This window comes from Sciurus vulgaris (assembly GCF_902686455.1).
Source record: "Sciurus vulgaris genome assembly, chromosome: 12".
NCBI classification, from domain to species: domain Eukaryota; kingdom Metazoa; phylum Chordata; class Mammalia; order Rodentia; family Sciuridae; genus Sciurus; species Sciurus vulgaris.
The window spans coordinates 77,203,796-77,275,884 of NC_136473.1; the positions used below are offsets into that span (position 1 = coordinate 77,203,796).

General features: G+C 41.9%; 2 protein-coding genes and 1 pseudogene across 4 annotated transcripts; all 3 read right to left on the reverse strand.

Moving 5' to 3' along the window:
- Positions 1-7,086: 7,086 nt before the first annotated feature.
- On the reverse strand, positions 7,087-12,719 carry IL20 (interleukin 20). The gene is made up of 6 exons (XM_079107905.1): positions 12,633-12,719; positions 10,185-10,373; positions 9,853-9,918; positions 9,587-9,739; positions 8,838-8,912; positions 7,087-7,793 (listed from the first exon to the last, which is right to left on the reverse strand). Exons 2-6 carry the CDS (start codon positions 10,341-10,343, stop codon positions 7,716-7,718), a joined length of 531 nt encoding a protein of 176 aa, XP_078964031.1. The 5' UTR covers positions 10,344-10,373; positions 12,633-12,719; the 3' UTR covers positions 7,087-7,715.
- Positions 12,720-27,752: 15,033 nt separating this feature from the next.
- On the reverse strand, positions 27,753-29,114 carry LOC306641421 (AP-3 complex subunit sigma-1-like; annotated as a pseudogene). The gene is made up of 3 exons: positions 29,111-29,114; positions 28,803-28,997; positions 27,753-28,758 (listed from the first exon to the last, which is right to left on the reverse strand). The product of its transcript is annotated as an AP-3 complex subunit sigma-1-like (transcript).
- A 3,662-nt stretch (positions 29,115-32,776) lies between these two features.
- Positions 32,777-40,417, reverse strand: IL19 (interleukin 19). Of its 2 annotated transcripts, none has more exons than XM_079106845.1 (6): positions 40,372-40,417; positions 37,935-38,081; positions 37,719-37,784; positions 35,159-35,311; positions 34,149-34,220; positions 32,777-32,901 (listed from the first exon to the last, which is right to left on the reverse strand). In XM_079106845.1, exons 2-6 carry the CDS (start codon positions 38,076-38,078, stop codon positions 32,806-32,808), a joined length of 531 nt encoding a protein of 176 aa, XP_078962971.1. In that variant the 5' UTR covers positions 38,079-38,081; positions 40,372-40,417; the 3' UTR covers positions 32,777-32,805. The 2 variants fall into 2 exon arrangements, with proteins under 2 accessions (XP_078962971.1, XP_078962970.1); XM_079106844.1 differs by having other exon boundaries at positions 34,149-34,223.
- Between the last annotated feature and the right edge of the window lie 31,672 nt (positions 40,418-72,089).

Consider the following 72,089-nt stretch of genomic DNA (forward strand, 5'->3'; position numbering starts at 1 on the left):
ATGCCACCTGGTCGAGAAGCCTCCACTCCATTCCAAGGCACAGGACTTTCGTTCCTTCCACTGCCTTGTGGGTTAGGGTGTGGTATTTGTTTCTGTGCCCCTTGCTGCATTGTATGCTCATGGGAAATAGGCATTACTCCTATTAGGCACTGAATATACACAGCATGTATTTTACATAATACTTTGTTCTCACTTTGTGTGTGTGTGTGTGTGTGTGTATATATGTATATATATATATATATATATATAAACTCATTTTGTTTGTGCGCTTTGAGGATGATATTTGTTTTGTGGACCTGTGACCGACCTGTGTTGATCAGCCTGAGGCTAGCATATTCCCTTGGTTGGAATGTATAGGTCGAAACTTAAAAGTTATTTTTTACTCATAAGGGTTTAACCTGGTCATCTTATGCTAATTAGAAGCTCTGATTGGCAGCTTTAGGTTTCTTGATTAAAATCCTAAATAAACTAAGTTTGAAGCAGTCTTTCAATGATAAAGGTGTTTTTGGTGAAAAGATAGGGAACTGTTCTACTTGGTGCTTAGTGAAAATGTTTTGAATTAGTGTGTATACAAGTTATTGTCATTTCTTTATATTAATTCAGAAGTTTTCTGTCAAATAAATAACAACTTTTCAATAAAAAAAAAAAAAAAAAAAAAAAAAAAAAATGATGGTAAGCATCTCTTTATGTACTTTTTTGTCACGTGTTTGTGTTCTTGGGTGTCCAAATATTTTTCTTTTTTTATTGTATTGTTTTCCTTATTGAGTGTTGATGATTCTTTACAGTTTTTGAATACACGTTTTTTATCATACACATGATTTACAAATATTTTCTTCCAAACTCTGGATAGTCTTCTTATTTGCTTAGGTCTTTTGAAGAGCAGAAATTTTAAACTTTAATGAAATCCAAGGTGAGCCAGCACATCCTGGGGAAAGAGGCCAGTGAAAGAAAGTTGCTCAGCCTGGCAGAGTCAGGACACAGAGTGGGGGCGGGGTCAGGGAAGATGCACCTGGGAAGATACACCAGGGAAGGGCTCACCTCAGTTTATCTATTTCTTGTTTCACAGATTGTACTTTTAGTGTCATATCTAAGAAATCTTTGATAAACCTAAAATCACAAAGGTTTTCAGAACTCTCAGTTTTTCTTCAGGTTTATGGTTGCAGGCTGTACATTTACATCTACAGTCAATTAAAGTTAGGGTTTTTTTAAAATTTTTAAATTTTATTTGTTCTAAGTAGTTGTATATGACAATAGAATGCATTTATATATTTTGATAGATCACACATAAATAGAGTGTAATCTCTCATTTTTCTGATTATACATAGTACAGGATCACATTGGTCATGCAGTCATACTTGTACGTGAGGTAATAATGTCTGTTTCACTCTACTATCATTCTTTCCCCCATTGATTTTAATTATGGAATAAGGTATTGGTATTCCATAATTCCATATTTTTTTCCTCTATGAAAATCCAATTATGACAGCACCATTTCTCCAAAAAAATATTTGATCTCCATTGAATTTCCTTTGTATATTTATTGAAAATCATTTGTTCATATACACATGATGTTTTTCTGAACTTTCTGTTCTGTGTCCCATTATTCTATTTGTCCATCTTACACCATTATTATACTGTCTTAATTGCCATATGTTCTAATTAGCATTTTTGTCACTGTGAAAAAAAACAACAAACAAGAACAACTTAGAAGAGAAAAAGTTCATTTGGGCTCATGGTTTCAGAGATCTCAGTCCATAGATGGCCAATTTCAGGGTTGCTGGTATATAGAAATATGGTTGATTTTTTTTTTTTTTTTTTTGGTATGTTGATCTACTATTCTACAATCTCAATAAGTCTTCTTATTAGTTGTGTACATTACCTTAGATATGTTTGCCTTGACATGCAAATCATCTATGAATAAAGACATTCTTCAGGGGCTGTGGAGATAGCTCAGTCGGTAGAGTGCTTGCTTGTAAGCACAAGGCCCTGGGTTGGATCCCCAGCATCAAAAAAAAAACAAAAGACATTCTTCATTTATACTCTGGATTCTTCTGGAATAGAATCGAGATTTTTATGGTCCTGGAAGGATAGAAACCTGAGTTTTAATGCAACTCTGCCATAACTCACTGTGAAACCTTTGGCAAGTCAATGTCCCTTCTCTGAACCCCAATTACCCTCTGAAGTGATTCTCCATGTCCTTTTTGACCAATTTGTCCTCCCCTGCATCTAACATCCAATCAGACTAAAAACACACCCTGAAAGGTGTCAGTGCGCTTGCAAGCCATGGCCTCCAGGCTCTGAGTCCTACCTTCTTCCTGTTGAGCAGTTGACTCATTGTGCTTATGACAGTTGGGTTGAGTGTCATTTCTACTTTCCCCAACCTTCCAGTAACATAGGAAAGTGACTGTATTCAGTCATTATTTCACCATTTGTCATAATGCCTCCTGTGAGCAAGTCCCATTCTGCAAAGAGGGGTGAGCATAGGCCTGATGATTTTGACGCATGAAAACACTAGCTAAGAGCCATTTACAAATAAAGAGAAATTTCACTTTTTTTCTTTGAAATACTTTCCATTCTCTTGCTTTTGAATTCAGTTCTTATCAATAATGCGGTGTTATCCTATGCTGAGATGGGCTGTGATGGGGCAGATAAAAAAACTCAGGGAAAAAAATACTCTTGTCTAGGAACCGAAGCACCCAGCAGAGAATGGTTTATTTGCTCTCCATCTGTATGACAGGGACAGGCAAACAAGTGACAACAAAATATGTTAGAAAAGTCCAGAATATTTGAAATTCAGGCAACTCCAAGTGATGGTGGAAATGAGAGGTAGAAAGGACTTCTATTCTTTGGAGTGACCACTACCTGAACCTCATTCCTTCTGAGCAAGATCTCACCTCCCATCAGAAAGAAAGCTCATCCAGCCTCCCTGTCATCCAGAGCACAGAGCATCACCTCAGCCTGCCAATCAGATGCCCTCACCTCAAACCCTGAACCCAAAGTTGGTAGTACAGGAACTGTGCAAACTCCTTTTTGGTAATGAAAGTAGCAACAGCTCTATCCGGTGCCCTGAAGGTATGGTAGAATCCACTGTCTAGAATTGGTTTCTAAAATCCAGAATCCTCTATTCTAATCCTTTCTTTTACAAATGCAGTGTGGAAATAAATGAAGACCAATCAAATGAACACTGCCAAAGGCTATTCAGAGCTTGCTTTAGAAAGGGAGTCAGCCCCCTCACCTGCATTTTGGCAGAGATGGCAAGGCAGGCAGAGCAGAAGGAAGGTTTGTAGTGAAAAAGGGGAAGGTTTTAGGTGTGCCCTGATTGGAGGCTATTGACATGGGAAAGCCATAGGTAGGCTAACTAGAAGTGGGGTATCCAGTGTAAGTGATTAAGGATACATATTTGACTTTCTCTAGTTGATCCTAAGTCAGAGGCAGAAACAAACATTAGGGCAGTTGTCAATTATTAATCAAGTCCTGACCATTTGAGGCCAGTTTCTACAGGGTTATTGCTTCCTGGGTTCATAGATAGAAGAGTGGTCTAACTTCCTGCAAATGTGACTTAAAAGTTGTAGTAGCCTGGCTTCCTGGGCTCATTGTTGTAAATATTGGGCTTATTTCCTGGACTGGTGTGACAGACTGTGGGTCAGAGTTCTATTTTACATATGATCTGGCAGCTGTCTTTGTGTATTCCATCTTTCAGCAGAAACTGAGGCCCAGAGAGGAAGAGGCAGCTAATTATAGTGAGTGCTGATAGGCTGGTCTGAGGGTGAGCATGTTTCTCCTGCATTGCCAAAGGAGCTGACATTCTGCTTGTTGGGGAGACAAGATTTAGATTCATAGACAAAGTTCAACACGATGTCATAGAGATAGGTTGCACCGGGAGGTTAATGATTTGCTCTGCAGCTTGACAGGAAGGCTCACCCCTCCCCTATTGCAGCCCAAACCACTGCTGGTCAGGCACTTTCTGTGTACTGGGCCTGCTATCCTTCTGGCAAAGTGCAGTAGGCAAAAGCATGGTTCTCCAGCCTTCCTGCCTACATTCATCTTTAACAGCCACCATCCAAAACTGTGTGAACTTGGACTGGATTCTCTACCTCCTCCATCTTCAGTTTCCTCATGTGTGAAGTGGGAACAATAATCCCTATCTCATCATACTCTTATGCAAGCTAGACAAGTAGACGTGAGCAACACACATTAACACTTCTGAAATGAGCTATTGCAATCCCATTAGTCCTTGCATCAATCCTGTGTAGATAAAGAAACTGAGGATGGTGGTGTCACTTGTCCAAAAATTTCACACGTCTCTAGGAAGACAAAGGTCATTATTTTTTCTACCATGTTTCTGAACCCAAAATGCCATTGTGGGAAAAGAGGACATGGGGGTGGAAACGATGTTGGACGTTTGTCTCAGGCCGCCTGCATTCAAGTCTTGGTTCTCTATTAGCTATAAAGTCTTACACAAATGACTTGCCATCTCTGGGTATATTATCACTTTTAAACTGATGATAATACTACCTGCCTTACAAGGCAATTTTATAAATTAAATACCATAGTGCATGTGAAATTCCCTGTACGGTGCCTGGCACATTGTAAATACTTAAGAAATGACAACCGTTTTGTCTACAGTCCCCACTTATCTTCAGGGCATATATTCCAAGTACCCCAGTGGATGATTGAAGCCATGGAACATATTGAACTCTCTATATAGTCATGTCCATAAGGGATTGGTTTCAGGCTCAAAACCCAAGGATGCTCAAATCCTTTATATAAAATGGTGCAATATTTGCTCATGACCTATACGCATCCTCCTATATACTTTAAATCATCTTTAGATTACTTATAATACCTAACACAATGCAAATGCTATAGGAATATGTGATACTATATTTTTTAGGGAATAATGACAAGAAAACTGTCTGTACATATGCAATACAGACACAATCTTTTTTCAAGTGTTTTCAATCCACAATTGGTGGAATCCACAGATACAGAATGTTCAGAATCAGAGGACTGAGTGTGTACCGTTTCTCTCCTGTACATACATCCCTACAATAAAGTTTAATGTATAAATTAGACACGACAGCAATTAAAAGAAATAGAACAATTTTAACAATGTACTGTCATAAAAGTTAATTAAAACTTATGAATTGTTTATTTCTGGAATCTTCCATGTAATGTTTTCCAACGATGGTTGACCATGGGTAGCCGAAATTGCAGAAAGTGAAACTGAGGGTAAGGAGAGACAGTTGTGTTGTGATGGGAAAGGACTATCACAAACCATTCTGTAAAGTATGTCCCTCAACGGCCTTGCTTTCATGACGTTTTCCCTTAACCCCCAATTGAGTTCGACCTTTCCATTGTTGAATTTCCCATTAGTAGTGCTGGGTAAGTCAAGCAGAGGAGAGACCAGAAGAAAGGAAAAGATGGGTGCTGAGGATGGAGGAATAGACAGGCAAAGGGGTGACTAGTCAATGGCAACATGGTAACATAGAACCCCCCAAAAGCTAAGACATCCTGTGACCCAAACCTTCAGAAGATTCCAGAACATTTCCTAAAAAACAAATGGAGAAGCTTTGCCCTCCGCTCTGTGGCTAAACCTCAGAGAAGCCCACCTGGAAGACCCAGATCCTCAGCAGGTAAATCCAGCTTCCCCCTCACCATCCTTTGGAGGTGATGGTTTTCATTTCAGCACTGAAATCAACACAGCTGGCTTCTCAACTCTCTTCCTAAAGATTCAAAGCCAAGTTGTTTGTAGACAACTTCAGGAGACATGCAACTGAAAAATCTGGTAGAAGAGGGATAAAAAGGATAAAAATCTCATAGAAAATGGTGATAGTAGGGAATAATAGAAAAATAGAAAAAAGTAAAGACCCTCTATTCCATCGCCTGTTCGCATTTACCTTTCTGTTTTCCAGAGGAAGAAGCTAAATTCCAAGAAAGGTAAGTTCTCTACCCAAAATCACTCTTGGAATGAGAACTGAGTTATGATTTGAACACAACAAAAAAGATCTGGAAAAAAATATTTAAAAGTGATCATGTATGGATTGTGGGATTATGGATGATTTCAATTTTCTTTATGTTTCTCTGTATTTTCCAAATTTTCACTATTGAGCAATTGTTATGTACTGAAAAAAAAAGTATTTCAGGTTAATATTTGAAGTTACTAAAAGTTTATAATATTTAACATCCAAGTTATTAACTACTAAAGTCATTATTATTCAAATTTAAAATACTTCAGGTTATTATTATTATATTATGTAATAATGTAATATTTATTTAATAATACTTAAGGTTATATTATTTTTTAACCTTAGTCATACTTAAGGTTAAATGGCATGTCAAGACATTTATTAAAAGCATATCAGGTCCCAGGCAAAGGATAGAGAGCAGAAATTAGAGGCAGTTAAAGTGCTAGCTGAAGAAACCAGGGATCAGTCTGAGTCTATTGTTCCTGAATTTGGGAAAACCAAGCTAAGAAGCTGGGGTACAGTTCAGGGAATGAGGTGAGAGATCAGGGAAGGAAGCAGGCCAGGTTAGAACTCTGGCTTCTGGGAGGCCAGGGAAGATCAAGTTGAAGAGGGCTTGGAAAGAAAACAGTTTGGCTTCACAGACGCAAAGACAAAGACTTGATCCAGGAGCAACATGAACTCTAACAAGACAGAATCCAAAATGGGAAGATTGCCACAGAAAGCAAGCTTCCTGGCAAGGCCATGGATCTAGGCTCTGAGTCTACTTGTTCTTAACCCTTGTCATGGAAGCCCCACGCCCGTTGTGCTGGGTGTGCCTGGCACGGGCATACAGGATCCAGGATGAGAAAGGAAACAGGTTACAGATGATGAGGTGGAAGTAGGGAGCTGAAGCCCCTCACTCAGCCAAGGTCCTTTCTGTGGCAGGGGTTGCAGAATCAAGATGTAGGTGAATCAGGAAGTAGAGCCAGGAATAATTTCACAGGAGAAAGAAGGCCAAGTTCTCGCTTCCATCTTCCTTCCCAAAAGAGCAAGAAGACTCTGAGCAAACGAAGATTCAAACTCATTCCAACATTATTTCTCACCATAAGCATTTTCAAACAGCAAGCAAATATTATGCAAGGAAAACTTTATTAGTAGAACTTCATGCTGACCATGCAGGATTCCACCCTGGAAGGCACACTGTAGGGGCCTGGAGTTGGGTTGCAGCGCTCAGTATTGTAGGACAGGTCTGTATTTTCACCAGAACATCTTCCACAACCCACACCAGTCGCTATTGGCTCAATTTTAAATATCTCACAGGGCATTGGCAGTCAGTAGATAGGTCCTTAATACATAGCGACTAATCCCTCTTGCCACTCCTAGAATTTAGAGGTCTTTGTTTACAGTAGGAAAATACATCACCTGCCCTAGTCATGTTATAAATATAACCTGAGAATGTTTTTCAATCTCATGTTCAAGTACAAAAATAAATAAGTTCAATAGCAAAAATAAATAAATACATTAACAAATAAATATATGCAACAGTGGAACAGATATTACTAAAATCTTATGAAATTCTGGTCCAGATTAAGATTAGGGACCCATAAAGATTACCACATAAGGAAATGAATAATAAATAAATAATCTACACTGCAACCAGCACTAAATTATATGGCAAAGAGATGGTGGCTTGGGGTCATGTCTCTGTGGTCCAGAGAACGGGGACACTTGGCCAGGAGTATTCCCATCAGCAGCATCATGTCACTCCTATTCTATCTCCTCCATCCATCGCAGAAGAATGTCGAGTTCCCCCAAAGCCTTCACGGCTGCTGCCTGAGGCTCGAGCTGAAAGAGACACACTTGGTTAGCAGCTCATAGAGAGGAGATTTTCTCAGACTTATTCTTCTCTCCCAATGGCAGGTCTATTGGGAATTGTAAGCAGAGCATTCTTTTCAAGACAAAGAGCTTGAAAGAAGTGACAGAATCTCAAGTTTCACATGGTGAAGGGAAATCATTGAGTCTACCACCCTGGCTTAACATCCCTATTTTTTTACATTGGGAAACTGAGTCCCAGGGGTACCAGAATTGGAACTCCAACCTAAGCCCCTGATTCACAGAGATCAAGATAATGAAGTTGTTTTTAGAAGTGTGTGTGTGTGTGTGTGTGTGTGTGTGTGTGTATGTGTGTGTGTGTGTAGGGGTTGCCTACTATGCACACTTCAATTAAGTGTGCACACTTATTGAATACACTTATTGAATAAATACTGATCATGCCAAGCACTGGACTGGTGGCTTACAATTCAGAGATAAGTGGCACTGTCCTTATCCACAAGGAATTCCCGGCTGAATGAGCAGACAGAAGCAGGCAACTGAAATGCAACTTGTGAATGGATGATGGGACCCCACAGGATGGCAGGGGAGGTGCCTCACCAGGAGAAGTGGACATGCTGGAGATGTTGTCTAGGCCAAGTCTTCAAGGAGGACTAGAGTAAGTCCGTGAGGAATAGACTCGGGCCTCCCTGGCAGATGTGTCAGGGGTTAAAGGGAGAAACAGCATGGAATGGGTGTGCAATACTGTGAGCGAGCATTTTTGAAGTTATGTGCAAGTGTGGAAAACTATCACTTCTCACTTGCTCAACTGGAAGATTAGGGTTGCTGTGGAGCGACTTGGTAGAATCCCTTTACATTCCCAGAGCATCAGGCAGCGAGAATGCTTTTCTATAGGCGGAATGGATGAACCCTAGGCTAAGGTGAGGGATGGCCCACATGACCTCAGCGGGCTATTAACCTGAGGGCTACAGGATTTCTACCAGCATGAACATCCATCCCACCCATCTATGATCTCAGTTCCAACAGCACACTCATCCCAATCATCGCCAAACTGCATACCTCTTGGAAGTGACTCAGAATCTGGCTATATTTCTCCGCTGCTTCCTCCCCACAATGGCATGTCATATGGGCATGCTGAAAAGGACCCAAAGAATGATTTTACTTAAAATTTGGATTTGCTGTTCTTACCATTTGCTGTTTCACCCACAATTCTCTAAATACTCATTCCTGCAGAAAAAGTCTTTCAGACCTCGTTATTTAGGATCAATGAACTAATCATCAACTAGAAGAGGAAGTCAGCTTTTTAGTTTCAAGTACGAAGCTCATTGTTTTTTTAAGAATGAGGCAGTGTTGGAGGAGTGTGTGATTTCTGGGCCTCCAGATGGCCTCCCCACACCAGCTCTTGTTTAGGACCTTCAACCCAGATCAAATTCAATCCTTCATTGGAAGGGAAAACTGGATTACAAGGTCCTCCTATTCACCAGGTCACAGGATGCACTAAGACACCCTAGACACCTCACCTCTTGAAATCTTGTAATATTGTGGCTAATAGGCAATTATCATGAATATCAAACACCTAGCATTTTTTAGTTCTATAAACTTTGAAAATTACATTTTGCCTAGAGTATATACTGAAAAATCAATAAAACTGAGTTTTTATAACAAGTCACATAGATGAGCAAAGATTATTAGAACTTTTGGACTCAGTTTCTCTATCCACTAAATGGGAGAAGGGAAGAGAACTCGACTGCTAAATCATTGAAACTATGGGCTCAAGATGGATCCTGTCACCCAAAACCCTCACTCACACAGAGCCGGAGGCCCTTCTTGATGGTAAGAAAGGAATTGGCGAGACTGCTGATCTTCCGGAGGGTATGATGGTCAGAGGTCTGGTAGTTTTTGAAAACCCTGTCCAGGTAGAGTCTCAGTAAATGGCGGAGAAGGCAGCACCGAGCTGAAGGCTACAAAGAAGACAAAAGTGTTGGTGGGAGGGCGAGGGGCAGGCAAGACCAGGGCAATGGAAATGCTCTGGCTTCTGATTTCCTCCCAGAACCCATCCGGGCCAAGCACATACCTTTGTGTTTTGCAAAGACTCGGTCCTCCTTAAGATTCTGATGTCAATGTTCTCATCTTTGGCTTGCTAAATAGAAAAGCAAGGCAAGAAAGGACAGGTCAGCGGCTGCTGCCATGTTCTTAAACATCACAACCTCCTCTTGCCAGGGCCTGGTGGGAGGAATCCTTCTCCAAAGCATTTTAAAATTCTGAACTATTGATATTTCTTGGGATGCAGCATCCTGGTAAGGTGACCCCAGTCTGCCTCTTGGTGATCACACAGCCAGGGCTTCCAGGGAAGACAGACAAAGAACAAAGAGAACAGGCAAAGAGGTGGAGGCCACCCTCACATACCACACTGTCCCGAATCTCGGAGAATCCCTTTTGTATTTCCGGGAGGTTTGTGGCGATCACACAGCTTCCGAAGTGGAGAGTCTTGAGCCCAGTCGAAGTCGTCCAGAGGAGACAAAACACAGCGGAGAGAAGACCCAAGCCAAGACCAGAGCCTTTCATCTTATGCCTGGAATCTGGAGACCACAGGAGCTGGAAATTCGAAGGAAAGGAGTGAGACTTACTCATTTCCCATCACATCCTTCAGAAACCAACCCAGTCACCAGGCACTCCCCAAGGTGTCCACTGGGGGGCGGAGAAACCGAACAGCCTCCTCCGGCTCTAACAGTGCGGCTCATTCACACCACTCACTGAGAAAAGCTGCTGAACCTCCCGCAGAGAGAAGCCTCAGGCACCTGCTCCAATCTGAGCGTGGTATGGTCCCCCAGGTCCCACGTCCTTTATCCTGTCCCTATCCCAGTTCTGCCGTCATTGCCGAGCAGGGAAGCCTGGAGCAGCAGGTGCTCACAGTGAGTAAGCAGGATGACATTTCAGAGGTAGTGTCAAAACTTGTTTGGAGGAATTGACATAGGTAGATTTCCCTTCCAGGATGCCTGTGGAGCTCCCCCATCTGGTCCCCTTGGATCCTGGGGGGGGAACTGGGGGAAAACACAATCTCACAGAAGTCATGATTATGTCACCAAATCCTTGGGGGGAAATTGTCTGGAGTTTATGGCCACCGACAAGGCGGAAGAGCTTTGCTCTGTCTGGCATTTGTCTGGGATCAAAGTGGTTATGGAAGAATAAGATTCATTTCGCCTCAAAGGCAAATAGAAAGTCAATGATTTCATAATAGTACCACTGCCAGAGAAAGGAAAAATGTGGCGGGTGATTGGCGGAATTCCGCCTCACTCATCTTGCTGGGAGGAACCTGGGGCGCCACAACACCCCCTGCAGGAGGGCTGCAGTCAGACTCTCCTGGGGTGGGCCCACTAGCATCTCAGAAGAGGACAAAGGACAAATGAAGTGATCCCCAAAGAAGAAGAAAGGCAGGGAGGGAACTGGTGTGTCCCTGGGGTGAGGCTGCTCAATAGGAGAGAGTTTATGGTGTCTGCTGGCTTGCCATTAGGGTAAGACAAGCCGGGTGCAGGGGACGAATTTAAGGAGATGCCCAAAAACTTAGCCATCAAAATAAAGAATATAGCTGGGCATGGTGAGAGACCCTATGTCAAAATAAAAAGGGCTGTGGATGTAGCTCAGTGTAGAGTGACCATAGGTTCCATCTTCAGTACCCGCCACACATGCACAAAAGATATTTTCATGCAATATCAAAATGAATTTAAAAGAGCTGCAATGAAAAAAAAAAAAAAAACGAAAATCTTAAAAACAGAATCCGACAGTGCCATGCCGAGCCACTGAAACAAAAGGAAAAATATGCCCACCTATACTTATGCTTTCACATATTTCTAAGGTTAATTTTTTTCTCAAAAACATGACCACATGTACAACTAATTAGAGCAAATAAAATTTTTTAAATAAAACATGCTTAAAAAAAAACAAAATATGCTTGATGATTTTTTTGTCCCTTGACACCAGAGAAGGAAAATTATAAGAAATTTTGGGGCATAAATAAAATTTTTAATTTAAAATATTGTGTTATAATAAATCTACTAATTAATCTTTTAATATTTTTCAACTACTTTTAATATTTTGGGAAGAGCACATACATAAAATATAAAAACACGCATACACACGCATATACACGTGTTTTTCCTTTCACCTTGATTCCCTGGCTTGGCACAATGCTGATAATCATTAGCACTTACTGAAATCCCCCTGTGCTCCAGGTAATATGCTAGACTTTTGTTTTACATTCACAACCGCCTGAGACACTGCCTAATGTAGGAAAGGCAATAAACAAGAGTAACCCAAAAATATCAGAGGGAACAATGGATTTGTAAACAAGAGAACTGTGTAATAAATCCCTGCCGAACAAGTTTCCAATCCAGGTAGGTGGTCCCAGTTTGCCCAGAGCTGTGGGGGTTTCTGAAGTACAGGAATCTTAGAAATGGAAAATCACAGGTAAACCAGAATGAGTTGGCCACCCTGTAACTATGTGACCTCCGACAAGTCAACTCATCTCTTTTGAGTTTCATTTTCTTAACCCAAAAATGATGATAATAAAACTTACCCTAGAAACTTATTTTGACATTTCAATAATCTGTGGTTTACATACCTTGCTCACTATAAGTGATCAATTCATTTTAAGTAGAGAATGATGTTAGTTGCCTTAAACTTAGAATATATGCAAAACTACCACAAATTCAACGACTGAGTCAGCATTTATTGAGCACTCACTATCCTGAATGTCGTGCTAGATACTGAGTACAAAGATAAACATGGCAGTTTCTTGTCCTCCAAAAGATTACATCCTCATGGAAAAGGTTCCTTTGGACATGGTCTTCAACATACCTTGGTGAATGACTGGGAGGACTGTGCTGATCCCCCAACCAAGCAGAGAGGTGTCTTACCTGAGAAGCAGAAGGGCTGCTGTTTCTGGTCTCCTAGGAGTCTGTCCCAAGCGGAGTGGCTCCAATTATTATATACATGTCACATAAAGGAAGTGAGCTCGCCCAGGTGAGGGTTGGAACTCCCTCGGAATTTCTCTTCTGGCTTCCACTTCCTCAAAGGCTAACAGCATATAATGGCACCCTGAATCACCCCAATACCTTTCCTCTTCAGAAAGCACTGCCTGAAGGGCTTACTGGCTACAGATGTGGATAAAGGATATGCCTCATCTGGTCTCGGCTTCCTGCTTGGTAAAACAGTAGTCAGAACAGAGAAGATCTGGATTACAAAACTGGAAGAAAATTTCAGGGAGTGCCTTTGCCCTTTCCTCTAAATCCAGTTCTCCTTAACCAAATTTCTCTCCAACTCCAGATAGTATGAGCTCACTCCTGTTGCTTCTCTTTGCTTTTGCTCTTTCTACCATTGCTTTCCAAAATGGCCACACTTCCTTTTCGCGATTCGTCATTACAGAGGAGACCCCTTTATTCCTGAACTACTCTGGCCTACACCTACCACTCCCTTCTCTGACCTCCAACAGCAAATTTTCCTTTGGCACATGAGACCATCTGTTTCATGGGCTTTAGCATTTTCTCCCCAATGGCGCTGGAAGATTTTCTTAGGGACCAATCTTGTAGGACCACACTTCCAGGCAAGGTTAAATTCAAAGCACTTGAGACAAATTACAGACAATTCTTTTAAAAAGATAAAAGATGGTAGAGACTATAATATGTTACTTTTTAACTTTTTCCCTATTCAGTACCTGAAACTCTTAGATCTTACATTTGAGCCCAGGAATTCCACAATAGACAGGCTGACTTTGGCACATCCTTTCTGGATTTCAGTCCATGAATCTGTAATGTGAGAACAACAGAGTAGATAATGCACAATTTCAATTTTGACATTCAATGATTTATTGCTCTTCCACCTTTGGGATCATAAAGCACTTTTTAACATCTCTCAATATCTTCCAAAAGTTCCCTGACAGTGAAGAATATGATTCATAAATATGACAAATATGTATGGATAACTAATCTAAATATCTCTTAAACTATTTAAACTCATGTCTGTTTGTCCATAATGATTCTACGTAAGCAATTCTCATGATAACCAATAAGTGCTATTAAAGTAAAATTGGGGAATGTGGTCTGATAAGAATACTTGAAATCAAGATTTTCAGTAAGGGGCTGAGGAGATAGCTCAGTCGGTAGAGTGCTTGCCTTGTAAGCACAAGGCCCTGGGTTTGATCCCCAGCACCCCAAAAAAAAAAAAAAAAAAAAAAAAAAAAAAAGATTTTCAGTAAATCCAAGTTTGTATAGGCTGTATACCAGTCAATTCTTTTTCATTAACCAGGAAAAACATAATTGCTTTGGGGTTTATTTTTGCTTTTGTTTGGTTCTGGGCATTGAACCCAGGGGCACTTTACCACTGAGCTATATCCTCAGCCCTCTTTATTTTTAAACTTGAGACAGGATTTCATTAAATTGCTGAGATGGCCCTTAAACTTGTGATCCTTTTGCTTCAGCCTCTGGAGTCACTGGGATTACAGGCATGTCCCACCATGCCCAACCACAGCTGCTTTGTTTTAGGTTACCTCTAATGGTCAATTAAACTCTGTAAATGATACCCAATCCTAATTTTACTTTAATAATCTAGTATTCTCCTTTCCTGTGCCAAAATACCATGTTCTTGCGCTAGAGATGTGGCTTAGCAGTAGAGTGCTTTCCTAGCATTCTTGCAGCCCTGAGTTCTGTCCCCAGCAACACACACACACACACACACACACACAAAATACTATATTCTTTCAAATTCTTCTGGCTAGATCCCACATCTCACTGTATAAATGCTAATCCAACTCATCTCCTCTGAAAAACATTCCCTGCCTCACCCTAAATTCACCCTTCACTCCCTTTTACAAGGCATAATGGATCGTTCCCACTTTTTCACCCCAACTTTACCTTATAATTTTAATTTATGAAAGTCAATTACAACTTTTTGGTCACATGCCTGTGCTTCCTGCTGGCCTGAGAACTCCTTGCTTATTTTGCGCTATAGACGATGACCACTGAATAAACTTACTGATCTATAATTGTTTCCTCTTTATGCTATGTCCCAAAGCATGAGCTTCATGATTTAATTTAGGGGACCATAAGCATTTTCTTCAGTAAGATCTAGATCTCTGGATTCTCTGGGTAAGGAATTTAAACATAATGGCAAGAATGCCCCTATCTGATGATAATATCATCAGATATTATTAGAGCTAGAAGAGACTTTCCGTACATTTAGTTCAATTCCCTTACTTTGTAAATGGGGAAGCTAAAGTTCGAAGAGGTGAAGTAACTTGCCCTAGGTCACTTGGCTGGTACAAGGCAGATCTATTAGCTGAACTCATTAAGAGTTCATTCAACCACATGACACTCTTAACCCATTTTGAACTCCTCTCCTATAGGAAATAGCTTCCCTTGAATATGAGACAGGGAGAGAAGTATTTCCTACCTCGCAGTTCTGGAAGAAGAGGTGAGTTTTCAATGGAAAGTATGTAGATGGTGTTGACACTGCCGGTGAATGGGACCAAGAGCCAAGAAGCACAACTCCTTCTCTTCTCCCTTTTCCTCCTCCTCCTTCTTTTGCTATTTTTCTTCTTAGGAGGAAATTTTTATTTTGTCTCATGGTTCAGAGGTTCAGTCCATGGTTGGACAACTCCATAGTTCTGGTCCCAATGTGTGGCAGGACACCATGGCAGACATGTGCGGAGGAAGGAGGTGGCTCAGGACATGGTAACCAGGAAGCCGAGAGCCAGGAGACCCAATTCTAATACTCACTTCCCCACCAACTTTCAGTGTGACCTTGAATGATACAGACTAGTCCTTAAACTTTTCAGACATTTACTATTTCATAAAAAAAAATGCCTGTCTGGCTCACCAAATTGGCAGGAGGAATATTTATACAAACCTTTAAGTATACAAAATGATTTTCATCACCCCCGTGTCAGATAGAAGGGGTTTTTAATGATATATTCAACATTTACCAAGTGCCTAGTATGTGCAAGAAACTGTGCTAAATGTTGTGAGAATTGCCCAGGTGCCCAGACAGGTCTCTGGCCCTTAGTTGCTTATTGTCTTTTGGGGGAGATTAGGGGTGTGCCTGCAGAACCACCAAGAAAGTCACTACTACCCAGTTGTGCAGAAAGAAAGTGCCAAGGAGCACAGAAAAGGGACCCATCAGCTGAGCCTTGCATGATGGGTAGAATTGAAATGGGCAAAGATGCTGGGGGACGGTGGAGAGGAAGAAAGGTGGAGTGTGTGAGCATTCAGGATGGAAATGACTTAAGACTGCAAAGTCCACTGTGTCCTTAGGACTGACAAATGGATTTGCTTGGCTAGAGCTGGGTGATCAAGTTAGAAATATGACTATCTCACCAATGACCAAGAATATCATTCCAATGAATATAAACTGAGATTAGGAAGTCTACAAATCTAAATTCTGGCTCTAGACTTACTTTCACCCCACCAGGTAGTTTTGAGAAATTTACTTGCCTTTCTCACCTATAAATTATAGGGAAAAAAATGATTTTTTAAGTCCCTTTCAATTTGGCCTTAGTGATTCTGCCATTTTTTGTTTCTTCCCTGAGGCAATAGGGAGCCACTGAAGGGTCTTACAGTGAGGGAGACATAATAAAATCTTTGTACTAACCACAGGCTCTTCAAAGACAACAAGAGCCTGGCATACTCTTAGTTCTCAAGTGGAACAGATGGGGGATGTAGGCATGGTAGAGAAGCCGGGGGTACACTTCATGTGCACATCAAGTCAACTTGAGAAAGAGGGGTTTCAAAACTGGGTGTCAGTATCTCATCAGTGGCAGGATCATTGTAAAGATAAGCAGGACAGAAGGAAGAGAAGGAGAGCTTCTTACAAAACAGCCTCCTAACCAAGCCTTTTTTGGGCAGGAAATAATTTTCTAGACACAAAGAAGAAAACTCAGCCACTCCTTTTTCCCACAGCACATCCTGTGTATGAAGTCCAGGGTTTTCCATCGCTGGGACGTCACAGCTGCTAATATCTGGGCTTCCTGCCCAGTTGCATCATGGGGCCTTGGGATTCTGCTGGAGCAAGATCTTTGGCTCAAGGGCAGGCAGGTAGAAGAAGCCTTAGCCACGCCCAGGTCAGCAGTGCTGGGAATTTTGCCCACAGCCCCTGCAGGAGGCAGACAGGGTGGGGGGAGTGGAGCTACTGACTACCAGGAGTGAACGCTTTCGGTTCCCTGTCGTGGAAGTTGCCAGCATGGGTGACGTCATTTCCCTTTCCTGTGTTTTTCTACCATGCTCTGCTTTAACCGGCTCAACTTGCTGCTGTTCTGTCTACTGAGAATTCCTCTGACACAGTTAAGTCCCCAGAGTTAGCAAACTCCCCTCAACCGGCTCCCTGCAGAGTGGGAGCCCTGGGAAGAGCCTCAAACGAGTCAGGAACAAAAAGCTAGGTAAGGCCTTGGATTCAGTTTCCTCAACTAGAATAAGATTTACTCAATTCTTTTCCTTCTACTTTTGCAAACAAACATGGAGAATCTCTTATGTGCAGACACCAAGCTGGATCAACCCAAAGTGGTAAAAACATGATCTCTTGGGACTTTGCAATAGGATCTCAGAACATCATGAAGAAGATGGAGTCTCTGATGCCAGAATTCTTAACCTGGGAGGAGGAAGTGGGAAGAAACCACTTCTTTTCACAAATATCTAGCAAAAATTCAACATTTTATTGAAATACAAACCACAGTCACATTAACTATATAAATGACTTTGTGACTGATGGAAATCACAAATATTTTTGTATCCCATGGTCGTTTTTCAGACATCTTAAAATATAATTTATACTCTTCACTACTTAGAAATGCTGCTAGATCATGTTAACTAATAAAGAAGCATATTTATACATAGTCTACCTGTCATTTCCATATTTTCATAGCTATATTTTAATATGTTGGTTTCATAATCCTTTCTCTTTTATGCATTTATAAAAATTAATCTGCCAGGCAAGATGATGCATGCCTGTAATCCTAGAGAGACAGGAGACTGAGGTAGGAGGATTTCAAGTTCAAGGCCAGCCTTAGCAATTTAGTGAGGCCCTGTCTCAAAATAAAAAATAAAAATGGCAGAGGATATATCTTGGTGGTTCAGTGACCCTGGCTTCAATCCCCAGTACCAAAAACTAAAATAAAAATTATTCTAAGTAGAGTTCCTAAATTTCACTGGTGTGCCAAAGAAGTCCATGATACACAAAATTTAAGAACCCTTGCTGTGATGACAGAGGAAAGACCCATGGTCTGCTGACCATACCTCCCCAAGTGTGACACAGAGTTTGAGAAGAAAGAAGGTATTTATGGAGAAGATGGTAGAGATTGTCATCAGGACATTCCTAGAAAAATTCAGAGTCTGCATTCTGGCTTTTGGGTGGGGAGAGGGAGTTGAAGTTGCACCTGAGGGACAAAGATGACTGCTGAGAAGGTTTCTTGGAGAAAGTCTGGGTTGAGTAAGGCCTCAAAGGACTCAGGGCTCTGTGAGCTTCAAGGATGGAGAGACTGTGACAGAGTCAGAAGGACTCTTACTCCTACAGTAAGGAAAACTGGAGCAAAACTCCTAAAGCAGAGGGTATTTCTGTAGCCGTACATGAGGGACACTGCCCCTGTGGGTACTGGGTGAGGTTCAGGGCAGGGATTGAAGGAGGCTGAGAGGAGCCAAATTGCAATCAACTGTGAACATCAGAGGTGCAATGACATTTTGCATTCCTAAGAATTCATGATTGGCAGAGGATATCTGTTTCTTGGTGAGGCAGTTTTTGCTGCTTATTGATCCCCTGCTGTTTACCCCATTTGTCTGCTGTGATCACCTGCAATCTGCCAGCGTGTTGACGCCTCATTTGAGTGCAGATTGCTCACTGTCAGGCGTCTACCATCCACCATTTGCCTGCCTCTCACCTGTCCATCGCCTACCTTACACCTATCCATCACCCAACTCATGAGGTTCACCTCCTGATCGTCCAACAATAGTCAGCAAATTGATGGCCAACCACCAGTGGAGCACCAGCTACCTGCTGTTGCCTGGAAGTTTACTGTTACAGTTCCTGCAGGTTTGATTACACGTGGCTGCCGCCATTTTGAGACAACAGCCAGGCCCCATAGGACCCCTGGCCAGACTGACTGAGCCCTGTCTCCAGGATCCCTCAGCCCGACCGACCACCCCCTGCCTCTGGGGCTCTCACATCGACTGACTGCTCCCTGCTGCCAGGACCCCCAGACCAACTGACTGCACCCTATCACTGGGACCCCAGACCAACTAATTGCACCCGGCCTCCAGGATCCCACAACCACACCAGACACACCTGACCTCCAGGACTCCTGCCTGACCAACCGCATCCCACCTCCAGGAATTCAGCTGACCATGTCCACACCCTGAGCTGCAGCTCCCCATTTGCCAACACATTTGGAAGCCAGAGTGGCCATCTTGGATAATCCTGTAAGCCGTAGCTCCGATCTTTAGGCGGGGCAAATCCCATCCTGAGACGCCTGCTGGAGGCTTGAAGCCCATTGCCAGGTACCTCTCATGCATCAGGCTACTGAACACTGGGAGGTTTCATTACTATATGACTGTTATACTGTAGATTTTCTTTTTTCTCCTTATTGAAAATTTTAAGTTTTTATTTCTTTACCTTTCTTACTCTCTTTTCCTTTTCTTTACCTGTTCCCTCAGAGTCTCTTTCTCCCTTTTCTGCATGCTAACATCCAATTTCTTTTGATTATACTCTCACCCTTTGTATTATCTAGAACTTCTGTATATTCTTTTCTTATCCCATTTAACAGCCACATTCTACATCCCTCTGCATCCTCTTTGTCCTCCATTAGAAACTGCAGACCTTATTGCATATCTGTTTGTTTTACTGAAGATAATATTTGAACTCATTCTGTTTATTAAGACAATTTTGTTATTGTCCTCATTGGGGCTCGTTGGTCTAGGATTGCATAGTGTCTGAATTGGGCACTGATAATATTGATCTCCCCTTAAAGAAAAGGTCTTGGAAACCTATAGGGCCACCATAAGCCTATAGGGAGAAATCTGCAATACCCCAGATCTGCACTGCTAGAGGGGAAGATACATGAACAACATGAAAAAACAAGGGAAGAAAATGATCCAAACAAATCTAGATTCTATAGTAATAGAATTCAGTGACAGTATGTTAGAAGAAATGTCAGAAAAGGACTTCAGGTTATACATGCTTAAGATGATTTGTGAAGCAAAGGATGAGATAAGAGAGCAAATGCAGATAATGAATGATAATACCAATAAGTTGAAAGAGCACCTGCAGGAAGCAAAAGATCATTTCAACAAAGAGATAGAGATTCTCAAAAAAAAAAAACAAACAAACAAACAAATGGAAATCCTTGAAATGAAGGAGACAATAAACCAAATAAAAAACTCACCAAAAGCATCACCAAAAGACTAGACCACTTGGAAGACAGAACCTCAGACAATGAAGACAAAATATTTAATCTTGAAAATAAAGTTGCCCAAACAGAGAAGATGGTAAGAAATCATGAACAGAATCTCCAAGAACTATGGGACATCATGAAAAGAACAAATTTAAGAATTATTGGGATTGAGGAAGGCACAGAGATACAAACCAAATGAATGAAAAACCTATTCAATGAAATAATATCAGAAAATTTCCCAAGCCTGAAGAATGAAATGGAAAATCAAATACAAGAGGCTTACAGAACACCAAATGCACAAAATCACAACAGATCCACACCAAGGCACATTATAATGAAAATGCCTAACATACAAAAAAAAGATAGGATTTTGAAGGCTGAGAGAGAAAAGCATCAGATTACATATAGGAGGAAACCAATACGGATAGCAGCAGACTTCTCAACCCAGACTCTAAAAGCTAGAAGGGCCTGGAACAACATATTTCAAGCTCTGAAAGAACATGGTTGCCAACCAAGAATCCTATACCCAGCAAAACTAACCTTCAGATTTGAAGATGAAATAAAATCCTTCCATGATAAACAAAAATTAAAAGAATTTACAAATAGAAAGCCTGCGCTACAGAATGTTCTCAACAAAATATTCCATGAGGAGGAAATGAAAAACAACAATGTAGGTCAGCAAAGGGAGGAACTACCTTAGAGAAAAACCACTCAAAGGAGAAACCAAGCCAACTTAAAAACCAAAAATAAGCCAAATGACTGGGAATACAAATCATATCTCAATAATAACCCTGAATGTTAATGGCCTAAACTCATCAATCAAAAGACATAGACTGGCAGAATAGATTAAAAAGAAAGACCCAACAATATGCTGCCTGCAAGAGACTCATCTCATAGAAAAAGACATCCACAGACTAAAGGTGAAAGGATGGGAAAAAACTTACCATGCACATGGACTCAGTAAAAAAAGCGGGGGTTTCCATCCTTATATCAGATAAAGTGGACTTCAAGCCAAAGTTAGTCAGAAGGGATAAAGAAGGACATTTCATACTGCTTAAGGGAACCATAAATCAGGAAGACATAACAATACTAAATATTTATGCCACAAACAATGGTGCATTCCCTGTACATCAGACAAATCCTTCCCAATTTCAGGAATCACATAGACCACAACACAATAATTCTGGGTGATTTTAACGCACCGCTGTCACCACTAGATAGATCTTCCAAACAAAATCCAACCAAAGAAACCATAGAACTCAATAACACAATCAATAACCTAGACTTAATAGACATATATAGAATATTCCATCCATCAACGAGCAGATTCACTTTCTTCTCAGCAGCACATGGAAGCTTCTTGAAAATAGACCATATGTTATGCCACAAAGCAGCCCTTAGGAAATGCAAAAAAATAGAGATACTGCCTTGTGTTCTATCAGATCATAATGGACTGAGAGTAGAAATCAGTGACAAAATAAAAAACAGAAATTACTCCAACACCTGGAGACTAAATAATATGCTATTGAATGAAACATGAATAACAGAAAACATCAGGGAGGATATAAAAAAATTCTTAGAGGTCAATGAGAATGATGATACAACATATCAAAATCTCTAGGACACTATGAAAGCAGTACTAAGAGGAAAATTCATTGAATGGAGCACATTCCAGAAAAGAATGAAAAGTCAACAACTAAATGACCTAACATTACAGCTCAAAGCCCTAGAAAAAGAAGAACAGAATAACAGCAAAAGTAGTAGAAGACAGGAAATAATTAAAATCAGAGTTGAAATCAATGAAATTGAAGTTAAAGAAACAATTCAAAAAATTGACAAAACAAAAAGTTGGTTCTTTGAGAAAGTAAACAAAATAAACAAACCCTTAGCCACACTAACAAAGAGAAGGAGAGAGAAAACTCAAATTACTAAAATTCGTGATGAAAAAGGAAATATCACGACAGACACCACTGAGATACATAACATAATAAGAAGCTACTTTGAAAATCTGTATTCCAACAAAATAAAAACTACCGAAGACATTGACAAATTTCTAGAGACATATGCTCCTCCCAAACTGAACCAGGAGGACATACACAATTTAAAAAGTCAATATCAAGCAATGAAATAGAAGAAGCCATTAAAAATCTACCATCCAAGAAAAGCCCAGGACCAGACAGATTCTCAGCTGAGTTCTATAAGACCTTCAAAGAAGAACTCATTCCAATACTTCTCAAAGTATTCCAGGAAATAGAAAAGGAGGGTACCTACCAAACTCATTCTATGAAGCTAATATCACCCTCATACCCGAACCAGGAAAAGACACATCAAGGAAAGAAAATTTTAGACCAATATCCTTGATGAATATAGATGCAAAGATCCTTAACAAAATATTGGCAAACTGTATCCAAAAACATATTAAGAAAATTGTGCACCACGATCAAGTGGGGTTCATCCCTGGAATGCAAGGATGGTTTAACATTCGTAAATCAATAAACATAATCCATCATGTCAATAGACTTAAGGATAACAATCATATGGTTATTTCAATTGATGCAGAAAAAGCATTCAACAAATTACAACACTGCTTCATGCTCAAAACACTAGAAAAAATAGGGATAGTAGGAACATACCTGAACATTGTAAAGGTTATTTATGCTAAGCCCATGGCCAACATCATTCTTAATGGAGAAAAACTGAAACCATTCCCTTTAAAAACGGGAACAAGACAGGGATGTCCTCTTTCATCACTTCTATTCAACATTGTCCTCAAAACTCTAGCCAGAGCAATTAGGCAGACTAAAGAAATTAAAGGGATACAAATAGGAAAAGAGGAACTTAAGCTGTCACTATTTGCTGATGTCATGATTCTATATTTAGAGGATCCAAAAAATTCCTCCAGAAAACTTCTAGACCTCATCAATGAATTCAGCAAAATAGCAGGCTGTAAAATCAACACACATGAATCTAAAGCATTTTTATACACAAGCGATGAAACAGCTGAAAGGGAAATGAGGAAAACAACTCCATTTGCAATAGCCTCAAAAAATAAAATGAAATACTTGGGAATCAATCTAACCAAAGAGGTAAAAGATCTCTACAATGAAAACTTCAAAACATTGAAGAAAGAAATTGAGGGACCTTAGAAGATGGAAAGATCTCCTATGTTCTTGGATAGGCAGAATTAGTATTGTCAAAATGGCCATACTACCAAAAGTGCTATACAGATTCAGTGCAATTCCAATTAAAATCCCAATGATGTACCTTACAGAAATAGAGCAAGCAATTCATCTGGTAGAATAAGAAACCCAGAATAGCTAAAGCAATCCTTAGCAGGAAGAATGAAACAGGGGGTATCACAATACCAAAACTTCAACTATACTACAAAGCAATAGTAACAAAACCGGCATGGTATTGGCACCAAAATAGACAGGTAGATCAATGGTACAGAATAGAGGACACGGACACAAACCCAATAAATACAATTTTCTCATACTAGACATAGGTGCCAAAAATATGCAATGGAGAAAAGATAGCCTCTTCAACAAATGTACTGGGAAAACTGGAAATCCATATACAACAGAATGAAACTAAACCCCTTAGAAAACTTGAAATGGACCCACCATTTGACTCAGCTATCCCACTCCTCGGCCTATACCCAAAGGACTTAAAATCAGCATACTACAGAGATACAGCCACATCAATGTTCATAACTGCTCAATTCACAATAGCCAGACTGTGAAACCAACCTAGATGTCCTTCAATTGTTGAATGGATAAATAAACCGTGGTATATATATATACAATGGAATATTACTCAGCTCTAAAGAATAATAAAATTATGGCATTTGCAGGCAAATGGATGAAATTGGAGAATAGCATGCTAAGTGAGATAAGCCAATCTCAAAAATCCAAAGGATGAATTATCTCACTGATAAGCAGATGATGACACATAATGGGTGGTGGAAGGGGGGCAAGAATGGAGGAAGGAGGGACTGTATAGAAGGAAAAGAGGAGTGGGAGGGGTGGGGGAGAAGGAAAAAATAACAGAATGAATCAAACATCATTACCCTATGTAAATGTATGATTACGTAAATGGTATGCTGTTACTCCATGTACAAACAGAAACAACATGTATCCCATTTGTTTACAATAAAAATAAATTAAAATTTAAAAATATTATTGGAAAAAAAGAATTCATGACTGCTTTCCTTTGGGAACCTACTAAATCCAGAATCCAGAACCCAGAGTCCAAATCAATATTACCCACGTCCCAGGAGCTCAACAGACTTGCTGATTGATATGCTGCCCACCATTTCTAGCCACCAGGTTGTCTCAATGTGATCACCTCAGTGGTTACCATTTCAAGTTTTCTAAGGAATCTCCACACTGCTTTCCAGAGTGGCTGCACTAATTTGCAGCCCCACCAGCAATGTATGAGTGTACCTTTTTCCCCACATCCTCGCCAACATCTATTGTTGCTTGTATTCTTGATAATCGCCATTTTAATTGGGGTGAGATGGAATCTTATTGTATTTTTGATTTTCATTTCTCTTGTTACTAAAGATGGTGAACATTTTTCCATATATTTGTTGATTGCTTGTACATCTTCTTCTGTGAGGTGTCTGTTCATTTCCTTAGCCCATTTGTTGATTGGGTTATTTGTATTCTTGGTGTAGAGTTTTTTGAGTTCTTTATATATTCTGGAAATTAGTGCTCTATCTGAAGTATGAGAGGCAAAGATATTCTCCCACTCTGTGCCTCAGGGACATCTCATCTAGATTTGCACCTCACTCTGCATGGCCACCTGTGGGGAATGTTTCAGAGGCACTGGGGATATAAGGAAGAGGAGGCGATGTCAGTACTTCTTGAGTTCTTTCTCCTTACTCAAAGGGCTGCTGGCCTGAAAGAGCCAAGGACCCCCTGCCCCGGTGGGAAGGTATTGCTGCTGCTACTGGCCTTGTTGAGACCAATGATGTCCCATAACCTGACACCTGGGATCACAGGTCTCCCTAGTGAGTAGTGGCCAAGTTAGCACCTCTTCCCAGAAACCCAGTCAGCCCAAGGGTTTGGGTGGGAGACACAACTTCAGCCTTCAGGGTGCAGAAATAAGGAGCATGAAGACCACAACGTGGGGCAAAATGGAAACCAGTGCCAAACAGACCAGACAGAAGGAAAAAAGGTGTTCTTGCTATGGGCTAGAAATTAGGAAAATAGAATCAGAGAGTGTTGTTTTTTGGATGTGAGGTGTTCCCCAAAGCTCACATGTGAGACAATGCAGGCAGGCTCAGAGGATTCTAAGAGTCTTAACCCAATCAGTGAATTAATCCCTGATGTGGTAGGGTGTGGCTGGAGGAGACTGGAATTGGGGTGTGGTTATGGGGTATATATTTTGTGTCTGGAGAGTGGAGTCTCTCTGTCTCTCTCTCTGTTTCCTGATCACCGTGATGTAAGCTATTTCCCTCCACCACCCTCTCCCACCATGATGTCCAGCCTCACCTGGAGCCCCCAGAACTGGCCTTGTATGGACTAAGTGCCCTGGAATCATGAGCCCTCAAATAAACCTTTCCTCCTCTATAATTGTGCTGGTCAGATCATTTAGTCACAGCAGCAAAAGAACTGACTAAAACAAAGGGAGAAGTTCCAAGTGGAGAGCAAGAGGATGCTGTCTGCACAGCTGGAGTGTCCTTTACTACACACACACACACACACACACACACACACTCACACACACACACTCCTTCCATGAACACGTGTTTTCTGAGTGCCGCCATCCACAGAGCAGCTGTGCACTCAGGAGCTCTGATTCCGAGAGAGGGGAGGGACATGGAGATACCCATGTCATGTCATTAACTGAAAAATCACTCTGCATCCCAAGGAGCACATTAGAGATGGAGGTGCAGAGGAAGGAGCAGGAGCCAGGCTGCTTTCTGCCCTGGGGTAGGGCAGAGGTTCTTGGGAAGTTAACAGAGTTAAAATGCCCCAGAAGGTGACTGAAGGTTTTTTATTGTTTATCTAGAACACTTCCCGTGTGCCTGGTTTTTAATAAACCATTAATTCATTTAATCCTCATGAAACTCTATGAGAGAGACATAACCACTCTCCTCATTTTCTCAATGAGGAAACAGAGTCACAGGGTTATCTAAGAGTGTCCAGGAAAGTGACCAGGCAGTTCCCCATCCAGACGCGGGAGCTGAATCAAACTTAGTTCCTGTTATGAAGGCTGGGTTCTGAGCTCTCTCCTGGCCCTGGGATGGCCCCTCAGGGGACTTTTGCCTGAACCTAACCTTGTGCCTGCAGAGAGACATTTGTAGAGCTTTCTCGAGGGGGTTCCAGTAATAGAATGTGAAGTGTAGACAATCTCTAGAATGTTCTAGAGACCATGCTCTTTAAGACTGAATCCTCCCCCAGACTCCTTGATGAGCAGTGCTGTGGGCCCCTGCTGTGAACTCCCTCCAGGACTGATGGTTTGCTCTGGCCCCCACGCTCAGACACTGGCCTGCAGCTGCATGGAGCTTATCTAAGGATGATGGAGCCTGCTGAACCAAGTGAGACTCCGAGTGGAGTCCAGGGAAGATCCGCGTGGATGAGTCTGGGACAGAGCTGGTCAGCCTGCAGGAGGGTGCCTGAGTGGCAGTGAGAACCAGGAAGGTTGCCCAGACCTGTCAACCATGTAGAAACTGTAGGCCTCATGGCACGGACTCTACAGAGAGCTGCAGAGCTCGGCATCTGGTTGGGAGATGCAGACCTGAGCTGGTGCCTCTTGCCTTATCTCACTTGCTAGTTTTTAAAAAAAAAAAAATTATACACACACACACACACACATTTAAGAAGAAGTCTGTCCTCAAATAACCGTGTTTTATGGGAAATGAGGTAAGAAAAGCTGAGACTCAATAAATAGTAACAACCATCATTTTTAATGAGCATCTACTACATACCAGGCACTGTACAAAGAAGATCTTGAATCTTCATAACAAAGTCATGAGGCAGCTCCACCTTCACTGTACAGATAAGGAAACTGATGCTCAGGTTTAGTAAACTGCCCAAGGTCACCCTGTAAGTGGCAGAGCAAGTGTTCACACCAAGCTTGTTCTCTTTTCCATTTGGCCAAATCTCTAGGCAGTTTTAAAAGACAGCAGTCCAGAGCATGTGTGGCTGTTAGCAGTTTACTCTAGAAGATGGAAGGAGCTAGAGTGTTCCCCAGGAGGAGCCCAGACCCTCAGCTGGGCCAGGAACATTGTGTGACACATTCAGAAGTCAGCCTCTGCTCCTTTGCTCTGTGTTGGTTCATAAATCTGTGTGCAACTTCAGAGGCTTGTTCTAGTAAGTCCAAGCCCCTTTTGATGTATCTGGGTTTAATCATCTGCATTACTGGCATTCAACTCAGTAACCTGGGCCCTGGGTTATATAACCTTGGCCAGAGCAAGGTGATTTTCCCCACAGCAGGGGGAAAGAGCACCAGGGCCTGAACTCACTTTCTGGATCAGCTGTCCCTCAGCCATGGGGCCTTGGCCCCCCACCTCTCTGGGTCGCATACTTCTTCTTTTTTTTTTTTTAACAGTGATAAAATATACTTTTATTTACTTTGTTGAATCAGAGGGTCATAAAAAAAATTATTGCTAAAGTAGGTATCAGGGAAACAGACGGGTGCTTTAGAAATCCAGTTACCTTGGAATTTATTTAAACTAAGAGAAAAAGGTCATCATGTTTTCATGCAATACACATTTGGTTCTTTAAATAACAATTGTGACAAATAGCAGAAAGAATTAAGGAATGCTGCACTGATGATCCATACAAAACACCAACATTTTAGGTTGTACATAATTAAAGAAATACCTTACTTTTCAAAATACTGAAATAGCCAATACACAGAGGCATGCCTTAGGTGGGCATAGGAATGCAATTTTAAAAAGGGAAAAAAAAATCACACTGGAACTACTTAATTTCGTTAAAACCACTGAGCAAGAAAAGCAACATTGAACTTCCATACTGATTTTACACAATTTCTATACAGTACCTTGACTTAAATCCAAGAGCAAAAGTTAAGACTCTCCTCTATTTTTGGTAAACAACTGCATGGTAAACTTAGATGACTTTTCCCCCTGGATTTTACCTGGGAGTGGCCTTTTTAATATTTTATTTAAAAGAGGGCAGGTTTGGCACTTTTATACTGATGTCACCAATGTTAATATTTCTTGGGATCTCAGGAAGATTCACATTCTTAACAGCTCATACAGCACCGGTTGGAGCTCCTGCTAAGCCAGCCTCAGATTTCACCAGTTTATTTTGTGCATCAATTTGTGTAACAATCTCATTCATGTTGGTCTCCAATTCCATTCCCCCCATCACCACTTCTGCAAGAATGTTGTGAACCTTGTCTACATGGAAAATTAAATACAGTTCACAGACATTTTCAAAACATTTGTCTAAGGTTTCCACGAATACTTGAATTAGATCTAAAATGCCAAGTTCACTTTCTGAAGAATCCACACAGAAGACAAAATATAGGGTTGCTTAATGTCTATAAATCAGTTTGTTGTCAGATCCTCCAATTAATTAGATTTAAGTCCATAGGTCACAGTAAGTTACACATCTTAAGACTGATTATCAAAATCCTCCTTTAGGAAATTACAAACATTTTCATCTCTTAGATACCAAGTGGAAAGTCTCTCTGATGACTTGCTGTTGTGTATCTTCACTATAAGGGTTGGTAGAACTCGGGGAGCCGCGGCTTCCCGTGCTTGATGAAGATGAGGATCGCCTTGATCACGGCCGGCCGGGCCGAACGGGTGGACGCTGGGGGCCAAGGCGGGGGCGGGCACGCGACCCTAGTCTCGGGAACTCGCCAGTGATCCTTCCTCACCTGCCCCCTCCCGCACGCGAGCGCGTTCACATACTTCTTTACTGACCCATCGTGATAAGATCTTCGACCTCCTTGGCGGCTTGACAAGATCCGGCATGTGCCTGTTGCATCCCTGCAATGAGGTGGGCTCCCTCCCCTCGTGCCTTAGCAGCTCAGGGTGAGCGCTGGATTTTTCGAGATCTCTACCAGGGGCTGACAAAGACCTCCTCAGAAGGTAGGGTTTGGGAGAGAAGTCTATACTTGCTTCCTTAGCAGGTATTTCTTAAGCACCAGGTTTGTGAAGGGGGGGATCCCACTTCTGTGCCAGGTCCTCTGTAGACTTAAAAAAGAGTCAGGACCTGCTCTCAATCTGAAAGGAGAGCAATAACAGGTAAGCAGGGGCGTCATCAGTCAAGAGACTTGGAGAGTTTAGGTAAAATGAGTCAAGTTCAGAGAGGGATGAGTCAAGTTCAGAGAGGGAGCACTTTCTCCTCCAATGTCTCCTCCCTTACCAGCACTTCTTCCACCAATGATAACAACAGTATTTCTTTTTAGCAGACACAGCTCATTAAGACAGTAGATCTTCTTTTCCCAGCTTCCCATCACTCAAGCAAGATGCCTGGCCACAGCCACGTACCATTATGGTGAAGTAGGACACTTTGATTTGAATTCTAGTTCCACAACTAACTACACAGCCATACGTATATTATTGAACCTTACTAAGCTTCAGACCCCTTCTCCTGTGCCATTAGGTCGGTTGATCATTTTTACCTTAGAAGATTATCATGCAGAGTGATAGGGGAAATGTGAGTTAAGCATTCACCTCAGTGCCTGTCACATAATGAGTTTCAACATGTTTACATTGTTGCTAATGTTTTCATTTATTCTGGGACCAGGTAGCCTGCACTGAAAGCCTGGATCTGCTGCTCATGAGTAGTGTGACTTCAGATAAATTACTTAATCTCTCTGTGCCCAGCTTCCTCCTTAGGGTTTAATTATCTGTACTACCAACATTCCATGAGGTGACCTTTTTCATTTTATTTCATTCTGAGAACTTCTATAGAATTGTTGGTAGAACTAAACGAAATATATTAATTCAGACTATAATATATTTTATTATGTATATTTCTTAGACCATTGCTTGGAATATGAAAAGCACTAGATAAATGTTTGCTATTATTGTTATTTTAATTAATCCAGTTCAGGTGCTCAAGCAATGTGAATTTAACACCTAAGTGCCAGGCAGCAAACAAACCAAACTACCCCCATACTCAAAGAGCGTACATTCAAGTGGAGAAACAGATAATAAATAGTATAGGAAGCTGGGAAAGGGGTGTGGGTTTTTCTGAAGGTGAAAATGGGGGTGATTATGCTCAGAGAGCACACCTCTTGACTCAACACCTGCAGGAGGCGGGGGCGGGGGAAGAGCTGTGCAGGGGCTTGGGAAGCACACCTGGGTCGTCTAAATGAGGGTCAATGCTGGAACTGCCGTCTTCCCGCCATCTCCTCCATCCAAGGTCACCTTGGAAAGCGGGGGTCCTCTGCAAACAAATTTGCACCTTCTTAACAGCCTGCAAACCCCATGAATAAATAGCATGCAGAGGACTTTTTAAATTTCTACCTCAGTTTGCAAGTGTGCATGTCCTACAGCGAGAACAGTCCTGGGCCTTGAAGGAGCACAGCACAGGCAAGGATGGTAGTCACAGTGAGCCTGGGTCAGCAGTAGGAGGCACTATTAGAGGGAATGGACTGGAGGCGTCATGCATGTGCCAAAGACTCTTAATGACTTTAATAATATAGGGTAGGTAGTCAGGGGGTCACAATCCACATTACAGACAAGTAAGGACCCAAGGAATTTATTGACTTGCTCTGGGCATCATGGCGAGACCAGCATGTGACAGCTCCTAGGCTGGTGTCCCTGCATTACGCCACACAGCCTCCCACTCTGCTGAGGTTGTCCTTGGCCTCACTGGATGCTCACAGAGATTCTTCGAGACTGCTGCTGGTATCTTCATTTTACAGGAGAGGACTCTGAGACTTGGAGACATGAAGTACTATGTTCCAAGTCACCCAGGTCTGGAACCAGGTCTGCTGACTTGGGAGGCTTGGTTCTCCCCACTACAGCTTGCACTGTGAGATCTCATTCTCAGGCAGAAATGAAGAAAGGTGGTTTCGGCCAACAGTATGGTCACTGCCCAGGATGACCCATGTAAACGACTTGGCACCAGCACACAGCTTGATGCTCACTAGATGTCAGTTTTATGCTCTCCTCGTTATTAAAGATGGGTATTTATGCTCTACATCATCTGTGGAGTGTCCACCTAGAAGTTGGTGTCCATTTTGTCCTCTCTCCACTGTGGCCACATGGCGCACTCTGCCCAGGGTGCGCAGTGCCTGTGCGCAGTAACTTGTTCAGATTTATCACTGTGACAATCATCCCTTGGTCAGAAAGGTGTTCTCCCCAGCCCAACATGTACACCCCTGGAGAATGGATAAGGATTCAGAAAAGACATAGCTAGGCTGGGAACAGTGAGAAGAAGGAACAGAGAAAGACGAATACAGAGAAAATCACAGCAACAGAGGGAAGACAGAGACAGAGACATCAGGAGAAGGGAGTGGTCAAAGGCCTCTGTCCCACCTTCTTGTCTTTACATGGAAGAAAGGGTGCTGAATGAAGAACTTCAAGGCCAGTGCTCTGGTGGCTATGGTTTGAGGATATCTCCCATGGGTCCATGAGTTTGAGATCCTCAGTGTGAGCAGTGTTGAGACCTTTAGAGGGGGCCTAGTGGAGGTCTTTAGTCATTGAAGGCTCTACCCTCAGAATGAATGAAGGTGGTTCTCATGGGATCTGAGTTAGTTCTCAAGAGAGTAAGTTGTTCAGAGCAAGCCCAGCCGCTGCAGTACTCTCTCTGGCTTCTTCTCTGAAGATGTGATGTCTTCCCCTCACACATACTCCCTCCATCGTGATGCCATCTGCCATGAAGTACTCACCAGAGCAGAGCCAATGCCAGTTCCATACCCCTGAGTCTACCAAGTCCTCAAACCTACAGAACCAGGAGCTGAATAAACCTTTTCTTAAAAAAGTTACCCAGCCTCAGCTATTTTCTCACAGCAACAAAAATTGAAGTCATACACCCAAGTGTAGACACCTTTTCTGCATTAACTTGTTTTGAGCCCTGGGTATATTCTTATCCCCCTCAAGACCTCAGTTTCCTCACCTTTTATGTTCTTTAAGACCTCTTTTATTTTTAATGTCTCATTTATGATTCCTTGACTGACTCTCCCTGAATCAGAAGACATTTCCACTCATAGGTAAAACATGGAGTTTATTTAGAAGTGTCAGTTGGTACAATATGTACTACATAAGACTCTTCAGCTCACATCAAAGACATGGGATAAACAACTTCACAATAAATTAGTGGGAAGCCAACCCTTTCCTTCCAGGATGGCTCTCAGGACCTTTCAGCAGACATATTTCATTATAAATACTACAATAGACTATTTGGGTACTTTCAAGTGGGATTAAACAGCCTGAGACCAGTAGGACTTCCAGCTGCAGGGTGAGTTCTGCTCAAACCCGTTTCTCCCTGCATTGCCCCAGCCCTGGGAAAGAATTCCAGATCAGTAGGGAGGTCCTCTGAAAGGACCCTCATTTGGATAAACATAGGGGCTTTCCCCATCCACTCCCCTTCAAAGTTGGTTGTTTCCCACAGGACCCTCCGAAGGGCGTTTGTCCCTGGGTAATTAGACAGGCTCCTCATGTCAAGCAGCAGAAGTTTCCTGATGATTCTTGTCAATCCAGGCTAGAAAGATATTGAGTTCTCCCAGGGACTTAATGGCGGCAGACTGGACCTCCAGCTGAAACCAATGAAACCATCATGAAGGTGACATGTATAGACAGTGCCAATGTGAGCAGATCATTTCCCCCACTTTCTGGTCCTCACGGAGTTTGCTTTTTATTCACCCAATGTATTTGCACAGCATACACATTCAAAATCATGTTCCTAATAGGCAATCAAAATTTTGTTTCCATAATTGACCAATTAATTCCATGTCAACTCTTAATACACAAAGTAAGAAATACTTCACTTTTTTTTCCCCATTGGTGTTTTTCCCCCCATCTCTAATAGGAAAAATCCCCTTTACTGTTTAGTTCTTCTGCTTATTTTCTTTATGTATCAGCTCACTCTGGTATTTCTGTTTTCCAGAAAGTCTTGGTCCCCTCTGTGCTCGCTGGTGGGTAGGGAGGGCATGTTGTCCCCATTTCACATTGAAGTCCATAAGGGTGAGTGCCTTGCCCCATGTCACTTGGACAGTTAGTGAGAGTCAAACCAAAATACAGCTTCCATTTCTCCTCTTCACAGACCAGAAAGAGGTGGCAAGATCTAATGGCACATCCATTAGATCCAACCAGTGTGGGGTCAAATCCTACCACTACCTCTTAGCTGCAGTGTGACCTTAGTTGAGTTACTTAATAACTTTTGTTTGTGCCTCTATTTTCTAATTTATCCAAGGTACATAATCCTCATAGCACTGTGGTGAAGATCAATATGCCATTACTTGTAGTTGGTCTTGGGATGATACCTGGCTTGTAGTAAGAACCACTTGACTCACTTCTAGAAATCTGTATATCCCATGGGGCCTGTCCCCAAAGAAGCAGAGCTCTGAATGGACCCAACCTCCCTGCTCTTCAAAGCATGGACATCATTTGGAAGTGTGGTCAGACGGCAGAAATCCAGGCCTCACTGCAGACCCACACAACCAGAATCTGCCCTTTACTAAGATCGTCCCGTGACTCATTTACAAGCAGCCCCGTTTCTGCGTTGACACCTACATGAGAAGCGCCGTGTGTTTATGGCACACAGAACGCCATGCAGGAGCGACCACCAGGACACCATGCAGGTATCACATTTCATGAGGAACAGTGCAGGACCCACTGCCCACCTTTGCTCCCTCTGTATCACCCCATCTTACTCAGTGTGTGCTTTCCCCAACTCAGGAGGCAGGTCAGGCTTGATGTGTTGAGGGTTCTAAGACAATGATAGTGGGACGATGGAAAAGGGAACTAGCCAATGAGTCTTCCCCACAACCCTCCCAGATCTTACCTGATCATAGTTGTCATGGATGATTTTGGTGGCATTGGTGGCTTCCTGACTACAGCGACATTGACTCTGCACCTGCTGTGATACAATGGAGGTGACATCTATCAGAGGACCTTCCCATCCTGGCTGACTCTGACCACCACCTCCCCACATGAGAAGTGACATTCTTCTCCCTCCCACGGAGGAAGTCAGTGGGAGGTGTGGGAGGTGAATACATTAAGGCAGGAGCAGCCAGGGGACAGTGGGGCTTGTTTGTTGACTCAGCTGCATTTGACCATGGCTTCTGTTATTCTGGATTGACAGCCCTGACAGCACCAGCCAAGCTGCCATATCTAACTCTGTGAGTGCAGCGATCCTATACTTGTTGAAGGTTAATTAATTAAGTAGTGGTTTAAATGTATCCACTTGATTCCATTCTTGCAGGATGGGCTCATTACCCACTTCTGACTATCTGAGAGCCTAAGGCAAGGAGAGGCAAAGCCACTTGCCATGGTCACCCAAGAAATCAGCAGCAGAGAAGGGGGTAGAACCCAGGTTTTCTTAGGTCTAAGTTTTCATTGGTTAGTTTTGGTTTTGCTCCTGATGTTTGATTTTAGTAGATCACAGTGAACTTACAGGTGACCCTTAGAGATAGTCTATACCAAGAAACTACTCAGAGGTTACCTGGTATGGAAACCCCAAAGGACCAGAAACAAAAAGTCGAAGGGGTCCACTTGTGGCGAGACTAGAATCTTGGCCTGGCTTTCTCACAGGCCACTGCAGCCACGCAAGGAATAATCAGACATAAGTTGGTCACCCCAGGAGGATGGTCCATGAAGATACTGTCAGATGAGGTATCAGGAGGCAGGAAACACAGGAAAGGAGTGACCACCAGAAGAGGTTCCTGATTGTCCCCATAGACCACAGGGCAGGTAATTTCCCTTGATTCCAGAAGCCAACAGGAGCCAGCATGCCCCAGCCCCTCCCTGGGCAGACCAGGAGCAGATGCCTGGAATCCTAAGGGGCTGACTCACACATTGCTGCAGAGTTCTCTGCATGTAGAGGAAGGAGTTGGCAATGCTGCTGATTTTTCTCAAGATTTGGGGGTTCGGCTCCTGATGATCCTTGAACACTCTGTCCACGTAGAATGCCAGGAGGTTCTTGGTCATGCAGCACACGTCTAAAGGCTACAGACACGAATTAGAGACACTCCCAGAGGCCCTTTTGTTATCTTAGGGACCAAAGCAGTCTGTTTGAGTAGGGGCAGCAAGAAGCGAGAGAACTAACAGTCGGTCTTTAAAATCCATCCACTCTACCCCGGCAAAGCCACTTAGGAGGAAAGTGGTGAGGACAGGAGAGATTCCAGCTTACTCCCTCTTTCTGTGCAGCCAGGAGTGATCATTGAAGAGTTAAGGAATTCCTAAAAGACAGCTCCCCAAGAAAAATGGAGGGACGGTGTGGCTCAGGAGGAGGGAAGGGAAATTGGCCAAATATTAAACCCTTCCCAGTGCACCCTTTCCTGATAACAATAGGCCCTAAAGGAAAGGAGTGGACACGGAATGCTGGATCCTAGACCTTTACCTTACCGCATGGCAAATTAATCCTAAATAACAATGGGCAAGATTTGAGTACTCATCCCTTGGGGTCTGGTTTTAACCTGTACATCTAGCCCCTGACGGTCAAAACTGCACGTGCACAGTTTCCAATGATGACCTCATCCTCATTGTACCCTATAAAACCAGAACCCCCTCCGTAACTGATGGCCATTTTTCCCATCTGGAAAATGGGCCCCAATGACTCCCGAGTAGGTGAAGGAATAAAGGCTTCTCTGACTTCATTGAGATCTGCCTCCCATCCTTTTGAGCTTACAATAGTAACAAATGATGGGGCCCGGAATACAATCTTGGGCTAGGATTCTCTCTACAGCACCCCAACGTGTCCTCACCAAGTTCTGCTTAAATTCTTCCAGAAATCAGGTGCTTTCCTTTTAGAAGAACTAATGGCTGAGCAGCTTTCTTGAAAAGTACTTCCTTACATCCCAGAGGGTCTGCCACATTTCCCATCCTTCAAGTTCACGGCTACACTTGCCAGCCTGCTCGGGACTGCTGGACTCTCTTCCAGTCTGTCCTTTTAAACCGCAGAGATCATTGGAATGGGGCTGCTATTTGCAAGAGTGGAGATTGACAGCTGTGGAATTGGGTACCTCTGGGTAGGTCTGTGGCCTGCACAATGTAGATCTCTCTTAGAAAGGGTTCCTAAACCCCAGGCACAGCCCAGAGAAGCTGGCTGGACAGTGTCTCCTGGTAGCAATTTGCTCTCTGCCCTGCCAGGGAATTACTCTGCGGATTTACAGCTCAGTCTAAGTAGGGTGTGGTTCCCAGCGGGACAGTACAGCACATCCATCTTCATTAGCATTACAGCAGCAAAAGCCTCCTTGGCCCCAGGGTGGCTTTTCCTAGATTGCGGTAAAGCCTACTGCAACACCAAGCCTCTCCTTCCTCCACTCTTACTGGGTCCCTTAGCCGGACAGGCAGAAATTACACACCACTGTATTCTCAAAGATTGTGGTGCTAGAAAAGATAGCACAGAAAAAAGCGAGGAAGGGAAAAAATAAGGGAATATACTAAAGATTTGACGCCTTTGCTTATTCCACATCAAACATTTCCAAACTTGAGAGGAGAAAGAATCTAGAGATGGAGGCATAAACTTGGGGGTCTGTTGCTGACTCAGCCACTATCTCATCATTCTCCCTTCCACGGTCTCTATTTCTTCGTCATATATCTTACATTCTGTCATATAAATCCCTGGAAAACCCTGGATCCTTCTAGAATGCATCTGAGACCTGAAAGAGTTCATTTCAAAGGCATCTCTCAGGTTCTTTCCATGAAGTGGATGATCCACTGGCAAGTCAACTGTTTCATAATGTATCCTCAGCACCTCCAGTCAGGACAGCTGGGCAGAGGGCAGGACTAACTTTCCTGTCCCCAGTTGCCGCTGTAAAGCGCATCACCAGACTGTCTTTGTAACACATTGTGTGATAAGATAGCTTTTGCCTCAAAAACCTTCTGAAACTATTGCCGCTCTTAAAAAGCCAAGGACTCCATGCAATGACTCCAAGGTAGTGGTCCACCTCACCCCACCTGCATGTCCTTGCATCACAAACCTGGTCACCTCACTGTCCCAAGCTCACATGTCCACCTTCATTGATCTTCCACTGGTCCTCCCACATTCCCCAAGTCCCCCAACGTTCCCCAAATCCCTCCCTGTCTTTTAGCCACTAATCTATATATTCCTTAGCTTTTAAACCACTATGTTTGACCCCTATGGGAGCTTCCAAAATCATCCTCAAGTCAAGGAAATCCTATCCCTTCTGAGCACCTGGTACTCCCATCCCTCTCTAGGAAATTGACACTAGGGGTTTCATGGTCTCTGGGACAGCAGTGTACCTAACCCATGACACCTGAGAAGCCTGCAGTGTCAAGAGTGCACTGGACATTAGGAACAAGAAGGGGACAGGTGGGGATTTCTGTCTCAGTCCAGAGTCATTTCAATGTAATGATAAAACTACAGTAAAAAGAAGACACAGACCAATACCTTAATGCTCTGCAGGGCCCCCAGTGGGGACAGGATGGTGACATTTTGGAAGTTGTCCCTAGTTTGCTGTGAAGGGAAACAGAAGGACAGACATAAGCATTAAGTACTCCGCGGTATCCTGAGACACAAAAGGCTGCATGAAAGAACTTGCCTTTCAAGCTAAGATGTCAGGTGAGGCACACCCCTTCCCCACACTGTCACCCAACCCATACTTACAATGGCTCTTTTGATTTCTTGGAAACTCTCTTCTACATGGCGCATGTCCATGGAAATCCAACATCTCCTGAGGGGGTGGGTGTGCACTGAGCACAGAATGAGCATTGCACCCAGGAGCCAGAGGGAAACACGCTGTACCTTCATGTCCTGCAGCAAGGGGTGGAAGTCAGCTGCCCAAAGTCTCCTCCTCTGGTTTCTTGAATCAATTGAATAAGAGCCCTCCTCTCCGCCACCCCAAGTCCCCACCCTTACCCCCCAGAAAGCTTGATATGGTCTTCTTCCATTCTCTCTCAAGTTCCGGGGGCACATTCATGTGTCTATCACTGTACTGTGACTCAACACTGCTTACTTCCTCAACAGGGATGAAAAGAAATTATTTTTTAAAAAATTGAAAAAGAAAAACAGGGTTAGCACTATGCTGTGCAGTTAGGCAACAGATCTGAAGAACCATAAAAGCACATTTGGTTTATGTTTGCCCCCGAAGACAGCAACACTCTTTTATTTTAATGCTCCAGTGTGTATCTGCTTAAAATCACTTGTGTGAAGCTAACTATGCAGATTTAGCCTTCTGGAGAAGATGGGAAAGGGAGGTACGAGCTTCTCCTAGTCACTGCTTGGCCCTGGGGAAGAGGTAGGGGAAGGCTGCCACTTCCTCCCCAGAGGACAAGCGGGTGGCTTCCCTTCTGTCAATCACTGAGCTGGAGATGCAAAGGACAGGTTTGCAGCTAGTTAGTTCCTAGACAGGACCAGACCCTGCAACACTTGTTGCCTCTTCTAATTCTCTCACCCAGATTCTTTCCTCCATCTTTCTGCTTCTTCCTTTAACTGTTTTAAATTATGTCATATAATGCGCACAGAGAACAGTGCATCAGATATCATTGTACAGCTTATTATTCATCTCAGATTTGCCTCCATAGTAGCACAAGCTTCACAGACAACAGACAGAGCTTAACCTTAAAGGTAAATTTTCTGAGGACATGAGTGACTAGTTCCTATCCAGCATCCCCCATGGCACCACAGAGTGCTCTCACTGCCAGATGTGTGTGCAAGGTCACTGTAATTTGTGTGGCCTTGGAGGAGGGGAATGAGGGTCACAAACATAACCAGCCAGCTGAGGACCCCTTCTAACCCCTGACTATCCTTACGGTCACTGAAACAATAAAAACACTGTAGTGAGAGTGAACCATAATGGTCTTCAACCTTGCTACCACTGCCCACATCTTCCTAGGACTCCCAGACTCCTTCTCTTGAGGGTTATTTTTTAAAATTTATATTATTTTTAATGTTTTTGCAATACTAGGGATTGAACCCATCAGCACCTCACACATACTAGGCAAGCACTCTACCCTGAGCCACAGCCTCAGCCTGGTCCCCAGACTCGTTCTCTATAAAGTCAAGGAAACAGCATTATCCTCATCTCTCCTTGACGCCTTCCCAGAGCGTGGCAGTTGTAAACTGTGTGCCTCATCATGAGGCACACGGAAAGCTAAAGAGCTTGATTTCTCTTTTTGGAACATCTTTCTTTCTGGCAAAACAAGGAAATAGACCCTCACTGGCAGGAAGTCTGTGAAGAGTCCCCCAGAGCTCTGCCCCTCTCCAGGCAATTCTAGACATCTTGGCCCATTCAGATAATAAGTGACGTGTGCTGGGCACTGTTCCAAGCATTTTGCACAATTATCTTGTTTCATGCTCACAATCGCCCTGTGAGAATTCTGTTTCTAACCCATTTTATCAAGAAGGGAACTGATACTTAGGGAAGCTGAGTAACCTGTTAGGGCCAGGACTTGGAAGGTGGTGGGCCAACCCCGAGCCCCCTTTCCTTACCCGTGCACCTCACCACTTCCAACACTCCTTCCCTCTGGCATCTCAGCTGTGGAGCCCAGTCATTTCCCTTGCACCAGACAGGAACCCATTTCTGGTCAGGTCCCAGGTGAACCAGGAGTGCACCTTCCTTTTTAAAAGATATTTAAGGCCTGGGGGTGTAGCTTTGTGGCAGAACACCTGCCCAGCCTGTGTGGATCCTGAGGTTCCATCCCTGGTACTACGAGAGAGAGGGAGGGGGGGGGAGGGAGGGAGCGAGGGAGGGAGGGAAGTAACCCAATAAGAAGATACTTAATACTGCCAAGAATTTTAAAAAGATACATTATAAATTACCCAGCACAGTTCTTAGAATGAAAAAGCAATAGTAAAGATATGAGATTCCTTCCCCTTCCTTCAATTTCTTCCCTTCCTTCTTCCTTTCCTTTCCTTCTTTCTCCATCTCTTCTCATTAAAAAGAAGATATACCAGAAAGTTCACTCCCTATATGGAATAGCTCTCCCCTTTCTACAAAACACCCAGGCCAAACGCAGTGATAACAGGTCACCCTGGAGTCCTGAAGGATGGAGTCTGGGATGAGGAGGAACAGAGTCCCTGAAGAAGTTGGCGCAAGCCTCACCTTCACCTTGTGCCTGCCAGCTGCTCCTGAGTCTTCTCTCCCGGGGCTCTTTGCCATTTGGAAAGGGCTGGTCACTTTTATGCAGGTAGATAAGAGGAAGTGCTGTCAAAGTTTACTGGGTGGGTCCACCTTTGGCAGATTTCTTTTCCCCCTTCATTTCTTTAGTATTTCATTTCCTTAATTATTTTCTTTCTTTTTTCCTTTGTGATACAGCTGATTAATCATTACTAAGAAATACCTCTTTTCCTGGGTCTTGACATGTAGCTTCTGGGAAAAATAAACTCCCCATCACCATGCAAATGAGAATTTCTTCGCAATTCTGTATCCATACAGAAAAATCCAAGTTAGGTCACTTTCTTAAGAGCTGTGGCATGCCACCAACCGTACCCTGCAGGCAAACTTAGGAAAGTACTCTCCGGATGGCCTCATCTTGCCAGCAGCCAGCTTCATGACACTCTGCAGGTGCCTCTGCCTCCAGCGCCCCATCCAGCCCGAGGGGCTCTACCATGCATTAGGTATGAGCTCAGGGCTTTACGTACATTATTTTGTTGAACTTCAAGGAGAACAATTTTGACCTCCGGTATCCAAAGATTTCTTACACATTATCTCTTTCCCCTTTTCCTAGCCCCTTGGAATGTCCTTTTATTCTTGACCAATGCAGAAAGACAGAACATGAGACTGGGAGTTACATGGAGTTTAAGAGCAGGCAATGACAGAGCTGGAAACAGAACCTGGAATCCTTGCTTTGGACTAGAAAACCCTTTGTCTAAATTACTCTTTTATGTCAACTCTCCAAGAATAGGAAGCTGTCCAAGGACCAGGGTTTTGAGAGATACAAAGATAGAATATAAACAGTTTCCTCCCCAAACATGCATTCCCAGAATAAATGAAGTATATGTTTACCAAATGCAGTGACTCTGGGATAAGGTACAATTAGAGACCCCACAGGGTGTACAGGTCTTGCTCCTGCAACCAGACAAGGGAGACAGCCCTGGCAGAGAAGGAAAAGGGACAGGGAGGATCAGGGACTTTTTATGGGATAGGTACAAGAGAAAGGAAGCCCAGAGGCTGCAAGCCCTGTCATCCGGTGCCTTGGACCTAATGCAATAGTTAGTGTTGAGGGAAGCAGTAGGTTACAGTGGTTCATGACAGTAAGGACTCTTAGCAAATATTAATTACTCCATGTTGTGCAATGAGAGGTAGGTCCCCTTCCTTAGGAGTTGATGGGCATCTCTCTGCTCCTTTTGAAGAGGGGGTGAGGAGCAGTTCTGCACTCCAGAGATCTCTCACACCCCACCCCCATTTCCCTGGGATGGGGCAGGTGGGGAGGTGGGTGCCATTTTGCCAGCACAGCCTGAGCAGCTTGGCTCCCCGCTGGGCCCCACATGGGAGAGGATTGCACCATCACCCATGCCAAGTCTCACCCCACACGCATTCCCTCGTGCTCAGACTGTATGTTCCGACCCAGCTTTCATTTTGAGGCCAAGATGTCACATCGGGAAGCTTGCAGAGGGTGGGAAAATATGCGATGTGTTTATAGCTTCACTTCCAGCATGCCGTGTGTCAGAGTGGCCAGGACCACAAGCTGAGCTGACAGGCTCTGTTCCCTATGGCTCTCAGCCCGCAGGCATGCCACTCATTCTCTGTGCCTGTTGACTCACCTGTAAAATTATGCAAATTGTGTCTACTGAACACTCAGCATGTAGAGATGACGTGAAGATTACATATAAGCCCCCAAGATAATGCCCAGCACAAAAAGAAGCAATGCAAAAATGATAGCCTTTGCTATTAATTTCACAGCCACCTTTGAGCCCCTAAATTGAGAGCAGGGAGAACAATAAGATGATTTCTCTCCACTCTAAGTCTTACTGCCTAACACTTCATATAAAAAATAAAAATATAGATTAAGATGGAATGGTACTCCTGCCAGGATTATGATCAAATTGTAGATACGGTTCATAGACATAGTGCCTGGCTCAGCGTTAGTATTGGGACTTCTGGAACCACCATTAGGATATAAGAGTTCAATTTTCCATTTATTAAGTGGGGAAACAGAAAGAATATGAAGGAAGACTAGAGAGGCAGAATGAAGAATACTCTGACTCAGCCCCCTCATGCCTTCCAACCCTCTAACCCCCCAGTATTCACTCTAATTTCATGAACCATTCGTGCAGGGCCAGGGCAATCTCCTGTCCATGAAGGAGCATCTGCCTGCTCTCAAGTACAAATCCTGGAATTCAGATAAAAAATACACAAATTCAGGGGCTGGGGTTGTGGCTCAGTGGTAGAGTGCTTGCCTAGCACGTGTGAGGCACTGGGTTCTATCCTCAGCACCACATAAAAATAAATAAATAAAATAAAGATATTGTGTCCTTCTACAACTAAAAAATTAAATTTTTTTAAAAAAGTTACTGGTGCTGTCTTTAAAAAAAATATTGCACAAATTCAGATGTTACCATGCCTCCTCCCTTTTATGGGAAGAGAATGGGATTGAATAATGTGCAGCCCTGCTGCAGGATCCAGATAAAATGGATTTATGGGATTGGCTTTGGTTAGATTTGAGGAAGAAGCCAATATGAGGACGAGAAAACACAGAAAACACTAAAAATGTATGATAGAAGAATGATATGAAAGCAAGAGGTAATATTGATGCTGGAGGGTGAAATTTTATATGGGCAGCAAATAGAGACTTAAAAAGAATATAAATGTTCAAAGGTCTTGGTAAATATATCTTGATCATAATGATATGTTTAAAATTGCTAACAATTGTGACACTAAAACCAAAAAAAAAAAAAAAATAGATAAACTTTCTCATTTTGGAAAATTTAAGCCTAAGAAAGTTTTTCTTCTTTGGAGAATTTAGAAAAGAATCCAAAACAAAAAGTACACAGTTCAACTCTCCTACCAGTGATGGACAAATAAGTGAGCTACCCCTCCCGTGACAAGGAGGTGTTCAACTCTTCTCCAACTCCCATTGCCCCCCTCCACACCTGTCTTCCTCTTATCCTAGGGTCAGGTGGAGTGGAGGGGGACCTAGAGTTGTGGGTCCCTCAAGTCTTTTCGGCAGGGAAATGATGTCACTCTCCTGACCGAAGCTGTTCTGACTTGTGCTTACCCAGGAAGCTGATGATCTAAGGAAATCCAGTCCGACCACTCCCAGGCTAGTGAGTAGAGAAGGACAAACCCACCCAGCGCTCCTGTGCCACATCAACCTGGACTTTCCTTTCCTTCTCCTTTGTGCCCATCAGGCTCAATCAAACCTGCTAATCCAGAGCTTCAGAAGCTGGCTCCTTTTGTCACTGTGTCCTATGGCTCAGATTCTAGAATACAGCTCCCATAGAGATGAAGTGGGGCTGGGGACAAGTAACAGAAGAAGCACAAGCAATGCCCCCTTGTGGGTCACTGACCAGGGATTACTTCCAGCAGCCACTCCGCCCTTGGCAGCCAGACTTCCTAAGATGCAAACCCAAGCTCCAGACTCCCAAGCCGAAACTCCCAGCATGGCTCCCCGGGGCATCTCAGTGAAAGGAAATCCCTCCCTGTGACTTCCAGACCATCACGCCTCGCTGGACCCTCTCACCTAGACAGTTCTTCCCTGGCTTTTCTGCTTTTGCCAACATCCACCCAACTTTCAGAACCCACCTCAGACTCATGGGTCAAGTCTGTATGTTTTCCGTCCCCTTCTCCCTCTGTCCCATGCTGCCACCATTGACCTGGCTGCTGCTTCTTCCATATTCCCACTGGATACAAAATGCCCAGTTAACTTTGAATTTCAGATAAGCACATCTCAGGGTTCATCTACCTCGGGTTCAAAGTTACCTGTGCATCCTGTATTTTCATTTGCTAAAATTGACCTCCCTACACTGGCCCTCTACAACCAGGGTCAGCTAGACCTAGGCTGTATAGGCCTGGGAGATCACACAATTTGGTGGTAGAGGTGGGGTTCCTTTCAAGAAAGGGAATTCAAAATTCATATTAGAAACAAAAGGGAATACTTGTTTAGAATGAGAAATCACATTGTTACACATTTTTAAAAGCTGATGAATAACACCAATGTCACAAAATCCAGAAAAACAAACTAAAATTTTATTGATTAACTACATGTCATCTCTTGGTTCATTTCTTCTGTGATGATGAAAATTTTTAATGCTATTTTCAGGAAAGAGAATAACAATAGGTCTTTTTTTCTGGTATGGTTATGCAAAACTGGATTTTTGTTGATAGTTGGAATGTATAAAATATGCTACAGTTTTGTGCCCTTTAAACAAGATTTCTGAAAAAAACCTGCTTTACAAGATTCCCATTGGAAAAGGAAAAAGTCTGTGATTCATTCATAATTGTATATATGGCATTACCAAATGTATTTTTCCATTTTTAATGAAAACCAAATCTTTGGCTTACACGCATGATGACTGGAAGGATTTTTGACATTCTTGTTTCTGGTGCCATATATCTCAAACCTTGCTTCTTTCCCACTACCCACACATTTCCAGGAATAAACACAGTGGATCTGAGGAGTATTTCCAGATGCCATTTTTATACAGGGATAGCTAGCAATATCTTAACCACTCACAGATGTGATTACAAACCACTCAGAGATGTGTCTTCAAAAGCCAAGAGCATCACCAATTACTGGTTAGCCCAATCCCCCAAACACTGTGACCTCTCTAATGTCCCTTGACACGAGGGAAGTGTGACCGAGAGGAAGTCAGGGTGGAAAAGGACACTGGTTTTAACTGATCAAGACTAAAATTCTTTACTTTTGTGAATTTCGTGAAAATATAGGACATGCAAATACAACACTAGGGCCCCTCCAGGATCTCAAAAGGAGCCCATGCAAGTGACAGTCCCAAAGCTAAACAGTAAATTCCCTCTGACCACAGGGCCCTAGAACGACAAATGGCATTTACTTGTATTTTCCAATTTAATTTTTGTTTTTCATCTAAGATGTCCAGGTAGATGATTTTCGAAGCTATATGACGAAAACCAGCTGTTGGTGGCTACAGTTCTCCCTACAGCTATGCCTCTGTCCCGGGGACAACAGCTTTCAGTGTTCAGCTTCCTCTTTCACTGCTTATATGCATAATTCTGAAGAACATGCATAAACTATTTCTTAACGCTTTGTTGTACAAATTGTCTGTCAGCTTACAACAATGGAAGATTAAGATTTAATTATTTTATAATGTGCCATGTCACTTCCATCCCCTTTCCTGCCCACATAAACATATTACAATATCTCTTTCTAGGTCACATGATCACTCACATCCACTGAGGGAGGCAGGAGCTACTGGGAGAAGGTGACCTTGTTCTCCTACAGCCCTTTTGTATCAACTTGCTCCCAGAAGAACCAGAAAAATGGTATAAGCCCAAAGATTCTTTTTTTTTTTGGGGGGGGGTGCTGGGGATCGAACCCAGGGCGTTGTGCTTGCGAGGCGAGCACTCTACCAACTGAGCTATCTCCCCAGCCCCCAAAGATTCTTTTTACCTTTCATTCCAATATCTGACATTTCTCATGTTCATACTCAAAATTCATACACAGAAAGAGCTAGACAAATAATAATAGCTAACTAGTATTGAGCCCAGGTTCTGTACTGAAGCACTTATGTGCGTTATCTCATTTAATCTTCATGCCCACTCCCTGAGATAGATCCTATTTCTGGGTCTATCGTTTTGGATGGGGAAGCAAGCTGAGGCTTAGAGCTATTGAATACCTCACCCGAGGCCTCTCAGGGGTAAGTGAGAAAGCTGGCACCTCCACTAGTAAACACTTCACTCTACCAGACACCAAAGAGCATCTAGTCCAGCCTGCTCACTTCAGACGAGCAAATAGCAAAGACTCAGAAGTGTCTTGCCCAAAGCCATAGAGCCAAATTGTGGCTCAAATCTCAATCTGGCACTCTTCCTATTCACAGAACCTTTTCACTTCTTCTAACTTCAAACTTTCTTCCTACAGAAACAAAGACATCTCTTCCCTCCAATCCAATGAAGTGTAGTGTGGCTTGAGAATGTTCTTCCCAATCAACAAATCCAGGCATGTCGATAAAAACTACAATTCTGTGGAAATTGGATGTGGGTTTTCCCTTATAGGTTAGATAAACCATATCAGTTGAAAAGTGCTGTGTCCACAGGTGCCAGGGAGTTCCTGGGGAGGGCTTCACCTCAGGAGACCTGGAAAGAGAGGGTCGGGGCTGTGTGCCTCTGGCTACTGCACAGTTAGAGCAAGCAGGTGGCAGAGCAAGGGCTAATGAGTCTGAAATATGTGAGGTGCAAGAGCAAGTCAAGTACAACACCATGTCTTTATCCACATTGGGTCCCTGCAGCCACTCTCCTCTGGTACCATCCCAGCTCACAGGATTGTGTCTATTCAGAAAACCCAAAGTTTAGTCTAGACTTCCTTTCCTAGAGGATTGGCTAACTGTGAATTGTACTCCAGGTTCAAATACATACATGCCATGCAGCATGCTGAATGGAAGCCACCTGTCAGTATCTACTTAGAAGTGACCTAGAATTTTCAGTTGAGGAATAAAAGATATAATTCTTCTAAGAAGCTCCCTCCCACAGCCCTCCCTGTGTCCTTTTCTCCTCATCTCCCCTCACTACCTGTGGACTTATTTTCTGCTTTGTTCATTTTCACTTTAGATAGTTTGTGTCATCCTGAAATCTCTCTCCTATCAGACTTAAAGCCCAAGGAGGGCTGAGACCAACCATGTCTTCCACCAGAGAGTGTATAACAGCTAGTGATCAGATGGCTCCTTTGTTGTTAACCTTTTTCTTCAAGAACTAAGGTCAAGTTCTGGCTTACACATAAGTTCCATTATGGCAGGAATCTTGTCTGTCTTGCTCATTGTTTTATTCCCAAAATACTGCACATAGCAGGTACCCCGTAAATGTTTGTTGAGTGAACTCATAACTAAGTGAATGACAGGGAATGGGGCTTTCCAAAGGCATGGGCAATCCCATCATTCCTTGGTGTTTCTCCATACCCTCCTATATGGTATTTGGGAGAATTCCACATCAGCCTCCCTACTGAACAGGCTACCAGTAGGGAGGAGCCTCTGGCTTCCTGCCACAGAAATGCTATTCTCCGAGTCCCTCAGTGAAACCCTTCCAGAGGAAAATCAGAATGATCAGGCCCAAGGACATACATGTTTCCCACCCAATGTTCAACATAATTAGATCTAACAGGCATTGTAGACAGGTAATCCTGGCTGCTGAAAAGATGAATTACATAGTTGTTTGTTTTTTTTTCCTATGAAATTTAGATTTATTGAATCTATGTTGAGGATTCAATAAAATGTGACATCAAAAGAAAAGTTTTTGAACTTGATATCTCATAGACATTGAAGAATTATCAAGCAGGGAAAGAAAAATACCGACTGGCTACATGACAATAAAATTAACCATTTTGCCTGGCAACTCTGAAGCACAAGAAGTTAACCACATTGGAAGTGGCAGAGTCCCACACCATTGCTCAAGCTCCTTTTGTTGCCTAATCAATGTTTAAGCACAGAAAATATTAACTATGAGCAGAGCACAGGTCCATGACATCTGATTCATTCCTTTGAAGAAACTGATGGAATATATGCAATCCCACTCCACCCAGCCACCACAAGAAAGGACACATATGTCCAAACTTTCACTCCGATATCCATCTAGAAACTCCTCAGAGTTCCTGAACTCTAAATTAATAACATTAAAAGACTCAAGGTTGAAGACAAAGCTCAGTGGTATAGCACAAGCTCAGGTGAAGTTCAATGCCCTGCATTTGATCCCCAGCATTACAACATGAAGACCTGGATTTGGGCCTAACTTCGGCAATTGTGGGTTGTATAACTTCGGACAAATTGATCAAGTTCTCTGTGCCTCACCTTCCTCCTCTGGAGAAATGGAAGTGATAAGCCCTGCTCTGCCCTCCTCTCCTACATGAAGAATCATAGTTGCAAACACGTGTACAGGATTAACATTACACAGGGGAGGGGCATTCACCTGAAAAGGAAGACATGCCTTTCTCCCAATGTACTTGCCTACGAGCAGGTTACAGCATGCTCAGCTATTCCTGCCCCAGTGATGGCAGTCAGGAAACGGAAATGGATCCAACACTGGAAGGGGCCTGCCCACCTGCTTTTCCTGCCATTCATGGTAATCCTCATGTAGAAGGGTCCTCCCTTGGCTGGGGGGACTTGAATCATTTCTCCTTTAGGAAGAAGCAAGGTTGCATAATTTCTGGCTCTCATAAATCTCCAACCCTGACCATGTTTGGCAAAGCCAAATGATGCCGAATTATGGAATGAGTGCCTGTAGCCAGCTATCCCAGTTTGCTTGGAACAGTAAGGTGTCCTGGGACACAGAACTTTCTGAAACTAGGAGGGTCTTAGGTAATTCCAGACACAGTAGTCACTCTAAGTAGACTGAGAATAGAAAAACTAGATTTGAGTTCTGACTCTGCTGTGTGATCTTGGGCAAGTCACATAAGGTTTTCTCCTATTAACCTCAATTTTCTCATTTATAATATGGAGCAAATATAGGCCAGACAGTATAACACATAGCAAGCTTCTAGAAGAAGGGAGAAACTTAATGTTCTTGAATTTGAAAATGCAAACAGCATAAACATAACTCACTGAGGACAGCCTGTACTTTTCTCTACGACACTAGTCCTCTCCTCACTTTCACAAATAGCATCTGTCCATACTTGACACTCTCCAGAGCATTTTCACATATGGTATTATTTTCTACTCAAACTTTCATATAAATAGGAAAGATGTTATTATTTTCTTTTCCAAATGGGAAAGCTGAGGTTCAGCGATCATGCAGCCAGGTAGAGTTGGAACTCCAAAGTCAGCATCTTGGCTCTTAGTCTGCGACTCTTCCCTCAAGACCACTCTCCCTCTCTCTCTTATGGAGCAGAGGCAGAGCTGCCCTCCACATGGGGGACCCAAGCCTCTAATGACAAATGATCCACAGACCCATCAAGTGGCAGCACCAGAGGAAGACCTTTCACCCCTCAACACCCTCATGATCACTTCTTAGCACCACAGACTCAGAATTGAGAACATTCTTTCCATCTGAAGACACAGCACTCCTGTTAGAACTCAATCTTTTAAAGATTCCCTTTTTAAGATTAAGAGAAGAAGGACCATCCTCCCCATGGCTTTGTGCTGTGTGCTTTAAGAATTCCTCAGCAGGAAAAGCTTGTGTGACTCCCAAGGAGCTTTGGAAGACCCAGAAGGCTGAGGAGAGGGAGAACAGAAGCACATGCTACTTACTCCATTCATTGACAGCTTATTCTTACCCATTGGGACAGCCCCTTCCTCCCAGACAATACAGAGTGTTATATTTGTTTAATAATATTTTTAAACCATTAGAAAAGCAATCTTTGTTTTGATATGAAAAAAATGTGGAGCATATAGAAGAGAAAAAGGGTCACTCATAGTCATTCTATTCGGAAAGAATCCTGGTGCCTTTTTTAACTTGAGATTCCCTAGGGAAAAATGTTCAGAGGGTCCACACAGTGAAATAAGGACCCTAACTGGAGCCCAACTCGGCCACTTATACATTCACTCAGCGGGATTCCCGGGATATGCCAGGCCCTGTGTGAGGTTGTAGACACACAGAGGTGGACAGCCTGGCCCCACAGAGATCTTACAGGAGTAGGGGAGACAGGTCATGAAATATTTGTTGTCATGGTCACCCTTTCCTCTCACCAGCTGGGCTCTGTGCTGAGCAGTTTCAATACATTCATTTATTCAATCTTTATGAGTTTATTGAGAAGACACTTTTTTAGCTACATGACAGATTGAGAAAACATAGAATGCTATCTCTTGAATATGGTCTGAATTTGTCCCTCAAAGTTTCCTAGCTAGGAGCTTAGTCCTCAATGTGGGGAAAGTGAGGTGGGGTCTAGTGGAAGGTCCTTAGGTCATCGGGGGCCACCCTTGGTAGAGACTAAGTTAGTTTTCATGGGATCCCTGAGTTAGTTCTCATGAGAAAGTCGTTACAACAGGAGCAAGCCTGACCCCTCCCCATCACTCTGGCTTCCTGTTTTACAATGTGACTTCTTCCCTCTCCCACATGCTGCTGCCATGATGTCACCTGCCATTAGATCCTCACCAGAGGTCAAATCAATAAGGCCACCTGATCTTGGACTTTCAGCCTCCGAAATTGTGAAACTGGCAAATCTCTTTTCTTTATAAGAACTTAACCTCAGATATTTTGTTATAGTAACAAAAACTGACCAGGACATTAAGAGGTTAAATACTTGAACCAGGTCCTAGAGCTCACAAATCAGAAACTGGAATTTAGCCGAGAATGGAATGAGGGTTGTGATGGTCCTGCTCCACGGGAGCCGTGCAGGAGGGCCTAACAGGGCCTGTGGGTCAGAGAAGACCTTCCTGAGGAAAGGAGGCACAACCCAACACACAGCAAGGAATACATGCATGAATTTCAGTTCCTTTTGTTCTTCGCAGTACCCTTGAGACTCCTCCAAGATTATTGCCCTAACTGCCCATAGCCATGGCTCCTCGTGGGCCCTACATCTGCCTTTCCCACCCGTCTGGCTTTTCAGTCCTCCTCTCCAGCGCTGTTGCCCCCAACAACCCTCCTCCATTTCCCTTCTTCATGCAAAGTTCTTACCCCGGACCCTGCCGTAGCTCATTCTCTCAGGGGTATCTTGGAAATTCCCCTTATTCCTTTGCCCAAAAACTTTTCAGGCTTATCCCAGAACCCCAGTTTCCCAGCACCAAAAATTAATCACAGTTCAGGCTAAAATGTGATGCTTGCATTCTTCTAAATTCCAGGCAGGGTGGGGGTGTGGACATACTAAGGAGAATTCTGGGACTTTTCAGCTCCTGGTCATCTCAGAAAGGCAGGACAAGGGCAAGCCCGGAGGGAGCTTAAAAAACCTGGGCACTCCCTCCAAATTAGGGTGCAGACATACTCCCCCCAAAGTGTAAATAGCTTTTCTTCCAGTGTGAGTGTGCTTTCCCTCCAGCCTTCCCCCAAACCACATGTTGGGAGGGTGGATGCTGATCCCAGGGTGGCAGCATACCAAAGTGCCCTGGCACTGAACTCACTTCTGCTTCTCCTTAACTCTGCCAGACCTGGGGAAACTCAGAAGCACCTGGCAGGTGGCAACACCTGCATCCACCTGCTGTAATGGAAGCCAATAAGCAAATATAAAGCTGACAGGACTGGAGAACAAACTGGGCCTTTGCCAAGAGAAAGATGCACCCAAGCTAAAAGCTTGGACGTGCTTCCTCTTCCAAAGAATTCCTCTTTTGGAAATACTAACTCCAGAGAACTCTCAGTGGAGAAACATCTGGAAAGGGGCCAAGTCCATTCAAGATTTTTCAAAAAAACCCCTATGAGTAGAAGAGCCTTTGGCAAGGATGACTCTCCCTCTGAAAGCTGCAGGTGTGGTAATGATGACGGCAGCAGTGGCAGACACCTAGAGTGCTACGCACATGGATAGCATGTGGGCCTGGCTCCAAATGCTCGGTGGATCCAAACTCGAGTCATTTTGATTTCAGGAAAACCTGCTTCACTGAGGCTCCTTATAGGTACGGGGTCTTGTTGCTAATTGATAGCATAATGTGATCCTACACAATGCATGTGATCATCACATCATTCAGTGACTCAACATACTATACCCCACATGCTATGCTAGGCACGGGGAATACAATACTCCTTGCACTGAAGAGCTAAGAGTCCAGTGAGAGAAATAGGCAGGTGCAAAGGACAATCCACTACAGTAGGTTAAGTGCTTCGAAAGGGGGGCTCAAGGCATGCTGTGGAGCACAGCAGAGAGGCATTAATGCAGACTGAGGTGCATGGGATGGGGTGTCAGGGAAAGCTTGTAGGCAAAGGTAACACTTTGACTGAGCCCTAAAGGATACACGGGAGTTAGTCAAGGAAAAGGAAGTATAGACAGAGTGGACAGAGGCCCAGAGAAAGCCCATGATGTTAAGTCACAGGGAAACACAGAGTGGTCAGTAGGGGCAAAGTTTAGAAATGGGGTGTGGAGGGGGTGGCAGAAGGACATGAGATGAGGCCAAGAGCTCCTCAGAACTGTGCCAGAGGAGCCTTGCTGAGCAAGCCTAGCTGAGGCCACGTGGAGTGAAGGACAAGCGTTCTCACCAGGCCTCGCCCATGATTCAAATCTGTGAGCAAATGAAGGATCATTACTGTTTGAAGTCACTGTTTTCAGAATTTTTTTTTTCAGCAACAGATAATCAAAACAATCAGTTTAGTGACAGGGTCAGTGAGGAGGAGGAGGAAGCTTCAGTGGAAGTGACAAGTATCCGCACAAGGTGCCAACAGCTTGATCTTCCCAGCTTCATGTTTTCTTAGAAGCATATGCCATTTAGCTAACATATGGAAAGTCATGGTGCAGGCTAATTGAAATTGGTACATGATTCTAGATGATGCCAAAGGGTCTTTAGGCTCCAAACACAGTGGCATATTTCCAAAATCTGGAGGAGAGGACAGAAATGGGATGCAATGCTAATGCCTTGAAGGTTACAGACTGGTAAACTGAGGTCAACCTAAACAGGAAAGGTTTCTTTTTTTATTTTTTATTTTTAAATTTTTTTATTTGTTCTAATTTGTTGTACCTGACAGTAGACTGTCCTAATAGCAGTCATAAGCCTCCAGCTGTTCTCTTGTCTTATTGATCATTTATATCCCTCATTTGAATAAAGTTGCAGAGGACATGCTTATCAAAGTTGCTAAAGACATGCAGCTTGGAAGGTGAGGGGGCATACGGAATGGCAGGATGAGGATTCTGAAACAATAAATAAATAAATAAAATTTAGAAGGGATAGATATAGGATCAATATGTTTGAATATGAAAAGAAATCTCACAAGTAAAGAATGAAAGAAGTGTGGTCTAATCCCAGGATATAGGAGACTCACCTAAGAGTTCAGGCTTTGGGGTTAAACAGATAAAGCTTTGCACGTGAGTGACATCATTAGTCAAGAGTGAGCCTTGGAGAATTGTTTATTCAAACCTCTCTGATTCTAATTCTTTCCTTTGGAGAACTAGAGATAAATCATGTAAAGGTCCTGAAGTTTCTGGTAAAAAAATAAGTTTTCAGTAAGTGACTAGTGAAAGATCCAAGGTTCTGATGAGACTCAGGACAACCCCTGAGTCTCTACATCATCTAGGATAGAGCTGAGAGAACTTTCTCATTTGCACTGTTCAGTATGATGGCCATTAGCCACACACAGCAATTGAACCCTTGAAATATGGCTATTGCAACTAAAGAACTGAATTTTAAATTTTAATTGCAATGAATTTAACTTGCAATGACCACTTGGTCTAGTGTTTACCATATTGGACAGTACAGGTGTAGATGATAGAACTCTAAACTCTGAACCTAAGGAGAACCTGGAGGGGAGGGACAATTTTCAGTTGTTTTCCTTGTCAACATCTCAATTGGTTGACTTATTATAACTAAAGTCTACAATTTGAAAAACTTGACATATCTATACACCATATCTATACAATGAAGATTGTGATGAATGGAAAAAGAAAATGTGAAAGAAAAAAAAAAGAAAAAGTGATACATATGCACAATGGAATATTACTCAGACATAAAGAAGAATGAAATTATGGCATTTGTGGGTAAATGGATGGAACTGGAGACTATCACACTAAGTGAAATAAGTCAATCCCCAAAAACCAAAGCCAAATGTTCTCTCTGATATATGAATACTAACACACAATAGTGGGGAGGGAAGAATAGAAGTTCATTGGATTAGACAAAGGAATGAAGGGAAGGGAGGGGGAATTGAAATGGGAAAGACAGTAGAATGAATCAGACATCAGACATCATTCATCAGAATGAATCAGATATATGATGTCATATATAATTACATGACCAGTGTAACTCCACATCATGTTCAATCACAAGAATGGTAAGTTATACGTCATGTATGTATGATATGGCAAAATATACTCTACTGTGAAATGTATCTAAAAAGAACAACTTTTAAAAATTATCCTCCAAAATAAGATTGTGAACATACTCAGCACCACTGACCATTTTCCCTTGGATTATTATCATCCCTTTCCTGTTCCTCGAACTCACTTCCCTGCCTCTCCCCTGCTTCCTAACAATGTAGACTAGTTTGGGTTTTCTAGTATGTTTGCTTCCTAACAGGGTAAACTAGTTTGGGTTTTCTAGTGTGTCATATAAATGGCATTATATAGTATGTGGTCTTTTGTGTCTAGTTTCTTTAGCTCCACATAATTATTTTAAGATGCATTCATTGTGTTGCATGTATGAATAGCTCATTTCTTTTTTTAAAATTAGTTATACAGGACAGTAGAATGCACTGCAATACACCATACATAAATGGAATACAATTTCTCATTCTTCTGGTTATGCATAATGTAGAATCCCACCAGTCATGTGGTCATATATGTACATAGGGTAATAATGTGTAATTCATTCTACTATCCTACCTACCCTATGCCCCCTCCCCTCCCTTCACTATCCTCTACCTAAAGTAACTCTCTTCTTCCCTAGCCCTCCTACACACTCCCCTTACTGTGAGCTAGCATCTGCATATCAGAGAAAAATTCAACCTTGTTTTTTGGGGATTGGCCTATTTCACTTAGCATGATAGTCTCCAACTCCATCCATTTATCAGCAAATGCCATAATTTCATTTTTTTGACTGAGTAATAATTCTATTGTGTATATATACCACATTTTCTTTATCCATTCATCTGTTGAAAGACACCTAGGTTGGTTCCATAGTATAGCTATTGAGCAGCTATAAGCAATCATATGCATTATATGGAAATGCCACAATCTGCCCATTCACCTTCTAATGGACATTTGGAATGTCTCCAGTTTCTAGCATGGCAAATGAAGCTTTTAAGTTTTTTTTTTTTTTTTAATAAGTATGTACTACTTATTTATTTATTTATTTTGGTCTTGGGTGAATACCTGGGAATAGGCTAGATATCTGTCTCATTTTTTTAAAAAACTGCTAAACTCTTTTCCAAGGTGTTACATTTTACATTCTCATCAACAGTATTATAAAATCCCTTGTTCGGGCTGGGGAGATAGCTCAGCTGGTAGAATGCTTGCCTCAAAAGCACAAGGCCCTGATCTCGATCCCCATTACCGCAAAAAAAAAAAAAAAAAAATCCCTTGTTCCTCCTATCCTCACCAACACTTAATATGGATAATCTTTTAAATTCTTAGCCATTCTAATTCCAATGTAGTTGTATATCCTCGCATTTTTAAATTGCATTTTCTTAACAATGCACAATATTAAGCATCTTTCCACATGTTTATTTGCCATCTACATAACTTTTTTGAAGTGATTTATCAGATCTTTTGCCCATTTTCAAAATTGAATTGTTTATTTTTTCATTAAGAAGTTTAGAGAGTACTCTGTATTTTTTGGATATGTCTTTTATCAAACATAAGCTTTGCAAATATTTTCTCCCAGCCTGTGGTTTGCCTTTGCATTCTCTTAACAGTGCCTTTTGAAGAACACAAGTTTCTAATTTTAGCTAAGTCAAATTTATCAATTTGTTCTCCTACAGATTTTGCTTTTGGAATTTTTGTGTTAATTTTGATTACAAAAATTTCTACCACATTTTCATCTGAAAGTTTTGTATTTTTAGGGTTGGAAGTATGACTCAGTGGTAGAGTCTAGCACTTGCCAGGGCCCTGAGTTTGATCCCAAGCACTGCATAAGTAAAATAAAATAAAAATAAAAATGTAATTTTAGATTGTACATCTAAATCTGTGGTTCACTTTCAAGTTAATTTTTGTGCATAGTGTAAGATAAGGACCAAAGTTGCCTTTTCAAAATAAATGTGATCTGGCCAAGTGTGGTGGCGCACACCTGTAATCCCAGCAGCTCAGGAGGCTGGGGCAGGAGGATCGCAAGTTCAAAGCCAGCCTCCACAAAAACAATGTGCTAAACAACTCAGTGAGACCCTATCTCCATAGGGCTGGGGATGTGGCTCAGTGGTTGAGTGTCCCTGAGTTCAATCCCCAGTACCCAAAATAAAAATAAAAATAAATGTGATCTAATTGTTATAGTCCCATTTGCTGAAAAGATTATTCTTCCTCCAAAGATTGCCTTAACATCATTGTCAAAAATCAGCTTTCCATATGTGTAGAATCTATTTCTGTACTCTCATTCTGCTTTATTGATCCACTTATCTATTTTTATAGATAAAAATGGGATTACTATACCTTTGTAATATGTCTTGAAATCAAAAAATATTAGCCATCAAATTTTGTTATTCTTTTTTAAAAATTTTTGGCTACTTTAAGTCCTTTGAATATCTACATTTATTTTAGAATGAGCTTGTCAATTTCCACCAAAAACAGCCTGCTGGAATTTTTTATTGATATTTGTTTAATTTGTAGATCCATTTGGGGAGAGTTGCTAACAACAATATTGAGTCTTATGATCCATAAACAATGTGTATTTCTCCATTTATTTAGGTCTTCTTTAACTTTACATAGCACTGTTGTGTAGTTTTTGCTGCACAAGTCTTTCATACCTTTTGTCAAAATTTTCCTTAGGTATTTCGTATTTTTATATTACTATAGTTTTTTATTTCAATTTCTATTTGTTATTACTAGTATATAGAAATATTTAAATTTTGTATATTTAAATACAAAACTTGTGGAGTTTTCATTTAAAAATACTTCCTAATTTCTTTTTTAATTTCTTCTTTGATCCAAGGGTTATTCAGAAGTACAGTCATATGCCTCCTAATGAGCTTTTTGTCAACAGCAGATCATGTATACAATGATGGTTCCATAATATTTTATCACTTAATGACATTGCAACCATTTTAGTTGTGTGAAGTACACTCTGTGATGTTTTCATAATAAAATGATCTAAAAATGCATTTTTTTTTTCTAACTGCACTTTTCAGGACATATCCCCATCACTAAGTGATGCATGACTGTGCTATTTAGTGTCCAAGTATTGGGGAATTTTTCAAATATCATTCTGTTACTGATTTTTTTATTAAATTCCATCATGATCAGAGAATGTACTTTGTATGAACGTGAATCCTTTTAAATTTTTTGAAACTCGTTTTATAGCCCACAATATGGTCTATCCTGGTAAATATTTTGTGTGTACTTAAAAAGAATGTGTATTCAACACCACAGTGCATCACCACATCATGAACAACCACAGATCCTAATTAGAATAAGTTATACTCCATGTATATATGATATATCAAAATACACTGTACTAATGTGTATATCTAAAAAGAACAAAAAGAATGTGCATTCTAATATTGTTAAGAGAGTGTTCTATATATGTCAATTAGGTTGTCTTGTTTGATTAGCATTGCTCAAGCCTACTATATTTTTGCTAATTTTTTGCCTAGGTATTTTATTTACTTATTGAAAAAGAGTATTAAAATGTTCTACCATGATTGTAAACTTGTCTATTTTTCCTTGTAGTTCTATTAAGTTTTATTTCATGTATTTTGAAGCCCTGCTATTGAGTACATAACCATCTAAGATTATGTCCTCAGTAATTAACTCCCTTTTCATCATGAAGTTAACTTCTTTATTCTTGGTAATATACTTTACTTTGAAATATGTGTGATAGCTGGGAATGGTGGTACATGCCTATAATCCCAGCAACTTGGGAGCTTAAGGCAGGAAGATTGGAAATTCAAGGCCTGCCTCAGCAATCTAGCAAGACTCTGCCTCAAGATAAAAAATAAAAAGGGATACAAATATAGCACTGGAGTACAGTGACCCTAAGTTTCATCCCTAATAATAGAAAAAAGGAAGGAAGGAAAGAAGGAAGAGAAATGGAGAGAGAGAAAAAGAAAGGAGGGAAGATAGATAATATAGATACAGATATAGATATAGATAGATATAGGCCTATGTAGCTCTGGTTTACTTTTGACTAGCATTATCATGATACATATTTATGTATTCTTTTATTGCTAACCTTATGTCTTTAAGGTATATTTCTCACACACTTGGTTCTTATGTTTGATTTTTTAAAATTCAATCTAATGATGTCTGTCTGCTTTTTAGACCTTTTGTGTTTAATATGATTGCTGATATGGTTAAGTTTAAGGCTATTCTCCTGGTATTTGTTTTCTATTTGTACCTGTGTTAGTCAGAGAGAGAGAGTGAGTGTTTGGGATTCCAGTATCCTCTTTGTGTGTGTGTGTGTGTGTGTGTGTGTGTGTGTGTGTGTGTGTTGCTGAGAATTGAACTGAACCCGGGGCCTTGTGCTTGCAAGGCAGGCACTCTACTAACTGAGCTATATCCCCTGCCCAATATTCTCTTAAACACCTCCTTTCTTCCATGAGGCCCCACAACCTAAAGGAGCAAGCCTTCAACACATGGGCCCTTGGGAGACATTTCAGATCCAAACTGCAGCAGCATCAATTGTTTTTAATGGCTTTTCCTTCTTTTTCTTCCTCCTTTTGAATTAATTATTTTTATGATTTCGCGTCATCTCTTTTGTTGGCTTACTACCTACATATAGCTCTGTTGCATTATTTCAGTGGTTGTTAGAGGGCTCCCTGTACACTTTCCACATGCATACTTTTCATATACTCTTACTATCTTTAGTTCATCACACTTGACCTTCAAAATACGCTGTAGACTTCACGTAAACCCTAGGAATGGAACAGTGCCCTTGCATTTCCCGCTCCTGCCTCTTTGTAATTATTGTCACACGTTTTACTCACACTTATGTTACAAACTCCAGATACATCATTGTTATTTTCACACAATTATTGCTTAAAGATTTGCTTTAATCTTACAGATTCATCCACAAAGGGACATTTCCAGTGCTCTGTATGCCTTTGTGTGCATTTAGAATTCCATTTTCTTTCTGCCCAAAGGATTGTCTCTAACATTCCTTGTCGTGCAGATTTGCTGGCAATAAATACTTTCACCTGTTGTACGTCTAAAACAAAGTCTTTATTCATCTTCATTTTTGAAAGATATTTCCACCAGGTATAGAATTTTAGGCTGATTTTTTTTTCCATATGGTCCTTTAAAGATACTAGTCCACTGTCTTCTCAATTGAATTATTTCCCATGATAAATCTGCTATCATCTCCATCTTTGTTCTTCTTTATGTGTCATTTTTATCTAATTGCTTTTAAGATACATCTGGGGGCTGGGGATATAGCTCAGTTGGTAGAGTGCTTGCCTTGTAAGCACAAGGCCCTGGGTTCGATCCCCAGTACCAAAAAAAAAAAAAATACCTTTGATTAGGATTTGCCCTGGTGCCATTTTTTACTAAAATTGTGTATTACACAGGATTGTATTTCTTCTATTTTGCTGACTCTAGTCTCCAAAATGATGGCTGATAATCAGGTAGATTGACCTAATCAAAAGAGCCACATATAAAATAACAAAGAAAGGGACACCTTCTTAGGATTTCAAAGGACTTGTGTGACTGAATCCACTCAATGGAAAGAGAACTATGTACATTTTACCAGTTACTTGGCTAGTTAGAAATTCTCAAACGTAAAATTTTAATTGCCTCTTTTAATATTTCCTCTGTGGCAGTTTAAAAGCACGGTTTCTTTGAGATTTATGTTTCCTGCCCTGGATCTGGGTTCTGTGACCACCTGACAGAGAGAACACAGCAGAGGCAACACTGTGCCAGCTTTTTGGTCGAAACATTAAGACCCTGTCAGTTCTTACTTTATCTCTCTTGAGATGTTTGTTTTGGAATCCAGGCGTAAGTGAACGCAAGCAACCTGGAGAGAGGCCCACATGGAAAGGAAGTTCACAGCCCACTCCCTTGGCTAAGTTCCCAGAGAACCAGCCACAGACACATGAGTGAGACATCCTCAAGGGGATCTGCCAGCCTCTGTAGAGCAGTTCCAGCTATGTTGTGTGTAACAGAAATGATCGAACTGAACCCTACCCAAAATGCAGAGTTGTGACCAGAATGAATGATTGCTCTTATTTTAAACCTCTCAGTTTTCAGATGATTTGTAACACAGAGCTCTCTCAGGCAAGTAGCCTCTGCTCTGACCCCTGGGTTTTCCTCTCATCTGTTTCTTTTCTTTTGCACTGAGATGGTCCTGTCCTAGCAGTACTTTTGCTGATGTTCATAGACAGTACTTGTCCTTCAAATCTGCCTATGTTCAAATTGTATTCTAATTAAAACTCAATCAACCGGTTGCTACTGAGGCTCTGATCCCTCTGTTCCATGCCACAGAATGCTGCTTGTCTGCTCTGTGTGTTAACCACCATAGTCTTCTCACCTACAAATTCTGCTTTGGCATCTGTTTCCTCTGCCTAAGCAATATTCTACTCACTAGACTCACCTCTACCCATACTAGCTACTGAAACTCACATTTAGCACAAAGGTATCTATTTAAAATTTCCATTTGTGAATTGCTGAATCAGTTAGGGTTCAATCAGGAGCTAGAAATGGCATCAGTTATTTGAATAGAAAGAATTTAGTACATGTTACCGGGTACAAAGATCTTAACAAGGTAACAGTATCAGCAAGGGATCTCCAAAACAACAGAACCAGACTGACTGACTCTAGATAGACAGATTAGATAGATAGATAGATAGATAGATAGATAGATAGATAGATAGATAGATAGATAGATGATTGATAGATAGATAGATAGATAGATAGATAGATAGATAGATAGATAGATAGATAGATGAGTCCAAGTGATTGACTTTACACAATTGTAGGTGTTAGTGAGTCCAAGCCCTTAGGGCAGGTTGGCAGGCGGGCAGGTTGGCAAGCTGGCTGGCTGGAAGCTCTCAGGCAAGAGCTTATGTTGCAGTCATGAGGCAGAATTTCTTCTTCCTCCAGGATTTCTGAGGAAGCAAACAAAAAAGGTTGAAATTATTCAAAATCAGAAACTTAGTAGAGAGGCCCTGAGGACCTGAAACTCAGATCTCTGAGCGGAGTCATTTCTCAGTCAGTGCTTGTCATCTGAGTTCACAAGAGGAGACCCAGGGAACTAGGACCCAGATCTCTGAAGGAGAGGTACCTGCTGATTGTTCCTGGTGACCCCAAGGAAAACATGATGAAGCTCATTCAGTGTTAGAAAAACTGCAAACTGGATTAAATTGCTGCTACCAGCAGAAAATGTTGATATTATCATGAAGAAGGGGTGACAGAAGTGTTATGGGGCACAACTTAAGAACAGACTGATCACCAATAAGACGTCCAAATTTGAGAGTCTTTATTAACCGGCCGGCTGACTGTCTCACACAATGCCCCAAAAGTGGCTATTAGGAGAACAACCCTGAGCACAGGGTTGTAGGGGTTTTTAAACCATAAGTCAGTACATCAATCATAAGTGTCTGTTGCTATGATTTAAAATTACAAACTAACATCATGAGATCTGAAATAATTAGCAGAAGAGGGAAGTGGGTCAAAATGACCTTACTTAGGTACAAATTAAAGAATGGTTACTAACATCTAGACAATCACTGCTGACATGGTACATTGTTTAGAAAAAATAGGAATCAAAAAGAGAGCAATTTTTCATTATACAAGAATTGCCATTTTGTGTTGCCAAACAGGTCATGCTAAGCAACTGATGATGGGTACAGAGGCAGGGTATTCCCATGGGAGAAGCATTTCCTACATAATATGGAGTCTCAGAGCAAAATGGAGTCTGTTTAGTCATTGGCCATATAGCCTGGCCTATAACATTTTCAGGGAGCCAAATCTGTCAGCCCATCACAAGAAGAACCATGAACAGACAGGAAACTCTCAGGGATCAAACAGATCCTCCTCCAGCTTTGAAATCTCCATCTAGTGTCCCTATTAGCAAAGCCAACTGGAAAAGCAAAAAGGAAGTTTTCAGAGTTCCAGCTCTAGCAAAATATAGCAGGTTGGGTTTAGAGCGGAGAGGCAATGACTTAGTAACAGATACAGTCCACCCCTTCAGCCATTCGGCATCCAGAAACGACTCCACGAAAGTGTGAACCTTAATATGTCACAAAATTCTTTGTTTCTTCCTAACAAAATGAAACAATTTTGTATATAAACCAAGATGTGATGCCTTCTTCCTAAATTCAGAATTGTGAAGTCCCAGTCCTCATTGCATTCATCTCTGAAATTCCCAAATTCGTTAATTCCCAAATTCAGCCCTAGTCTTACCTGAATATATTTCCTAAAAAACAAACTGTAAATTAATCAGCAAAACTTACATGAAGTAATATGGTTAAGGAGGGTAGAGAATGAAATAATGTGCACACACACACACACACACACACACACACACACACAACAAGCAAGTAACTGGTCATGAGGCCATAATTGATATTTATAACTTCCTCCTTCCACTACCAATTTCATGCTTCCTTGATCTTCATCCAGTTCTCCGAGGACTGGAGTTTTTTGGTTTTGTTTTTGTTTTTTTTTTTTATGACAGGGTAATTCATCTTGCCTGAAGGGTCTGAACCATCAAGTTGTTATGTTTTTAGCCAGCGGGTGGGAAGTTGCTGTCTTCTGTTAACTTTACTATCAGACATGGAAATCCTAAAAGGCATCCCAGAAAAATCCCTCTGAGTTCCAGATATGATCTTCCCTGCTCCCATGGAGTGCCAGCAACCAATTTCCCTTTGGTGATCAAGACTAATCACCCTAGCCATAGAAAACAGTCTTCTTTGCCTATCGGTTCAGTAGCATGAGAAGCTCAAAATAGCCAAATTGCAACTTTGTTTTCCAAATTAATGAGCATTGGTGTATTTCTTGGTAGAGGTATTCCCCCACTTAGGAATCAAGGCTCCAAACCAGTGGAATTCAAAGTTGCAGAAGTGGAAGGCAAAAATTTTGTGAGTAGGCTGTGAGATTTAATGGGGGGAAGAGCCAGTCCCCCCTCTACTCCCAATGCCCATAACCATGTAGTCTGGCTATGGAAAACACAGAACCATGTAACTTTCTGTTGTTCAAAGACAATCTTCAGCCTATGATTTAGAACCCCATCATTTTGGGGTGTAATCTCCCAACTGGTGCCATAATTGAATCTTTGGTCAGCCATTACGTCTTTCTATTAGGCCACCACTTCTAGATGATGAGGTGTGTGGTTGTACTGGTGAATTCTGTGGACAAGAACCCATTAAGTTACTTGTTGGAAATGCCTTTTTTAAAAAAATCAGAAGTAATGTTGTTGCAGTACACCATATTTTGTAATCACAGATGGTGATTCTGGCAGAAGATTTGGGGGCAGGAAAGCAAATCTACACTCAGAATACATGTCTTCTAGGGTAAGAAAAAAATGTTGCTTCCCTCCCTGATGCAAGGGTTGTAATGTAATCAATCTGCTCACCGGGAGCTGGGTGGGCCCCTCAGGGATGGTGCCATATCAGAAGTTTAGCTTAGTTGCCAAGTTCAACATTCAGCAGTTTGATTAGGGAAAGCTTTGATTAGGGAAAGTCCATGTTGTGAGTTCAAGCACAGTCCCAATCCTTAACAGTCCCGTCTCTTGTACACTTGCCCTTTGAGCAAGCACTCAAATGCCTGAAGAAAGATGGTAACTGAAACCCACACAGGTCATTTGCCTACCTTCAATCAAGAGACTCATAAGTCTGGACCTGGCTTAGGCCTGCAAAGTGAATGAGAGGCTTCTCAGGTTGTTTTCTAGAAATTAGACAATCTCTCTCTCTCTCTCTCTCTCTCTCTCTCTCTCTCTCTTTATATATATATGTATACATATACGTATATATAATCAAACATTTTAGTAAGCTGTCAATTTTTTTATTCCTAGGTGCACTATGATCAATTAGTCCCATTTCAAAATACTTTAACTACCACTGGGTCCCTCCTTTTTTAAAGGTAAGTGCAGCTCCCTTGTCTCTGATGGTTAAGTTACAGTGTTTGTCCTCTGCATCAGGGGAATCCCATCATTGCCATTGAAGTCAGAGAGCCCACCTCAATGGCAGTACCTTTCAACATTGTGTCTGACTCATAGCAGGCAGCTACCACAGAATGTTTCAAAGTTGCAAATACATCTACAGTGACTTATTTCTCCATGTCTTAATGAAAGAAGATATTCTGGGCCCTCCAGTGGATGTAGTTGAAGATTTCCCATGATAAAGTCACTCATTGAAGATGCATTCCAAATTAATAAAGTATATGGTGTCTTCGAGTCCAAGATTCAGTTAGCCAACCAAGACACTTTTAGAATCACTTCAATTTGCAAGAGCTAACACATTAAACCTACAATATCTAATAAGTACACCCAATAAATTCAACCTAATCCAGGGCTATATTCCATCCTCTAACGCCCTTAGAATTTATGCCCACACATATTTCCCACACTTATGCCACTTATCCCACACTTATTTATTAACAAAATCTTGTACTTCTTTTAGTATACAAACTTTTTCTTCCTGAATCAGATTTTATACTTGTCCCCCAAGCCCCAGAGAAATCTGAGATCTGACCCAAATTGTGAGTATAATGGCAATAAAGAGGGTTGAGATGGGTGTTAGAATGAGCAGCCACTCCTTTGAAGGCAAGTGCCCCAGGTAAAGTTGTTATGAGATTTTTAAAAATGTGGTTGGTGATTGCTAAACCACAATGTGCTATTCACCTGTTAATCTGGGCAAGTTCCTTCCAATCTCATTATAATTGAAGGACAGTATCTTGCAAGTCATTTAATGGAACTACATCCTTCTCACTGCTCTCAAGTCACCCCCACCCTCCCAGCTACCGCAGTTCCAGTCTGATGCACAAGATTGTCCTGGTGCCATCTAGTGGCAACTGTGTCTCCGGCTTTATTTTCTCATGGAACTTAACAGGTGAAGAGGGCACAGATTTTTTTTTCCCCCTTAACTGTATATTTGAAGTTTAGAACATGATGTTATGGGATGCACATAGGAAATAAAATGGGTACTGTAGCATAGCCCATTAACATATCTATCATTTCACATAGCTCCTTTGTGTGTGTGGCAAGAGCAGTTGAAATCTATTTATTAAATAAGAATGTATAATACAATGCAATTATATTAACAACTCTCCTCATGTTGTGCACGAGATCTCCAGGCTTGTTCATCTTTTGTGTCTTCTGCTTTGTACCCATTAACCTTCATCTTATCTTCCCATTCCCTCTCCTCCCACCTTGCTGCCCCTACCTGTGGTAACCACTGTTTCCTTCTGAGTATCAAGCTTTGTTATATACACACACACAAACACACACACACACACACACACACACACACACACACACGTTATATCATTCAGCCTTAAAAAAAAAAAAAAAAAGAGGAGATCCTATTATTTGCTACAACATGAATGGACACTCTGCCAACTGAAAAAAATCAGACATGGAAAGAAAAAGAATGCATGATCCCATTATATGTGGAAATGAGAACATGCATTCTTTTGCAGTTGGCATAATGTCCTCCAGGTCCATCCATGTTGTAGCAAATAATAGGATCTCCTTTTTTTTTTTTTTTTTTTAAGGCTGAATGATATAACATGTGTGTGTGTGTATGTAAAATGTATAACACATAGAACAAATATACATATTATGATGTAACATACAATAGAATATATGACATATATGATGAACTTGTAACATACATGCAGCATGCATGGGTATAAAATATCTCCTTTATTCATCTGCCGTGTGCCCGTGTGCTGTTTCCACATCTTGACCACTGTGCAAAGTGCTGTAGTGACCATAAAAACGCAGACATCTTCACGAGGTGGTGATTTCATCTCCTTTGGGTATATTACTTTTCTGGTGATCTTTCTAAAACCAAATAAATGCCTAGAGGTTGGGGTGGGTACACTGCAGACTTTCTCAAAGACTGAATAAAGGATAAAATCATCTTTCCAAGCCCTCTCAGAGTTGTGGGCTAGACAGAGGAATATTGTACTCAGTGGAGATTAAGAAATGAGCTGCAGGAAAGCCAGTGGAGGCCAGGCTCACAGATGGCATTTCAGGTGCTTGGGACCACACCCAACCTCCACCTACCTGTCAAGCAACAAGAATAACTGACCTTACAGACGACAAAACCCATCACTTAGGGGGATCACACATAAGGACATGGAGGTAATAAATTACTCTCCCTTCCTTTCAGTTAAGTGCAGTCTTAAGATAGGTCAGCGTTACACAGACACTAAATGGCACAGACAGGTGTTCCAGCCTAGATCTTCCGCCTCTGAATGCCACACCTGCCCATGTCACTATTACAAAATACCTGAGAAAATCACTATTACAAAATATCTGAGAAAATCCTGTCACTATTACAAAATACCTCAGAAAATCAATTTAAATGGAGGAAAAGTTTTGTTTTGGGCTCATAATTTCAAAGTTTTCAGTCCATCATCACTTGGCTCTGTCACTTTGGGCATGTGGAGAGGCAAAAAAGTCATGTTGGGAGGTCCTGGCAGAGGAAGCAGCTCACCTGATGGCAGCCTGGAAGCAAAGAGAGAGGGAGACGGGGCACACTCCACTGCCCTAACTTCCTTCCACTAGGCCCCACTTCCTAAAGGTTTCAACACCTCCCAATAAGACCAAACCTTTGACAAATGGGCTTTTGAGGGACATTTTAGATCCAAACTATAGCCGCACCCCAAATTGTAAGCAAAAACATCTGAAGAGCCTCCATCGAGGGACATTATTATCAACATAGAAGATTGTTTTTCAAGACTAGAGGACAACTCTGTTCACTCTCTCTAAACAGTACCTACTCTTCGGTTTATGGGGAGTAGTGAAAGTTTGTTTCCAGAACCTTCTATCTCCCTGCAGGATCATCCTGCACCTTCTATCCTGGGCAGCCTCTGCGCCCTCTTTGAAGCACCTATCTCTCCCCTTCCTTGTTGTGCCACAAGGTGTCGTTGTTGTCCACAGACCAAATGGGCTGGAAGCCTTTTTTTGGGACTCTGCCAAGGCTGTCAGCTGCGGTAACAAGCCCATACCACCAAGCCACTCCAAGATCAAACTTCTGTCCTGTGGAGCTGGCTCTGGGTTTCGCTCTGATTCCTAACCCACCAAGAGTCCTCCGGTACCAGAAGTCTTGGGTGCTCCTTACCCTCCTGGCACACGCCATTCACTCCGTCTCGGTTCCAGATCTCTGCTTTCTTGGACTTTCCCTATTTTACACCACCTGAGACATGCGCACACATGCACATGCACACACCCACCCAGAAAATGCACTCAGTCCTCTCCCCAATTCATGAATTCTTTTTTTTAATATTTCTTTTAATTTGTTGTACATGACAGTAGAATGCATTTATACATTTTGATAGATCATACATAAATGGAGTGTAATTTCTCATTTTTCCTGATTGTACATACTGTAGGATCACATGGGCATGCAGTCATATATGTACATGAGGTAATAATGTCTGTTTCACTCTACTATCATTCCTATCCCCATATCCCTTCCCCATCCTTCACTCCCCTCTACCTAATATAAAGTAACTCTATTTTTCCCTACCTACCCCCACCTTATTGTGAATTAGCATTTGCATATCAGAGAAAATATTCATTCGGTCTTTGGTTTTGGGGGTTTGGCTTATTTTGCTTAGCATGATATCCTCCAACTCCATCCATTTACCAGCAAATACCAGAGTTTCATTCTTCTTTAAAGCTGAGTAATATTTCATCATATATATATGATGTGATGTAGATAGATATATATATATATATCTATATCACATTTTCTTTATCCATTCATCTTTTGAAGGGCACCTAGATTGGTTCCATAGTTTAGCTATTATGAGTTGAGCACTATAAACATTGATGTGGCTGCATCACTGTAGTTTGCTGATTTTAAGTCCTTTAATGGCAATTGTCAAGAATACAAGCAATAATAAATGTTGGTAAGGATGTGAGGAAAAAGGTACACGCATGCATTGCTGGTGAGAATGCAAAATGGTGCAACCATTATGGAAAGCAGTATGGAGATTCCTCAGGAAACTTGGAATGGAACCACCATTTGACCCAGTTATCCCACTCCTCGGTTTATACCAATACATGAATTCTACCTTCCTTAGAAGTCACAGCAACCTCACTTTCACAGCTCATTCTACTCTCGGAGCTTCCGCCTCACACCAATCTTTATAAATTTGTATGGCATTATCAGAAACCAAAAGCACCACATACTGGATTTTTTCATTTAAGCTGAGATTTTAAAATCTGTTCTCTACTTTTTAAAAACATCATAGTTAATTTCTTTAACAGAAAAAAAAGTTTGCCATTACCTTAGAAATGTTAGTTAAATCAATTACTTTAGTTACTTTATATATATATATATATATATGTATATATACACATATAGTAACCTTTATATACATATACATATAGTTACCTTATAGCAATGTTCTTTCTCTTCTTTATACAAATATATATTGCATATCTTTTTTGTGTCACATACAGTGCTAAGACCTGGGAATTCAATGTTGAACAAAATATATATGGTCTCTGCCTTCACTTTTCAGGGAGCGGCTGCTGTAATGCAAGTTAGCAAGCACATTTGTGAGCGTGTGCACACACACAATTTATATAAATTAAAACTTGCAATTCGTAGTTTAAGAAAAGGGTGTCCAGGAATGCAGAAGGAAGGAAGCTTATTTTTAGATCACGAAACCAGATTACATCTGAGGAAGTGATTAAGTAAACCAAGATGTATTGAAAGAGAAGGAACCTTCCAGAGAAGACAGAGGGAAGAATTTCAGGTAGAGGGAAGAGGATCTGCAAAGGCCCTGACTGAGCAAGGAGCTTGGCACATTCACAGCAAGAACTGATGGTGACGGGCCACCAGAGCTTGGGGAGCAAAGGATGGTGTGCCTGGGGCACGGAGCAGAGGCAGAATCCGTCAAGGTCTTCAAGGCCATTTAAGGAACTTGAACTCATTCCACATGCCATAGATGTAAAATCAGTTTAAGCAAGGAAGTAATGTGATGTGGTTTACTAGGAAACCATTGAATAATTTGTGGGAATCAGCTTAGAAAGGCAGAAAGCAAAAGAGAAAGGGAAGTTCTGAGCTATGGCAGTCACTAGATGAGAGATGATTCTGGCTTGGGTTTAGGCAATGATAAAGGTGAAAGTGGACGGGGACCAAGCCGAGGCTCGTTTCAGAGTTCGACACACTAGACTTGGTGATGATTTGTACCCATTTTGTTCTTATCGCGCTGAACCCATTTTTCCCTAGTTTGCTCCAACAGAGTCCTGGGAATTATGATTTCTAATTTAGAGTTGTGGAGGAGAAATAGGAAGCAGACTTGGCATTTTTCCTCCATATATCTGTATGGGGCCGTGTCGCCCTTTAGATGTTAAAGTTCTACTTAGATAGGTCTGAGTGTAGTCGTTTAATTAATCTGCCCATGGCAATATTTTTCGGTCTTCTCAGCATCCATTCCCCTTTCTTCTAGAATTAATAACACCAGTTCCCTCTGGGAAACTGTCTCTCCCTGACTTGCAGTCCATGTGGACACTGGATGATGTTGGTCCATCTCTCATTCCAGGAGATGGAGACTGTCAATGCAGCTGAGGCAACACCCTTTCTCAGGCACATAGATTGATTCAAGGGTGAGTACATGACTCAAGTGAAGCCCATCAAGACCAGTGAGAATTAACCCCAAGGTAAATGGCACAAGTAATAGAAATCAAGAACTCTTTCTTCCCCTTTGGGGTTGTAAGTTGAAAGAGTGCAAGACTAGAGATGCTGAGCATCACCCTCTGAGAATCACCCACCTAAGAATGAAGCTAAGCCAGATGCAGTGGGGCATGACTGTAATCCTAACAACTCAGGAGGCTGAAGCAGGAGGATCTCAAGATCAAGGTCATCCTTGGCAATTTAGTAAGATCCTGTCTTAAATATTTTAAATGTGGGGTAGTGCTGGCTATGTAGCTCAGAAGTAAAATGCTCCTGGGTTCAATTCCCAGTACCAATAAAGAAAAAAAAAAAAAAAAAAAAGGAGAAGGAGAAGAAGAAGAAGTCAACCCAAGGGAAAGTGAGAGCTAGAGGAACAGATTTCTAGTGAACTCTTAGGCTTCATTACATTCAAGCCATTTTGAAGTAGTATCCTAACAAACCCAGATTCCTAATTAATACAGTAAGCAAACACGCATTCCATTTTTAAAGTAAGATTTTACTTAATGCTAATACATTTTCTACATATGGCTTCTGTGTCAAATGATTCCATGAATTATTTTTAGGAACTCCAGTTATTTGTGGGCTGGTTCTTTGATATCTGTCTTTCACGTTTATTCTAGTCTTTCATTTTCGTTTCTTCATCTCTTGCTTTTGTGTTCTACGAAATTTATCTTCAGTTTGTCTTTTACTCACTTATTTAGTTTCCTGCAGTGTTCATTTTCAAGTCATGACTCCCACTTCAGAGTTTAATTCAATGACCATGTTTTCCAGCCTAATAAAAATTTTCTTCCAGTTGAATCACTTCCATTTTATAATGGCTTACTCTAGTCACACAGATGTAAACTTTCAGCATCTGGCATACGGTATTCTTTGATAAACAAAAGAAAATGAATGAAGTTGCCATTCACTTTTTTTTTTTTTTTTTTTTTTGGTACCAGGGAGTAAACCCAGGGGCACTTAACCACTGAGCCACATCCCCAGCCCATATATATGCTAAGTTGTTGAGGCTGGTTTCGAACTTGTAATTCCCCTGCCTCAGCCTCCTCAGCCACTGGCATTACAGGCATGGGCCACCACTCCTGGTGCTGCTCGTTCTATAAAGCACCTACCACCTGAGATATGTGTGTATATAACAAAGACCTAGACTAACGCTGCATAGGAATGGACTTCTGTTCTTAATGCACTCCAAGACTCTTTGAGAAGGTAAAGCGAGCACAAAATGTAAATAATCCAAGGCAGTTAATTGAGAGCGGTCAGAAAAATATACCTGATGAAAAGCTGGAGGATCGCCTGGGCAAAGATGTGTACACTAGCATCAGAGCCAGGTGTGGGCCGGGGGAGATCACTTAGTGCTTGAATGATCAGAACAGCAACTATGGAGGATCCAAGGGCTGAAGAGAACCTTGAAGAAAAGTTATGATTCAGAAAGGAAGGGGACTGCAGAGTCCTTCTCCAAAGAGCTTCCCTCTGAGATTCCAGTCATTTTTCCCCTGGTCAGTGCTGCTCAGTGCCTCAAAGGCACAGCTACTTTTCTTACAACCTAAAGGAATTTCGAGGCCTGAACAAACAGAGAATTTTAGATTGGAAAATCTCAGCTCATCTTCTACTCCTCCCTCCCCAAGCAAGGAGACAGAAAGCCCTCAAGGAGACTGGTGGAGCAGGGTTCTTTGGAATTTGCTTTCCTATATTTCTATTTGATCCCTGGATCATTCTATCAGGCATCTCTGGTTAGGAAAACTTTCAGACACCAAATCTCCTTACCGGGCTTCTGTTGTGCCTGGAAAAACACTAACTTCAATAAAAGTTTGTTGTTGAGAACGAAGACAGTCTATGACTCAAATGATGCCCACTTGAGGAGACTTCAGACACCCTAACTCCTTCCATCTGTAGTCACTTTCAGCTTCTCACTACCCAAATTATTCCAGTGCACCCAACCTGGGGATTAGCTACAGGTATGAAACCTGAGAAAGTTCAGAAAACTGATGAAAATCAAGAAAACAACCACTTGGAAATGTTAGCACTGAAGTCAGGGAGCACATGAAAAGACCTCAGAGTTCCTTGGTCCCCCTCTCCCAGTGCAGGGATCCTCTTGTCCATGGCTTGAACAAATGCCATCCAATTCTGCTTCATGATTTCCA

Coding starts and splice junctions, on each gene's coding strand:
- IL20 (XM_079107905.1), bottom strand. CDS start 10,343: ATGAAAGGCTCTGGTCTTGGCTTGGGTCTTCTCTCCGCTGTGTTTTGT. Junction 9,919..10,184: donor CCGAGATTCGGGACAGTGTG/GTATGTGAGGGT, acceptor TTTTCTATTTAG/CAAGCCAAAGATGAGAACAT. Junction 9,740..9,852: donor AGTCTTTGCAAAACACAAAG/GTATGTGCTTGG, acceptor TCTTCTTTGTAG/CCTTCAGCTCGGTGCTGCCT.
- IL19 (XM_079106844.1), bottom strand. CDS start 38,078: ATGAAGGTACAGCGTGTTTCCCTCTGGCTCCTGGGTGCAATGCTCATT. Junction 35,312..37,718: donor GGGCCCTGCAGAGCATTAAG/GTATTGGTCTGT, acceptor TCGTGTCTGTAG/CCTTTAGACGTGTGCTGCAT. Junction 32,902..34,148: donor TCCATGACAACTATGATCAG/GTAAGATCTGGG, acceptor CATTGGTTTCAG/CTGGAGGTCCAGTCTGCCGC.